We start from the raw sequence: 72,089 nt of genomic DNA on the forward strand, positions 1-72,089 counted from the left end.
TGAATTCAAAGAAAGTTAGATTCAACAGAGACTGGTGGCAAATAGTCTTAAAGTTTTGCCACCACCGTGATGGGCAGAGTGCAGGATGTGTTCTAACAAAGAGTCTGGCAAAAGGCTTCAGGGGCCTGGTGGGCTGTAGAGATAAGTGTTTGCAATGAAAGCATTCACTTGATTCTGGGTTCAGTCTGTTCTGGAGGGAGATTACCTCTTGTTCAGCATTTATTTTATGAGTCATGATGTAAAGTACATACACTTTGTTTTCAAGCTCTTGCAAGGGAGTAATACAAGTGCAGTATTTCAAGTAACGACCAACTATCGTGAGAGTTTCCTTAGTAGTATTATCAAAAACTATTGCTGATCTTAGGTCCAGAATGTGTCACTATGCCAGGAAAGAGCTTTCGCTGCTCCCAGCATGGTGCTGCAGAGACTTTGTTTTAATCAGTCAATATCTTTTGAGAAAAGACAAGGGAAAGGACAGGGCAGGAATTCAGAATGTTTTCTTACAAATTCTTGCTGCACACTCAAAGTATTTTAAAAGAGGTTGACTGCTTTCTATAGAAAAATATGGTGGTATTAAATCTATTATTTAGGGAACATACAGATTTAAAGTAAATATTTCAAAAACATAATCAGGTGAATACATTCTTTCTTCAAAGTGACAGCTTTAGAGTCTCACTTTGGTGTTAAATTTTTTTTGCTGCATATTAAGAAGTTGTAAGGACTTCAATTTATTCTCAAACTGGGGTAAAACACAATTTGGGGTTGTTAAGAATGGTCTCGAAAGTAAATATATGTTTCTCAATCTCTTTGAAAATTCATATTATGTCACTTCCTGTCTCTGCTACACGGTGCTTAATATTGCTGGAAAAGCTGGAAAAAAACGCATTTAGCTGCTCTGTGAAGCTTTTCTTAAAGGGTGCAGAAGGAAATACTTTCTGCTCAACTACATGTGGGAATTTTGAACATATACAAATAAATGACCAAATTAATTCTGAGAGATATTTAGGTATTTTATGAAGGGAATAAATTTCTGTAATGTGTTGACAGCAGATTATTGGTGTTAATATATTTAAAAAGACACTTGAGAGATGATCAGCTGCATTGACTGCAAAGGAAAAAATTACTACCTGTATCACAAGATGGGTAGTATTGCAGATAGTCCAAATATTGACTGCTTTGAATGGGCTCAGTAGATTCAGTCTTTTTAAAAACTAATGGACATTTAAATTCCACCTGTGTGAAATTAATCGATGCACTTTCTTTCTGCAATATCCAAGCTTTGAGCTGATTGGAAAATGATTTCTTATTAAAACTGAATCTTTAACAAGGATTTTTGTCAACTAAAGAGACAAAATCAGCTAGTGGATAGGCAGAAAGGGGTATTTTAGCTGAAACTGGAAAAAAAAAACATACCAAGGTACAAGAAAAAGATCTTTGGAAAACCAGTGTTTACTCCCATTGAGATTAAATAAATTCTCAGATGATGTTGAAAACCTGCTGTCTGTGTTACCAAAGAATCCAGTTTCACCTTCTTTACACAGTCAGGCAGCTGCATAAGCAAAGCAGCCTCGCCGCAGGCAGGGTCATTTCGTGCTGGGCAACGGGAGGGTTGGTCCTGCCTAACCACCCACCGCTTACTGGGTGGCTTAAAAGACTGCAGCTAAACTGAACACCTCAGGCTGGCATCTACACAAAACATCCCTCATTCAGTGGAAAATGTTCTCGCAGAGTGCTGCCCTACCACGGTCACACTTTTTTGGGACGATTTTGAAATCTCTCTGTGGACTGTACTGCAGCAGCTCAGACTGGCACCAGCTAAGAGATGCCTGCACCAGCCTCTGTGTCCCAACCCTTTCAAGAGCTCATGCTCTCGGATGCTTTCACCAGTCCCCATACTGCACTGACGAACCTCCTTTTGCTCACAGAGGGCATTCTGTAAATCACAGCCCTGCATCAGGGCTGCACAAGGGTCAGGTGTGGGGCGTGGACACAAGCCACAGTGAATGGCCTAATCTGCTTCTGTGCCCTGAAGGGAGAGCCAGTGCCCACCGCTGATACTGACACTCTGGACAAAGCTGACCTCCAGCTTATGTGATGTACCAGTGAGAGCGAGGCAGACATATGTTTTTCAACCACGGTGGAGCTCCAGGGACTGTGGTGCCCACAGCGCCGCTTTGCTGTGAAAGCAGACTGAGGGTTGAAGCCAGTCAACCAGATTACACTAGCCAGAAATACAAATACTCATGTACAGTGTAAGTCTCTTCACTGCTGTTTCCCACTACTCACCAATAAAATAAAAAATAAATTAAAAAATCACCTAAGGAAAGACTTTTTCTGTTGCTGTGATGAATGATCAGAAGCTTCTTTGTATAAAATCAGACTCAGTGTCAATGTAAAGAAATGATATTTAAAATAAAGGGGAAAAAGAAAAGTTAAAACAGAATAATTATAGACCTTTCTGGAGACAAACCTTGTTAAAATTTTCAGAAAAGCTAACACAGAAAGCTCCTGTGAAACTCTATATGTAAAGCACCGACTGGGTCCCTTGGACATGATCGAGCGTACAGACCTGCAAAAGTGCGTGAGCCTTGCTAAAAGGGTGAATACTGGGAAAAACTACTCCAGGAGTTAATTTATGTTCCGTGATAAATTTGTCATGTCTTATGATTGGTTTGTTTAGAAAACAGTGTGCCAAAAATGGTGTGAGGCACCGCTGACTTAACGGTTTGGATAAAGAGGCTCCCTCAAGAAGGCGGCTGGTGCCCTGGTTAGACAGGTTGTCAATGTCTGGCCTGAATTTTCACAGGAGTCTCAGTAAATTAACTGAGGTGGTCAAGCCCCAGTGCTTTTCTGTGGCTGTTAGGTACCTAATTCCCTTGGGTGCTTTCGACAGCTAAAGTAGAGAGATAAATTGCATTGTTACTAGAGGCCAGCAAAGGGTAGTTCTCTCAGATTGAGGAACAAAATTAAATTTAACCTTGACGCTTCTGTTCTAAACATTTCTTTATATTGACTTCATCATGTAACTTTAGAGACTGTGTTAGCAGGAGAATAAATGACCAGGATCATTCCAGTTCGTAGCACAATTTGAAAACAGTCAGGATTTATTTTGCTTTTCCTTTCCAAACAGGAATAAAATCAAAGCCTTTAAAATTCTTTTGGAAAAAATAAATAAAATAAAATAAAATAAAATAAAATAAAATAAAATAAAATAAAATAAAATAAAATAAAATAAAATAAAATAAAATAAAATAAAATAAAATAAAAATAAAATAAAATAAAATAAAATAAAATAAAATAAAATAAAATAAAATAAAATAAAATAAAATAAAATAAAATAAAATAAAATAAAATAAAATAAAATAAAGACATTGAAGTGAAACATGGAGGGACACACACAATTTTGATACATGAAAAATGTTCAAAACAGTACATGAGTGAAATCCGATGAAGTGAAAGGGAAGAAACTACAGGTTCATGATTTTGCTTTTATCTAGTCTGAGCTCATTAGTTCACCACAGATTAACTGAAGTTAGAACCCAGTTTCCCCTCTCCCAGGGGCCGGCTCTCTGCCCAACAGGCAGTAGACTAGGAGTGCCTTCTCTTTTTTTTCTTTCCAGTGTGACAGAAATCTTCACTGAATCTCCATGTTGTCCCAAACATTCTGACCATCTCTAATTAGGGTTATTCTTCGTCAGCACTTTACCTGGCTGGAGGTTAACATTGCGGGGAGATGGATGTTTCAGTACCTTCTATGTCCAAGATCACCTTGCTCTCGGTCAGTCTGCCTTTTGAATGGGCACCGTGCTGGCCATGCTGACTGATGATATTTTAGTCACCAAGTCTAGTTATCAGAAGTTCCTGCTGATACTTTTTTATCTGCCTTGGATACAGCAGAACAAGGAAATACAACTACAGGGTCAAGACTCTAATTTCAAAAGTGGGCTTTAGGCCAGAAATACAGAAATGGAGAATTGTTCTTACTTCTATAAACAAAGATTGCATTTTAATATTTTTTTAATAATTTTTGGTCAAAATGTCTCTTGCAAATAAAGGAAGAATAGGTTGTGACAAGCAGAAGTGATGGAACATGAGGCACTGAAAAAATAGAAGATATTTTTAAGGGAAAGCAAATCTGGATCAAAGACACTGTCTAGATACGGAACACATTGTTCAGTTCAACAACTTGAAAGAAAAAAAAAAAAAGAAAAAAAAAAGAGCAAGATTTTTGGCCTAAGACACTGGCCATACTGGAGGAGATTTAAACAACGTTGTGGAGCAAAGTAGCTCTAAGGAGTCTTCTTGCTGCCTCATATTGAGCTAATCTCCAAAGGTCAGGGAGAATGTAGAGAGAAAGCTGCCTGGAAATTCAACAGGTAAATGTGAAAACAGTCCTAAATGTTCCTCAGGGACACCCAGCAAACAAAGTTCCTCACTGTCTTCCTTCTTCCTCTGAGTCCATGTAAAGCCATGTGTTGTCTCAACTTTCCTTCATTTGTTGTTATAGTGCATATAAGTCACCTGTTGACATCTTAAAGTTCGGTCTCAGCTGTAGGCAATACCAACCACCAGCCTCTCCTGCTTCCTAAAGCCTCTCCTGATTCTCATGCAATGTCAACGGCCAGGGGTATCAGAACACTGGTATGTCCCGCCTTGCTCACCCAAAAAGGAAAAAAAGAAACTGAAAGATCACTGTTTCCTTTAGTGATGAATCATATATTTGCATTAGAAGAGTCCGCAGGTGTAACTTCATTTGTCCTTTATATTTTTTGCAATATAAAGCCATTATTATTCTGACAAATCGATCAAATGAGGACCACTTTCCATTGCCTTGTGATCTGCTGAAGAAATGGCGACTACCATTACTTTGCAAAGACCGTACTTGGTGCTATACGGTGGTAATGCCAAAACAAAGGCAGCCTGTGTGCCCTCCAGGAGGTAAGGTGGCAGACAGCTCACTTGCTGTTCAGTACATCACTGCAAAAGGCGAAGGAAGGGAGTCATACAAAAGGCCAGATATTTTCAAGAGGAACAGCAAACAACCCCATTTATTCTGCTTTCCTGCAAATTATTTTTCTCATGACAAGTCCTCAGCAGCTGAACGCTTTCTGGTGTACATTTTATTAACTACTTCTGCTACTTATTTTACCAGAGGCTCTTAAGGTGCCGACCGCCTTGCCTGCTTGCGAACACGGCGGAGTGCATGTTTTTGATCCTCCTGCAGTTTAAGCATATGTGTTCCAGGAAGGGGCAGAGGAAAGGCAATTCGGAGAGGGGTGCTCTAGCCTTCATTACCGAATTCATCCCCAGGACAGTGAGCAGTGTCCTGATCTGAACTATTGTGCCAGTTCTACTAGTTTTCCAGATTGGGGAATTCTTACTTCTAAGAAGAATTAAAGATAAAGCATTCTATCTGAGAAAAAATAATGTTAGTGATTTTGGGACAAGAAGCAGCAGGCATAAGTGAAACACACACCTGAAGATTAAAAAACAAGTCTCTCACTGTGGGACAGTCAAACACTGGAGCAGCTTGTGCAGTAGGTTTGGGGCTGGCTGTTGTTGGATTTCCTTCAAGAGCTGGACACAGCCCTGAGTAGCCTGTTTTGATCTCATAGCTGACCCTGCTTTGAGCAGGAAGTTGGACTCCAACCTGAACTCTTCTTCCTTCTCTTATCTCCCTTTGTGGTTTTTTTTGAGGCCTGTAGCAAAACAATACTGTTTATATCTTTCTTTTGCAAAACAAATTGATAGCAGGATAAATATATAATCCTCAGACGGTCAGGGATATTCCTCTACTGGGTATTACAGCCCTCATTAGTGGGTAGAAGGCCCCCAGCATTTCCTGTGTTTGAGAGTGCCCAGACTCACATGTTGTCTCACCACCTGGCCATGTAGGCTACTTGGGAGCCAGGCTGTTTTCTACAGTGCCTATGAAACCACCTTAATTTTGCATAGAGCTTTAGGCCGGAGAAGAAGAGTCTTATTTTCTTGCATCAAAAAACGTTTCTCTGTGATTCATCGCCTGCAATGCAAAGGTTTGTTTTGCAGAAATCCTTGCAGAGATCTTCCTTGACTCACAAGCCTAGTTCCTGATGAATTCCTTAATGCTTGTTAGCCAAAGTCAGATGGACCTGGGCTCATCTATTTCTATCAAACTTTAAGAACTATTGTTACTTATATTTCAACCATGTTTTAATTGCTTTTGAAGAGAGGCAACACTTTGATTTATGTACTATGTCAGAAGAATATGCTATTTCAGCTGACCAAATTGTCTGCCTCATTCAACAAGGGAGCAGAGTAATTTTCAGGTTTAAACATCAGAGTTATATGCCAACTGTATATAAAAATTATAGTAGGGGAACATTTTTCTTGTCACAGTGCCAGCACATTTCTCAAAGCATAAAGAAGTGTTTTCTAGATCGTTTCAGATGTACCATTGTTTAATTCTTGCACGGCAGGAGCAACAAGAGGCTCCGGGCATGTTCAGACTTCCACCATGGTAAGCCCTGTGAGTGCGCACAAGGACACAGAGTCAGTCAGCATTTTATTAATTACTTTATTTCCCATAAATACTGCACAGGAATGACGCAGGTCAAGGCTGCCACAGCCCTGGTGCTTATGTGGCTAAAATGAAGGCAGGCACAACCAGCAGAATACATCTGGGATACAAAAGAGGTGACTGAGCTGACTTGTTGGGTATGAATAACGTGAGATGAACCATCCCTGGTGATGCCTTGGCACTGTGTGGTCTCAGTATCCCCAGTTCTTAAAAACTGGGGTATTCTGAACTGAGAAATGGATGCTAGGAAATTGATGATGTCACCTCTTATTTGTAGAATAGATCCTAAAAGTGAACGTGTAGGTGAGATTTGCCTTCCATCAGGTTTTTCCAGATACAGAGATTTCAGTAGGAAAAAAAAGGAAGAATGAATTACTCAAAACTGCTAGTTCAGATTAATTCTCTAATATTACAATTAAGCAGCACACTGTTGGGCTCTAAAGGTAGTTTCTTGGCAATCTTCTAATTTACCTGCCTAATTGAAAAGGCTGCCCTCTACTCTAGAGCCAATAAGTGAATTTAAGTTCCTCCAGAGTGTAATTTGGGACATCTGAACTAGACAGTGCTAAACACAGTGCCAGCCTGAACTCTTTCCTATTTACCTGCTGAATATCACCTTAGGTACACTCTGATTAAAACGGAGCACGTGCTCAACTGTAGCAAACTGGTTTGGTCTGAATCAACTTAATGAGATACGATGATGTTCCAATACATTATATATTTGCTTCCTTAACTTTATTCTTGGCTGTCATATCACCAAAATACATAAAGGTGGTTTTGGCAAGGGAGGGATTATGTACTATTGTTACCTAAAAGCTACCCTGTTTTCTTCCCACCTCTGTGGGAATACTTTTCACCAGTAATTTACACTCATGCATCTTTAGCCTACACTGATTTTTTTTCCGTTCCAACATATTTAGGCAAAACATAGAGAGTTCTATGTGACATATTTTGGGGTTTTGAGTTCTTGGTATATGCATTCTTACTCTTCGTTATCTTCCTCCTGTTTTATGATGGCTTCGTGTTTTGCATTTTTTAAAATAACATTGAGAATGAAGAAATAGAATCCAATATTTGAAGGAATTTAAACTATCTTGGAGAAGTACCTATGTAACCGCCCACCAGATCACATACCTATTTCCTCCAGCTCCATGAGCTATGGTTTGCCACAGTCCAGGCCTGTTCCATCTGACCTCATGCTATCCATTGGCAGTCCACTTCTGCAACCATCTTCTCTTTTTTGGTGTTGTTTAGAAACAAAATATGAGCAACATGGTTCAACTATTATTTTCATTTTATGGAAGAAACCAGAGACCATTTGTGGTTAAGCCTGTTTATTTTATTAGTTTCATTTGACTACTGAACAGCTTACCCTTGTTTCTTGGGGTATAGTAGATGCTGTGTGTTGGATTGTCATTTCAATTGCAGCCAATAAGATCATCTCCTTGATGACCAAATTCTAATTTTCTTAGCTTTCCTTTTAGGAAGTTGAAGGATGACCAAGAAGCTGGATTTGCTCTGACTGTGTTGAAAATCAGCTGGTCTGGGGCCACGTACAAAAGGTACATATATGTTGTAAAAGATGATGCTTTACAGCAGCTTGAATCCCTGTGGGCCCAACAGTGAAGGAAACTATACTAAACCACACAAATTAGTCTTTGATCTAATTTTATTGACCATTTATATCTCATGTATAATATAATATTTTCATTTCAGTTTTATTATGTGAAGTGACCCAAAGATTACATTAACTAAGGGGGAAAATGCTATGTTTATATTGATCTTGAAATAACTTCTACACATGCTAGCATCCAACCTTGATTTGTGTTAAATGGCAATCTAGCACTAAGAGTGCCTGAAGGACAGCTAAAGTGTCTTAATAAGCCAAATTTATAAAGAATATCCTGCAATAGCTCTATCTGCTTCTCTTTCGTCTCTGCCCTAAGGACATCACAAGTGGTTTCATGAAATTAACAATTTCCCCATAAAACTTAGCTGCTACTCTTTGGGTCCAAGCTAACTTCTCGTGGGTGGATGAATAGGAGGATGTCTCCCTCATCTGTAGAGCTTCAAATTCTGCCAGTCTGTGGAATAGAGACTGTGCTTTGCCCTCTGCCCAGGTGGTTTTTTCCCGCCACATTTTTGTCAGTCATTGGATGCTCTTGTCTATGTTTAAGGTGCTACCAGGGAAAAACATGGAAGCCCAGAAGTGTTTCTCAGCAGTGAATAACCTGAGAGAAAAATGTTTACATCGGGAATGCAGACAGAGCCTGAGACAGAGCAGCAACATCCTGCGACAACATCAGCATCCATCTGCCTGCCTGCAGTTAAAGGGCAAAAATGTTCTGAAGGATTAATAACAAACAAGCCAAAAGAATTCATACAGATTAAGCCTCCTTATCGGAAAATGCAGTCTTCTCTTCAAGTTGAAGAGGTAACAAAAGCATTAGTAATATATACAATCCAAGAACCATTTAGGCATTTTTTTTCTTTGTAAGGGACTATCACATACCGAAAGGTCTTTTCTCTCTCATCTCTCTGTTCATCTAGTGTGGGACATATTTCTCTGAGGAAACGTTACGCTGACAAATGGTGGGAAGAGAAACTCTGTCTCGGCTGCCCACGTTCAGAATTACAAGAGAAAGATGGGGACAGGCTGCTCTTTGTGCAAGGAACCTCTTCGTCATCCCAGCAAGTCACTTGGCACAGTCCAGTGGCCCCAGCCCTGTGCAGCCGAGACTGTTTCTCGTTCTGCCGTTATCACAGTGTGGCTGGGTCACTGTTGCTTGGGAAAATACTAATAGTCTTGTGATGTCTAGCATGAGAACAGTACTGGCCATGTCAGTTCCTTTCCTTTCCCCAGCCCTGTGTCTCTCGATGTGTCCTGCTCTGGTCACTGGGAGTGTCAGTCGCCATGGATCACCTCATTAGGGCTTTCTCTTACCGGGGACGGTGCCCAGAAGGGTTTTCTTTCTCTCCAACCTTCCTTTTGAGCAGTAATTATGTAGCAGATGCTTGAAGCACCTAAGACAGGAAACCAATGTTTCATGTCCAAAAAATACGGGTGTTTTACAACTTTCGTTATATTTTTTATAGAAAGACTAAAATCTTTGCATTTTAATTATCCTTATTTATTTACTTCAAATCTTAAAAATTATGTCCTGCATATAAATTCTGCAGACTGATTGTCTTAACAGCCTCAAAAAAGTCAACAGAAAAAAAACAGGGGGGATCCCTCTCACGTAAGGATTATTTTCACATCATCTTTAGCTTTCAAGCTTTTGACCAGCAGGAAAATCAATCAATCAATCAATCAATCAATAAGAAAATAAATAAATAAATAAATAGATGAAAAAATAAAAAGGAAGGGAGGGAGGAAGGAAGGGAGGGAGGGAGGAAGGGAGGGAGGGAGGGAGGGAGGGAGGGAGGGAGGGAGGGAGGGAGGGAGGAAGGAAGGAAGGAAGGAAGGAAGGAAGGAAGGAAGGAAGGAAGGAAGGAAGGAAGGAAGGAAGGAAGGAAGGAAGGAAGGAAGGAAGGAAGGAAGGAAGGAAGGAAGGAAGGAAGGAAGGAAGGAAGGAAGGAAGGAAGGAAGGAAGGAAGGAAGGAAGGAAGGAAGGAAGGAAGGAAGGAAGGAAGGAAGGAAGGAAGGAAGGAAGGAAGGAAGGAAGGAAGGAAGGAAGGAAGGAAGGAAGGAAGGAAGGAAGGAAGGAAGGAAGGAAGGAAGGAAGGAAGGAAGGAAGGAAGGAAGGAAGGAAGGAAGGAAGGAAGGAAGGAAGGAAGGAAGGAAGGAAGGAAGGAAGGAAGGAAGGAAGGAAGGAAGGAAGGAAGGAAGGAAGGAAGGAAGGAAGGAAGGAAGGAAGGAAGGAAGGAAGGAAGGAAGGAAGGAAGGAAGGAAGGAAGGAAGGAAGGAAGGAAGGAAGGAAGGAAGGAAGGAAGGAAGGAAGGAAGGAAGGAAGGAAGGAAGGAAGGAAGGAGACAGACTTCTCTAGAACTGTATGCTTTCTTACAGGAGCAATCTTACTTGTTCTGTGGTGAGCGATTGCATCTTCCCTCTGTGAGCTGCAGTGTGGTCTGCAGCCACTAAAGGATTGGTACAACAGATGTTATCCACCAATTTAGACACTGAGTAATGTCACTAAAATTCATTCCTTTCATACATTCATCCTGCCAAGCCACAGTTTTAGCCATCTGCAAAACTCTAATGGCAAAAGTATTGATGTCTTTCTTCAGTCTAATTAGGAACACCTAAAACACCCCTTGTGGAATAATCGCTGGAGGTGACTTAGAAATTAAACTTATGTTTTTAGAAAAGGTACAGCATTGAAGAGGCTGTCAGGGCGAAGTGCAGCTGCTACGTGAGGAATCCATTCCACGGAAGTTCCCTAATAACCATAGATGTCGGCAATGCCAGGAGAACTTGGCGTACTGACTCTAAGAGGAGTTGTCCAGAGGATGGAGCTGTGTGGAGGCATCGCGGCCAGGCTCTGTGGTAAATGGGAACTTGAGGTACCATGGAGCTGGTACACTGCATATTTGCTAGCCCTGGGCCAAGAGTCCCTCATGCTTTGGACAAAATGCTGCCCCTTTTGTGAACTTTGCTCGTTATAATATCATTTTAATACCAAAACACGCCTCCATCCCAAAGGTTACCTGCCTCTAAGGTGCGAAAACTCCTCACTGGGCAGATGCTTTGAATTTTTCTAGTTTACACCTTTAAAAGTAAAGCAAGGGTATTTTACACCAATCATAATAAAGGTATGTGTGACTAGAGTCACTCAAGCTCTGCCTGAAAGATAAAAATTAGTATAAAATGTGTGAAGAGAAAGAGGGTGTTGGGGAAGATACCGTCGCATACCACGCTGACTTCTGGGACCAGTCCACAGGCTGAGCCTCTCTGAGCAAGGGGGTCCTGTCTGAACCTCATGACTCAATGGTAGGATCTCCCCCTAGTCACTCCTCAAACTCCTATTATTAATCCAACGCCTCTCTAGATTAAAGTTAGGTTTTTTTCTCCCTGTTTCCTATCATAGATTCTTAGTCTTAAGAATGCCTATGATGACAGTTTTTATATTTGCAACATACTCAATGGAATCAACATAAATAGTAGTTTTGTGCTTTAGGCTTTCAAGTAACTTTACTGGAAATGAACCAGGGATGTGTTTTAAGCCAGGAAGGGACTCTGGATCTCTAATAGGAATGAAAAGAAATGTAGAGTACTAAAGGGAGCAGGCTTTAATAAAGAACAATCTGGATCAACAATTAATTTAGTAGTTAAAAAAGGCTCTTCAGGGCTCTTTTTCATGAGGTTGACTGAGACAAAATTTCAGAAACTGGGAATTTTTGGTGAATAAGGTAACTAGGACAAATCCTCAAGGAAGGACATAAACACTGAACTTTGACTTTGTAGTAAGAATTTAAGTGGGAAAATCCACTTAAAATTAGAATCAAACTCAGATTAATATTTAGCTTTAAAAGCAGAACTCGTCAATCATCAAAATATGACAAAACTGTCAAGTGTAAAATACATTAACCTGTCAGAGGAGAGGACAGGCAATTTGGGGCATTTGTCTGGGGTTTGGTTTGTTTTTTAGAGGAATGTCACACTGATAAATTGTTTGCTGCCACACAGCAAGTAACAAAGTTGCTACATGAAGCCTTGTGTTTCTGCTGAATATTTTACGTCCAGGGCACCGTTCATAAACAGTTTACCCTCTGCAGCGAGGAGCAGCAGGGGAATCACAGGGCACAGCTGTGCCCGTGCCGCTGTGCTGATCCCGCGTTGATCAACACAACAAATGTGTCTCTGACATAAGGGGACGCCTGGATGACATGAGACCTGGGGTGAAGTGACAGAGGGCAGAAAAGAACTGGCCCTTTCAGTGCTTTTTGCTGGTGCTGATCACTGCATCATTGTTAATTAACAGGTTGCTAATTGGCTCAGCAGCTGGGGACCGGGTGGCTCTGCAGCAGCCTGTGCCAAAGGGTCAGGCTCGTCTCTGCTCATTGCTCAGGGAGCTCATGCTCCTCACACCTGTAGACATCTCCAGTGCTGGTCCCTGCAGCGGTGGGCAACGTGCCACACCAGGAGCTGGTCAGTTACTCCACAGACACAGAAGCATCTCCTCGAATCTGTCCTGTGTGCAGAGGGAGGAAAACACCTTTACTATCATGTCCTCAGTCATGTACCCCCACTTTCCTAATAATCTCACGCTTGTGGTGCTTGTCTCAATATCTGAAGGAACAAGCACTTTCAGATAGTTACCTTTAAAACAAACATGCAGAACTAGCCATAGTTTTTTACCCTTCTTTGCCTTTTCCCTTGTCAATGTAGCTATTTATCAAAAATATATGAAGTCTTTTCACAGCCTACTACTACAGCTAGGAGCTGTCAGAGTAGCAGTGATGTCCAAGGTAAGTAGCAGGCTGGAATACGTTATATTGTCTCCAACATTAAAACTGGACTGCTGCATGCAACACAGGACACTTGTTTCTGATGGCTAACATTGATGGAGGCAATGAAGGAAAACATTTGTTTTCAGTCTGCTTTCAAACCTGATCTTTCTGCCTCCCGCTGTTGTCTCAGTGTAGCCATCAGAAAGCTGAACACCTGGTACATTGCTCAGTGCTCTCTTTATTGTCAGAAAAGACACGAGGCACTTGCCTAGAGGGATTAATCTGATTTTAAGGTAAGTTGGCTTATGCAATTAAAATACCCGTATCGTCTTCTGAAAATGGAGGCACCCTAAACCTCAGGGTGAAAGAACACCTTCACAGATAAAGTAGGATAAAGTAGGAGTATATATTGAAGTCATCGAAACTGACATATAATACCTGCATGAAAAATTGCCCTCTACTTCTAATCTCCAATGTAGTGACATTCATGTTCTGTAGGTACCCTAGAGAAAAAATAAAAGGAGGAGAAAGAGTGAAGAAGTTCTATAAAATAATATTCATTCTTGAGAAACAGTAAAAAGAAAGAAAACTTCTCCAGTGGGAATGATTCCGTCATGTCATGGGGGACTCTGCCCAGTGCCATCAGATGCTGAACATCTCTTACTACAATAGCCACAGAGTGACAGCTTCCATTTCTCATCCATTCTTTTTGTTTTGAAGATGAAAGGGAAGGCATACAGAAGAAACATGAGGAGTAGGTCCTAGGTAGCTGTTGACAGACAGAAAACTAATCAAGCATGAGATCAGTTAATGAATTTCATTGGTAAGAGGTAGGACAGGAATTTTGCAGGCACTGGGGGTGCTGACAAGGAAACATGGCTTGGAAGGGGTTGGCCCCTGAATGACCCATGCAGGGATGTAGCTTGTTCTCTGATATGATTTCCCATCCCTGTTTACAGGTGCACAACAGGTAATGGCAGGGGAGTCCCAAGAAAGTAGAATGCCCTGCTAGGACAGACATCGAAGTGCCTTCTCTTGTGTCTTTATGACAGCTACTGTCTTGGCTGACACTCTGTGGGCTGCACCAAGACACCCTTTCACTTAAAGTACATAAATACATAAAAACAGAGTTCCTGCAGATACAGCTAAGGAAACAAGGATGCCTGCTGAGAGTCACACATCATCCTTGGAGTAGATTTGTCATACGTGGTATTGGGAAAGAAACACATCAAAGGCTTTTATGTCAACATCACTTCAGCTCAGCTTTTTCTGCTACTTTTCTCCTTGGGATTTATTGGCTGAGCAAGAGAACAAGCTCTAAAAACCTCATATCACAGGTGGGTATTTTAAAACCCTTTTGTGAGTCCCTAGTCGATGGAGGAAAAATGTGGCTTTAAGTGTATACCCATGTGGCTTTTGAACATCAGCATAAGGAAATGAGGAGAAAATATAAGCCAACAAAAGAACAAAAATTAGGAAAGATCTCAAATGTGAATATTGATCAAGAGACACATTTAGGCATGCCTAATCTGGTATAGGTGAAACATTTGCCCAGATGTAAACACAAGTTCCATCTCATGTTTTTCATCTCCTTTTGCCTTGGCTGGAGCATGAGTTTCACATACTTACGAGAAATACAGAAACTGATTCCCCAAGTTTGCCTGATGCCTCTGTATACTTGTCTGCAGTTAAGAGAATGAAGACAGACAGATGATCTTCTCAGGGTCTGAGCTGGTTTAATCTGGCACTGCAATGTCCCTCCAGAGCAATAAAATTCAAGGGTATCCCATAAGCCTGCAGAGTTTTTCCTGTCTGAGTCTGACCATCACCCAAGGAAATGTCCCATCCAGTTCTCTTTGCTCTCTTTCCCTGTAATGGGATGTGCACAGTCCAATTCTTTCTGAGTTTTGTTTTCAGGGAAATCCAGTCTGTAGTGTGCATGGTGAGGTGTGACAGGGATTGCATTTCTTCTTGAGTGGAGTGTCGGTTTTCCTGCTATCCATGCCACTTCATCTGGCTAAAATGCTGCAGTAGCACTTCCGTTCCTCCTAGGACTATTCCATAGACTCTTAGAGAGAAGATAATTTTTGCATAACACTGGCCCATGTTAACCACTCCTGAATGCCTCTAAGGGTGAGTTCTACCCCAGGAAGCAGAGCGTCGTACACCCATGTAGCTGAGACTCTCCTCCAGATGAAGTGTGCCTGTTTGTAGAACTGTGCAGAACAGCCGTAGCAATTCACAACCTATCTTAATGTTTAAGACAAGTCATTCCATGTTTTCTCATACGCTTTCATGTATAAAACATTAGTTGCAGTTTGTTCTAGACTTTCTGAATAAACAGCTAATGTAAAGTTATCTTTGTAATAATACTGCTTTAAAAATATTCCAAATTTATTGGTTGTCTATGATTTTAGTTCACAGTCAGTGAAATTAAGTTTGAAAGCTGGTTCTTTTGCATCTCTAGTAAACAACAAATTCATTTTTTAAAAATAATGATCTGCATAGACTCACGAGCACAAAATTTTACTGGGTCCTGAGTCGGTTATAATTCAGCTTCCAAAGAGAACTGGTGTTTCCTTAAAAAATACCTGTGTTCAGCAGCCCTTTATTTTCAGACTAAACAGCAACAGAACAGGTTGTTCTTGGATTTCCCTCCATCAGTAATATAGATGCTGGTTTTTCTTCAAATGCATTTAATGATTCTGTGCTACGTTTGAAGAAATACAAATACTAAGCAGAGGTAAGAGGGTTTTATTCTGTAGTTAACAGATGCTCACCCTTTAAAAGTTAATTTCATAGAACTCAGCTGTGTAATACAGTGAATTTATTGAGCAGAAAATGTGTTTCTCATACAATAAATCATTGTAAATATTTCAAAATTTTTTCTCTTCTGCAATGAGTTTAGGTATTCCACAATGAATATGCAATTAAATAATGAATTGTGCCTAGGACACTAGTTCTATCACCCTAAAAAGTAGTAATAATTTCCAAATATATCGGAGACAAAGATTCAACTCACTACTCTCATCTATATGTGTTGTATAATAAATACATTTCCTTATTACCCCCATAAGAAATGCATCCACTTAAACAATGTTGTTTCAGTTGCATAACTCTTGTTTCAATTTCCAAAATTCCAGATTCTTTACCTCCCCACTACACATGATGAGTGTGTCTTTCTGTAAGTTCCCCAAGAACCACTGAGGTCCCATGTTTTTGTACTTATTTGAAGACTCTTGTTCTGCTAACACGGACTTGGATTAAGCCAGTTTCTATTATTTTTGGATCTGAGCACTTCTCAATCCTTTGCTTAGCTTTTACGGTTCTCTTCACACTTACCCATATGACACTAAAGTGATACCACAAAAATTTCACCTATCAGATGTTTCGAAGAGTAATGTTTCAGAGAGGACAAACAAACTCTGCAAAGTTACTTTAGAGAAGGAAAAGTGTTGGACTGGGGTCCAGTTTCCAAGCCCTGTCTTCATGTATTAAATGTTGTAGAGATGTTCTCTAACATTTACCAACTCTCTTACCTTGAGACTAAAGTATCAGGACAGACAATTATTCCTGACAGTGTAAGCTTCTCAAAACAATGAGAACACAAGGAAACTAACAGTAACAATAACAAAAAAAAAGAAACCAGCAAAACTTTGTTTAAACTATATATTCAGATTTAAAAAAAAAAAATTGAAAACGTACCTCTTACATTTGTTAAAAAAGTATTGTAGATGATGCATATTTTTAATAGAATCTGTTCCATTTTTTCATTATTTTGTTAAGAGTAATTAATTTCAGCAGACTTCCTGTATCTCCTTGGTCTCATCTGTTTTGATTTTAGTAAGATACACACCAAGGCCTACAAGAAAATAGGATGGCTTCAGACATCTTCATGGATGGCTGGTGGGGTTCATGGCCTCCCAGATATCATCACTTATTTCAGTCCATCTCATGGCAATGTGTACAGACTTCTTAGGTCCCATGCATGGTAAGTTCCCAGTGCTGTTCTCTCAAGCTGTGACCACATTTCTCTCCACCCTCTCTTCTTCTCACAATCTGCCTTTTTACCCAGCCCAGCTGTCATGGTTTATCCGGCAACTCAGCCCCACAGAGTCGCTCGCTCACTCCCCCACCGGTGGGATGAGGGAGAGAATCAGAAGGGTAACGCTCGTGGGTTCAGATAAGAACAGTTTAATAATTAAAATAATAATAATAATTTTAAAAAAAATGCAATGGAAAGGAAAACAATGAGAGGCGCAAAAGCCAGGTCGGGGTGGGGGGGCGGGGAGGGGGAAGAACCACCAAAACAAACCGCACGTGACACTGCCGCTCACCGCCCGCCGACCTGATGCCGTGCCTCTTCTGAGCCGCAACTGCCCCCCTTAATATACTGGTCATGGTGTCACGTGGTATGGAATGGACATCCCATTGGCCAGTCGGGGTCAGCGCCCCTACCACGGCCCCGCCCCTCCCAGCCTACCACCAACGCGGCAGAGCGCGGGAAGCTGGAAAGGTAGCCGACCCCCCACAGTGAGGAGAATTAACCCCTTCTCAGCCAAAACCAGCACATGCTCCACCCCTTATTCCATACCATTTACACCATGCCCAGGTCCCATATGATGCAATACAACTGTACCAACCACCACCCCTCCCCTTCCCACCCTTTAACATAATACACAGACATCATTCCCTTACTTTATGGACCTTCCCTGTAAAATGTCCATTAAAATGTCCATTGAGTTCACCCAGTCCATGACTCTGGGCTCCATCTGCCATATCAGTCTTTCAGGGTAGGAGAGATGGTGTGTGTAGCATTGGGTTGCTGAATACCTGCTGTTGCAGAAGTCACGGTCACAGCACACGACCAATATGATCAAGCAAATGTCAGTCTATTACAGACACAGCACGGTTAATTTAGATCTTTAACCACCTTATCACACACAAGCCTATTGTTAATTGGTCAGCATGACCTTGTGCTTTCAGCGTCAGCAGCTCCCGAATGTGGATTGCCCTGGTTTTGCTAAACTGTAATGAGCCACTCCCGCCGGTGATACAGGATGCGGCCCCTGTTGACGGAGTAGCATCTGTGGCCAACCTTGGAATTTGCAACTTATTAGGAACACATAATGCCATCCTGCACGTCCCCACAGTAAGTTTGTACCATGCCACTTTGTAAGTCTTGGAAAATACAAATTCACATTTGTTAGTAACAGCTACATACATTGGTTTTAACCTGCAACATCCTTGAGGCCTTCTTGTTCACAGGCAGATTAAGTCCACACAGTCTGAGTCTGGATTGTTCAGTGCGTGTCCTTGGCTTTCCAGATATCCCACACATCCCGAGTCAGTCATCCTTCCATTACTGCTGCACTTGGCTTGTTTCACAGCCTATCTTCCATGGATTGGAAGGCTTGTACTATGATATCACTGATACAACACAGAGATGACACACAATATTATGTAGCAGTTTGCATTGTGCCATTCAGTTCATTGACTGTTTTTGCCCAAAATCAAATCCCTTTGAGGCACACATCAGATTTCTCCATCCTCCCGCATCACCCACCAAGTGCACCCGGGCCCTCGAGCAAAAGTAATCCCACAAATGGGTTTGCCTTTGCCTGAGGCAGGAAGAACCCAGACTGTTTTCCTCAGCATACTTTGACTGGGCAGGGCCAGCTCGATTGGCAGATCCCCTCGTGTTGACTAACCACGTGGCTTTTGCTAAATGTGTATCCCAGTGCCTGAATGTTCCACCCCCCATTTCACTTAGCGTAGTTTTTTAACAGTCCATTGTACCGTTCAATTTTCCCAGAGGCTGGTGCATGATAGGGGATGTGACACACCCACTCAATGCCGTGCTCTTTGGCCCAGGTGTCTATGAGGCTATTTTTGAAATGAGCCCCATTGTCTGACTCAGTTCTCTCTGGGGTGCCATGTCACCACAGGACTTGTTTTTCGAGACCCAGGATAGTGTTCCGGGCAGTGGCGTGGGGGACAGGATATGTTTCCAGCCAGCCAGTTGTTGTTTCTATCGTAAGCACGTGGCGGTTGCCTTGGCGGGTCTGTGGGAGTGTGACATAGCCAGTTTGCCAGGCTTCCCCATATTTATGTTTTAGCAATCGTCCCCCATACCACAGAGGCTTTACCCGCTTCACTTGCTTGACTGCAGTGCATGTTTCACATTCATGGGTAGCCTGTGCAATAACGTCCATGGTCAAGTCCACCCCTCGATCACGAGCCCACCTGTATGTTGCATCTCTCCCTTGATGGCCTGAGGTGTCATGGGCCCACCGAGCTAGAAATAGTTCACCCTTATGTTGCCAGTCCAGATCCACCTCAGCCACTTCAATCTTGGCAGCCTGATCTACCTGCTGGTTGTTCCGATATTCTTCAGTGGCCCGACTCTTGGGGACGTGAGCATCCACATGCCGTACCTTTACAGCCAGGTTCTCTACCCGGGCAGCAATATCTTGCCACAATCTGACGGCCTAGATGGGTTTGCCTCTGCGCTGCCAGTTGCTTTGCTTCCACTGCTGCAGCCAGCCCCACAGGGCATTTGCCACCATCCAGGAGTCAGTATAGAGATAGAGCACTGGCCACTTTTCCCGTTCAGCAATGTCTAAGGCCAGCTGGATGGCCTTTACCTCTGCAAACTGGCTCAATTCACCTTCTCCTTCAGCAGTTTCTGCTACTTGTCGTGTAGGACTCCATACAGCAGCCTTCCATCTCCGGTGCTTTCCCACAAGGCAACAGGACGCATCTGTGAACAGGGCATACTGCTTCTCATCTTCTGGCAGTTTGTTATAGAGTGGGGCTTCTTCAGCACGTGTCACCTCCTCCTCTGGTGAGAATCCAAAACCTTTGCCTTCTGGCCAGTCCATGATCACTTCCAAGATTCCTGGGAGACTGGGGTTTCCTACTCAAGCCCGCTGGGTGATCAGTGCAACCCATTTACTCCATGTAGCATCAGTTGCATGGTGTGTAGAGGGGATGCTTTCTTTGAACATCCAGCCCAGCACAGCAGCTGGGGTGCCAGGAGGAGCTGTGCCTCAGTACCAACCACTTCTGAAGCAGCTTGAACCCCTTCATATGCTGCCAATATCTCTTCTTCAGTTGGAGTATGGCAGGCTTCAGACCCTCTGTATCCCCGACTCCAGAACCCTAGGGGTTGACCTCTGGTCTCCCCTGGCACTTTCTGCCAGCAGCTCCAGGTAGGGCCATTCTCCCCAGCTGCAGCGTAGAGCACATTTTTTACATCTTGTCCTGCCCAGACTGGCCCAAGAGCTACTGCAAGAGCTATGAATCACCTCTGCCACGGTTGGTGCTTTGTCCTCTCTCCAGGACATCACTGCCAATGAGTTTGCATGCGAAGATGGTGCGCTCCGTACAAACTTCCGCCACATGGGTCGTGTGCACTCGGCTTCATCTGGATCTTTGGATGACCGTTGATCGTCCAGGTCACCATAAATCACCCCAAGCACAGCTAATTCCCTTAGATACTGGATGCCTTTCTTCATGGTTGTCCAATTTCCTAGGTGATATGTAACACCTTCTTTAAAGGGGTACCTTTTCTTCACTCTGGACAGGAGTCGCCTCCAGGGTCTGAGGGCTTGTTCATTTTCCAATTGCTTTGTCAACACCCCCTTCCCCAAAACGGAACCCAGTTGTTTCCCTTCTTTTCCCTCTAATTCCAGGCTACTGGCCTCATTATCCCAGCATCGGAGCAGCCAGGTGACAATGTGCTCACCTGAATGACGGCTGAAATATTTTCGCATATCTTGCAACTCACTCAAGGACAGGGATCGGGTGGTCTGTTTCATTTATGCCTTCTTCCTCCTCTCCTCACGATGGCCCTGCTTTTTCATCACCCCTTTCTAAATGAGTTGATGTCCGCTTCCAATATTTCTTCTTGTGTATGGGGGCAACTGATACTGGTACGGGTTGATTCTCTGAGTCAGCCCAGTGCCTATCCTGGGGGTGCACGTGGCCACAGTACCTGTCACTTTGCATTTCAATCCAGAGACATTCTCTTCCCCTTTGGGGTACTGAATACTGTTGAGCAGGGCTCGGTAGGCATGGGCCGGGCCCCGGCACATTGCAGTTATCTGTGTCTCTCTGGAGTTCCCAGCGTAACAACATACTTTCTCCAAATAGTCTACTAGTTTTTTAGGATTCTGCACTTGTTCAGGGGTGAAACTCCAAAACACTGGTGGTGCCCACTGCCCTAGGTATTTGCCCGTGTTATCCCACATGCCCTGCTGCTCGTAACTATCAAGCCTTGGGGCAGATTTCTGGGTGATATTCTGAAGTTGCTTAGTCAAAACCAAAACAACATGCCCAAAAACTGACAATAAGTGCACCTTAACCACCCAAGGATGTTCAAGATACAAAAAGGTGGTTGTAACAAAGGTGGAGACATCATAGAACAAAGTTGCAATGATACCCTTCTGTATTTCCTCCATATAAAGTCTCTCAGAGGAGGAGGTATAATTGCTAATTGCCTCAGCAAGGTGGTATCCAAAGTACCGTAACGGTTTCAGCAATAACCCCAAGTACCAGATAAAGCTGAAAACGAGTGTTTGCATAACAAACCTCATAGGCAAAACGTTACTAATCACAGCAGAACACAGCAGACTAAACAAACCAACACCAGTCTTTAACACAAACTGCAAAAATGAAAACATGGTGCTGTGACCAGCAGCTGTTGTTATCTCCAACCCTTGAGCCCCACATTGGACACCAAAAAAGACTCTTGTGGCTTAGCTGGCAGCTGAGCCCCACACAGTCACTTGCTCACTCCCCCACTGGTGGGACAGTGGAGAGAACCAGAAGGGTAACGCTTGTAGGTTGAGATAAAAACAGTTTAATAATTAAAATAAAAAGAAACAACAACAAAAATGCAATGGAAAAATGGGAAGGAAAAGAATGAGAGGCATTAACCCCCAGAGAGGGGCAAGGAAGAATGAACCCCAAGCCACAACTGCCCTCATTAATATAGTGGTCATGGTGTCACATGGTATGGAATGAACATGCCATTGGCCAGTTGGGGTCAGCTGGCCTGGCCTTGGCCCTGCCCCTCCCGGCCTTCCCTTCTTAGCCAAAACCAGCCCACCGGCTGCATAGGCTGGAGCTACTTTGCTCCTGTCCATGTTCATTATTTTGTTGTCCCTCTGTTGTGGTTGTGTTTTGCTTTTTTCCCCATGCTTGTCCACCTCCAAGATTCATACCTCATTTTGTCTCTCTGACATTGTACCTATGTGCCTTTTTTCTGCGTTTTCTTAAAAATAAACCCTTAAAAACAAATATTCTGTATATATATGTATTTATTCTTTCAAGTGTGGGGGTTTTTCTCTTCAAACTAAACAAAAGTTTAAAACCAACCCCAGATTTTTTGTTATCTTTTATTCTTTTAATAAACAAATGAATGCATACAAATATTTATCCTAGCCCTCCCTTTAACAGCAGACTGGGGCCACTTTAGCCAAACAGCTCTGATTCCCTCTGAGAAGTTACCTAAGACTTTGGACCACCTAGTAAATTAATTCCTCACATACACATATGCAATGCCAGATCTTTTCCAGTTTTTATTTCACTCTTGGTTGTGAAAAGATAACAACAAAAGAAAAAAAAAAGGATTTTCCTTTTCTGTTTAAAAGCAAGATTATGTATGTTAAATCAATATGAAATATTTGAAATGTCAGACTACCACAGTCAGATTTCACTGGAGCTCATTTCTCACCAGAAAGCAGATTTTCAGAAATTAAGGATTCTTTGAACAAGCAAAACCAAACATTTAGAAATCACTTACAAATTGCAATGGAAAAAAACCTCAAGGTTCCGAGGAAAAAAAATTACAAATAGAAGGGTGTCTGTTGGGTGTTCCTAAGGTCCATATATGTTGCTTTTGTTAATGCGGCTTCACTGCCAAAAAGTAAGTAGGTATTTTGCACACCTAGAAAGGCTGAGGGTCACACTTAGAAAACCTAAACAGTTAGCTGGTCATTTGCTGACCTTTTATTGAAAACCTGTCTGCAAACTGGGAAGGATGAGGATAAAAGTACTTAATGCTAATAAAAGGTTTTTGTATCTTTCTGTGCCAAATGCTGCCCACCAAAACTTGAAAAACTGTCCGGTTCCAGGTCCAATGGCATGGCTTTGTTCTGAAGATATTGGAACATCAGATGTTCTCTCATAGTCACATACCATGACTTAGGGTGTGACACCTGAGGTGAACTGCAGAAACCTCACAGATCCCCTGTGAATTCATGAGCCTGGACTCTGGAAGTGCAGGCATTTCCCAGAATGTCCCAGAAATGGTGAAACTTGTTTTTTTCAAGCATGGCATGGTGGACGATGGGATGTAGTACATTCAATGTCTCTCTTTTTTTTTTCATATGTTTCAGACAGAGTGTCAGTTTAAACTGAAAGGTGTTTTCTTAATGTTTTAATGCCTCTGAGGAACACAGGGCAAAGGGATGTGACTTTTTTGTAAGACTGGCTTGACTTGAGTATCTCTAGAGGAAATGCAAGCATGGAAGCAATATGGGCTAAGCTTTCTTCAGGAAACAGCAAGCTGTTAATGTGAGACAATTCAGCAGTCAATGAAGCTTAATGATCACTTTACACATCAAAACAGAAATCAGCTGAAACAGAACAAAATAACATTTATAATATTGCATATATACACTCAGGCCAACAGTTAAAAAACTGTAAGTGTCCAGCCAAATATCTTGGTTTCCAAAACTGTTCTTCTAGGTTAGAGGAAGTTCTGGGATTCCCAAAAGCTGATGCAGTTATGAAATCTAAAATTACAACAGCTGGTTTCATTAACATATCATGCTCTGCTGTCTTCTCAGCAGAGAAGTATTCTCTGTATTCTCTTCTCAAGTATTTTCAGTGAAAAAGGCCTAAGTAATTGCAATTTCCATGGGGTTTATCCCTCAGGCCATTTGAAAGTGCTACTCTCAAGCATTTTGGAAGTGTATTTTGCTAAATAATCAGATATGTTTTATAATTTTGCATCTCACACAGACCTTACCCAACTAACCCAATTTTATTTAAAAAAAAGAAAAAAATAAAATGAAAAAAATGTAAACATGTTCTATGTGACTAGATACATGAGGTTTGAGGGCCGAGTGCCTTCTGCAAATGTGTTACTGTTTTATCATGGATTTGGTGGTTTACTCCATCGTGTGCCTCCACTAAGAACTCAAGAGTGAAATCTGTAGCTTGAATTTGCATTTTTTGTGAGGTTAAATATATCTGAGCTAACAATAAACTAAGATAGATGATAAATAACAGTAAAACACAGTTTTTGAGAGGGTTTTCATTCTCGGCAGCTGTCAGTTCTCTGGTCTAGATTGAAATTGGTTTAAATCTTAGTTTAAGCCAAGATAGGTAGAAGTGGAAATGGCAATCCCCATAAATTTCTACCGTTTACTTTTGTTATGCCACACAAAACAGGGCAAGTCACAAGTACATTGTAATCAGAAGTCTGAAGGTTCTAACAGAATTAGTGGTGAGTGCTCCAAAAAGTAATTTGTACAATGCTACATGTTTAACATTTGAAAATACACCCTCTACAATACACAAGCACAGCTAAAGGGGAAAAATAAGGAAAAGCACAGCTTGACATTATGAAGCATAATCAACATTTTGGATGTATAAATGAGGGGATGAAGGCTTACAGATTCTACTGAAATTTTTTATATTGCTCTGAAGTTCTTTTCTCATCCATTTCCAGATGAATTCTATACACAAACATGGATATCATGGCTGTCTGTCAAAACGTTTGTGTCTTGCTCGTGAAAGTCTAGATGTAATCCGGACAATACACCTATGAGACTTTTAAAGTGTAGAAACGGTATTTGAAAATATTTGCTATGGAAATGTGCTACGGCATGTGCGTGCCAAAGGCCCTGAAAATATTTCTGGGATTTTTTTTCCCAATTTTTTTCTTATAGCAAACAGAGTTGCACACAAAAAACTCTATAACCTTAGGAAAAAATAAACAACAAAAAAAATCCCAGATCTAACTAATTTTCACAGGTACTTTTGAATATTTACTGGTTTATTTTTAATAGTTTAATATTGGTGTATAACATGTGCGTGCTCAAAAAATTGAAAGACATATAGATGTTTGAGCTTGAAAATAACATATTTGGGAGCTCTGAGTGTCATAAAATTTAGATTTTTACAAACTGGCTAACAGTAGAATTTAAATATTAACCTTTAATAAATATTTTATATTATTACAGAAATAAGTATTTAACCAATGAATGTGATTTTTATCTTGTTTTTACATTGTAAGTTGTGCAGGGGAAAGATGAGACATATGACTACCAATATTATTGATTTAAGTCACAACTGGACTGAAAAACTATGTTTTCTCAAATCTATTGTTCTCCCTTCCCCATCCGTCCCTCCAAATGATTTGAGTTAAAAAACAGAATAAAATAAAGACAGCAGAGAGAAAATTCAAATAACACCCCGCACCTGGTATTTTGTTGTTTGTATTTCTAACTCTTTTTGAAAAAAAGATTCAATGATTTCTAAATGACAAATAATAATTTTTAATAAAATGTCAGTGATTTATTTGAAAAATATTTTAAAAATTTTTTCTTTTTTTTTTTTTTCAGACAAAACTCTAGAAATTTAAATTGGTGGAAGATTTTAATTTTTCCTTGCACTGACACTATATTTTTTTCAGAAAATAAAGTTCCCTCAACTCTTTCCATCACCTCCAGTAATAGAAATCACTTGGAAACCACTTGGATGAAAATAATGATGCTCTTCACAGGGGTGAAGTACCATCATTGTACATTGTGAGGTTAAAGTGACTGGGAAGTCCCATCCATGTGCTAAAAACATCTCTTCAGATAATGTTTCCCAAATGTTCACCGTTGTTTCATTGTTGAAAACAGCATACTGTGCTGGGTGGAGCTGTTTTATGACCCAGTACAGAAGTACTTAAGCTCCTAAATACCTCATATTTTGTTGGAGATGATTGTGGAGGTGTGAAATGAAAATGTCTAAATTTTTGAGCTATGTTGTTTATCTCTTGATTTCTTTCAAAAACGAGGAGAGCATTTTTGCTGATTAAAATAAACACCTACCAGTGAAATACTTTAAATTTCATATTTCAATACATGTTAGTCACAAAGGCAGAAAGGACTATTATTCATTAATAGGCTGCACCTGGAATATCTGACACCATAACTCATTTACTTGCTTTCTAACAGGTGAAAATATAAATTTTCTAATTAATGCACAGCCTCCTACACATTTTAGTGTGTAAATTCATACTGAGTAAACACACATACAAATCTGGCCTGTGTTGATTGGGTGAAAAGAGTGGATCCTGAAAGTACAGATGGCCTTTGTAAGGGACTAGAAACTTGTCTCAACATTGTTGGCAGGAGAAGTTTCACCACCAAAGCTTAATCACCACGGCAACAGAGTGGGACAGTTTGGTCGCTGAGGCAGCCCATTGGGTCCTTCCAGCGGGCACGTGTGTGTCCTGCTGTCTCTGGAGTATGTGCCCTCTGCACGTGCGCCCGGGGCCCAGGGACGGCTGACGGGACGGGAGGGGGCTGGGACCCTCTAGAACTTTCTAGCATCCTCTAGCGAAGGTACTGGGCATGCTCCCCACCACCGAGTGGGGGAGTGGCTATGCAGACCAGTTACTGACTATACACGATGACAATCCTATAAAAAGGGGGAACCAGTGGAGGCCATGAGGAGCGTTCTGGAACATTCCACCACCACTGCATTCAATGATACACTGAATGCACGGACCGCACTGACTGGCAGACCGCATGGGCAGAAGGACTGATGGACGGATGGAAGGACACAAGAAAGGAAGGACGGATGGATGGACCAACCGACCAACAGAGCGCACGGACCGCTGCAGATCCATGGTGATAGCTATTGCAACACTCTTGTGCTCGCTCTCTGTCTTTCCCTTTCTCACTTTTTTTTTCCTTTCTCTCTTTCTCTGCTTTTCTCTTGTGTATTTATTGGTGACCAAATAAAATGACTTGGCACTTGACTCCATTTTGAGTCTTAACTCTGTTCCTGAGAATGTAAAAGGCACCTAGGGTTTTAGGCTTCTGGCCAGAAATGCATCAAGTACCATAGCTTTCAATTTGCCAGTTTCATCCTCTAAGGAGACAAACTGTACCCTTCACATAATCTTAGGGCCTTAGATACACTGTTAATAACATCTTCATGAAGGTATCTAGGATTTGTTAAAGTTTGCCAAGTAGAATATAATAGGAGATCAACAGATTGATCTTGGCTTTCGTCAGAGATTGCTTTCATCTTTAATTTCATTGTTACATTTATATGCATGAAGGATGGTGAAATTCGGTTCAACTCAGTTGAGTAGAGTTTCAGCATCTATTTCCAGTGTTTATCTCTTGTTTTCAATGCTGAAATATTTTTTTTGTTTTTTTGTTCTTATAATCCCACAGTTTAGGCCTTCTGCATAGACTTGCATTTTTTTCCGTAGATTATCTTCTGCCAGTGTTTTTAAAAAAATTATTTTTAACCATTTTTGTAAGATTTTAAAGCATCTATTTCTTCCTAATTTTAATCTAACTTAAAGGGATGAAGGTTCCAATGTTATAAAAGCCCAGAAAATCATGAGGAAAAAAATGAAGAAGAAATTGTGTGCTCTAGATGGACAGCATTTACATCAAAGTAATTTTTAACACAATCTTTTGACAAATGTGTGTTACAAACTCTTACAATTTGGAGAAATAAGGGTCCAGAAGATGGCAAACACAAAGTGTTTATATTAAAAATATAAATGAGCAGAACAGAAGAGCTCTGAGTTGAGTAAATAAAATCATCCAAGTTTCCAGAGCCCAGAGCTGCTCTCTCCTGCTGCAGTGGCCATCATCGGTTTCTGTGTGGTCTCTGCTGGGCTCACTTGGCTGCTTTGGCTGACACAGTCTCAGTCCTGAAAAGGTGTCCTAAGTTCCTAAGTCTGCTGTTGTCTGCTTACCTCTCTCCAGGTTAAATCTTTCTCAACATTAAAAAGAAAAAAAAAAAAAAAAGAAAGAAAGAAAGAAAAAAAAGCCATAAACAAAAAAAACCCACCAAAACACCCCAAAAAACCACAGCCTTTTTTTATTGTACCTGGAAACACTTTCCCTCCTTCCTTCTGGTGCCATTAGTAGAGATCATCTGTCTGCCAGCTTAGCAACCCACCTGCTGCATCCTCATACCCTCTCCTTTCTCTCACCAGAAAATCCTGGGCATCAGCAGGGGGAGGAGGGAAGGTGTTTCTCTAGGTAAGGAACATGGGTGAGTGTGTCAACAACATGACTTCGTCTAGACAGAGACTTAGATTCTCTTGAAATTATTATTTCAGAGCAAAATTATTATTTAACAGATCAAGTGCTTATTCTACCAGATTACTTCTTTTTTTAATTACTTTTAGGAAGGCTTGTGTACATTAAATGTTCTGTGCATTTTTGGCTGGCCCTTGTTCATCCAGTATCTTCGAGTGGTTTGTGGTGCATAAAATTTATATTGTCTCCCATGAGGGACATCACATTCATACTATGTTTTTTGCAGCTATCTACAGGTGGTAAATTGACTGAAAACCATGAATGCCATCAACAAGCAGAGCTGTCTGTATATCTTTTACAAGGATTAATTCATTTCAACTTTTATACTCAATTTTGAGTAGTGAAATAAAAGTCATGTCCAGGCAGAAAAAAAAAAGGCATACTTATAATCAACTTGATTTTTTTTTTCTGCAGTGTAGCAGTAGTGCTGTACTACATCACAAACAGATCTGTGTCAGAATAACAAGGATTGCATTTATCTGGCATTCATAACAGACCCAAGAAACATGAGTCATAACAACTGCTTTCTGTACATGATAGAAGAAATTAAAATTATACAAAATTTAGCTAAAAAGGCACTGCTGAGATTTAAGATTGTAATTAGATGTAGTGTGATATATGAGCTTTGACTAGAGCATAATTTCGGGTTCAAATATTTCTTCAGTTTAAAAGGAGCTGAACTTTGCATCAGGAAATATTCTGAAAGCATTTTGTGAGACATAGGATTGCCTGTGTCATGGGTAATGGAATAGAGAGTCCCTGTTTCTGTTCCAGGTCATATAGATGACCCTGGTAAGTTATCTTGTCATGTACAAAGTTAATGTTTTACTATTCTAGTCAAATAAATAGTTAAAAATATGGAGCTCCGTAATATCTTGTGAGATTTTGAAAGAGTAACTTGATTTTTTATGTCTTCTTAAGATCTCCTAGCCTTGAGAGTGAAACATGCAATAGATACCACAAGTCACCAATAAAAGGAAAACTACTCGGATTATCTGAAATAAAGCCTTCCACAAGAATGAGATAATAAAACCAAGATGGTCAATGCATTCACCCACATAAGTGAAAAGGCATGACTCTCAGCTCTGGCAAGTAGACTTCTCTCCCAGAAATCAGTTATGTGATGGGCAGCAGCCAAGAAACTTCCCATCTGTAAATGACACATAGACTTTGATGAGAGCATGACGTATAGAGCAGAAGATGGAGGGTGAAAAAGGTAAATTTGTCTTGATCTAACAGAAATGGCTTCCCTTTATTTCCCAGGGGAATAAAGAAGCCAGAAGGGAGCTCTGTTCACTCACATTTTCTTGCAACAACTGCAGAACAGACATTATCAAAACAAAAACTTTGGAGGACGACGGGATGTAGACTGTGTCATGGAGACAGGTCCAGTCCGGGAATGTCAGGAACAGAAAGATGCTCTGTGCAGCTGCCTTTTCTGACAAAGATTTCTCCCAAGTCCCTTAAACCTGTTACAGCTTCAAAAGCAGCAGGTTGTTTTGTAGATAATTGTCCCAAATAATGGTGGGGTGCTGCTCTTAAAACTTTTTCTTTAGTTCTCCAAAACCTCCAAAAAGAAATGAAAGATGTGTTTGAAAGGAGCTCCAAGGAGAAACAATGACATCTGGGAATCAAATTTTTCCTCCGCTAAAGAAATTAGTTGTAAAAGAAGGGTTCTGAAAGCTTTGTCCAAAGCAGGATAGTTCAGCTATTTTTACCAGAACTGAAACTAAGATTTAGAGCTTCCACAGAAACATGGAAGCTGGACATGAGCCAACAATGTGTGCTCACAGCCCACAAGGCCAACAATATTCTGGGCTGCATCAAAAGAAGTGTGACCAGCAGGGCAAGGGAGCATTTTCTGCCCCTCTGCTCCACTCTCATGAGAACCCCCTGCAGTGCTGTGTCCAGCTCTGGAGCCCTCAGCACAAGAAGGACATTTACCTGTTGGAGTAGGTCCGGAGGAAGCCACAAAAATGATCCAAGGGCTGGAGCACCTCTCCTGTGAAGAAAGGCTGAGAGAGTTGGGGTTGTTCAGCCTGGAGAAGAGAAGGCTGTGGGGAGACCTTATTGTGGCCTTTCAGTATTTAAAGGGGGACTAAAAGGAAGGATGGGGGCAACCTCTGTAGCAAGGCCTGCTGTGACAGGACAAATGGAAATGGGTTTAAACTGAAGGAGGATAGATTTAGATTGGGTATAAAGAAAAAACTTTTTATACTGAGGGTGGTGAGACACTGGCCCAGGTTGCCCAGAGAGGTGGTAGATGCCCCATCTTTAGACACATTCAAGATCAGGTTGGATGGGGCTCTGAGCAACCTGATCTAGTTGAAGATGTCTCTGCTGACTGCCAGGGGGTTAGACTACATGATCTCTAACAGTCCCTTCCAACCCAAAGCATTCTATGATGATTCTATGAAACAGTTATCTTAGGAAACAACGCTTGCTGATGGGAAATTTCACTGCTATGGACCCAGAAAAATTTAGGAACCAGGAAAACAAATTTTGTGTTTGTGTTCATTTCTTTTCTTAACTAATAATCTGCTTGTGACTGTGTGAACCAGCAAGCCTATTCACTAAAGCAGTGAAAGTGTTCACAGTGCTATTTGCCCCTTCACTGCTAGCTGTTGCTGGGTAGTGCCTTCACTAAGTCAAGAACTTTTCAGCTTCCCATGCTCTGCTGGGTGCACAAGCCAGGAGGGGACAGAGCTGGGACATCTGACCCCAAGTGACCAAAGGGATATTCCATAACGTATGACATCATGCTCAGTAAATAAACTGGGGGAAGTTAGCCGGGGGGCAGCGACTGCTGCTTGAGAACAGGCCGGGTGTATGTCGGTGGGTGATGAGCTGTTGCATCACCTATATTTTATTTTTTTATATATTTTATTTGAAACTGTTTTTAACTTAACCCAAGAGTTTTACTACTTTTGCTCTTCAAATTCTCTCTCCCATCCCACAAGGGAGGGGAGTGTGAGTGAGCAGTGGTGTGGTGGTTTGTTGTCATCTAGGGTTAAACTCTGACACAGGTGTTGGAGCTAGCTACATCCAAAAATAATTGTAGTTAAAGCTGGAATCATTGTTTCACCCAAGGAAGGAACTAACTGAACAGAGTGGTTTCTATGCACTTGCTTGACACTGTTTTGAGGGGAATGGGATGTAAATTTTGCACACTTTTAATAATTAAAATATATGGAAGCAAAAAGCCTCATGGAATAAGACCTATTCCAGTAGCTGTTTGGTAGATTGTATGGTGAGGTGTCACTCAGGAACAGGCACGGTTCCTTCTGCCACTGCCATTCCCCTCTGCATTAGATGAAGTGAGTTACCCTCCTCTGTTTTAGAAGGACATCAGGCTCCAGACTAACTTCAGGGTTTGACTTTCAAACTCCCCCTTGAACTTTAAAATCCGTGGAAGTGCTCAGCACAAAAGCATTCAAGGCCACCTCACCTGCTGATGCCCTCAGCATTTCCTTAATAGCTTGTCACTTTTTGGCTTCTTGCTCAGTGTCCACATTACACAGAAAGCCTAGTTAGCCAGCATAGGGGTTTAAGTTTCAATCCATGAACCTGCTGCCTGGACACCCAGCGTTGCTTTTCTCAGTAGTGTGACATCTATGTTATCTTCTCAGCTCACAGTCTACATTTTGACTTTGTTTTCTGCCTGTGATTGATGGGAAAACCAGGGCTGCCAGAATGAGGTATGACTCTGGGAAACTGAAGCAGGATATTCTCCAAACATGCTCTGAGGTGTAGGATTCTTTATCGCGTCAGTATAACATTAATCTTTGAACTAAACGTGTTTAAAATCTCAGTGTCCTCTGTGTATATAAAAGCATCATGGAAACATTTTTCTAGAGATGAATGAGACGATTTTTTTTCTGGGAACAAAGCAAAGAGTTAACTCTTCAAAACGAGATATTGGGAGTAAGAAGTGATTTTTTTAATGTGATACTGAATACAGGCTAAAAGCATCTTTGAAATGTACTGCAAATAAAGGTACAGCTTCAGTTTCACCAGGCAGCAGTACTGTCAAGGAAAACAAGTGATTGAGAGTGCTGGTGTAACTTGCTATCTTATTTTTCTCAAGGGAAAAAGACAGGAGGTACTTCCTCACACTACTGTCTTACTTTAGGAGAAATGCCTTTCACACCATCAGATTGTGTATCTCAGGAAGGAAAATCCATTCATGAAAGAAAAAAAAAGATGGGTTTATTTCAGCTTAGAAATAATTTCCTCCTATCCTACTTTATTAGAGATGCTACGAATACAGTGGAACCTCACCACACTCAAATCTGAAAATACCTGTGAGTGAGTCAGAAATTTAATCTTCCTCTTATGTCACTGCAAGAATTTTTGTGTGTTGTGCACAGATGTAATTCATTTTTTGGTTTTTTATTCCCCCAAAATATTAATTTCCAATGACAAAACCCCTGGTGCTGCAGGTCAGGGCTGCTGGGCTTTCCCTGATGAATGCCCTGCCTTCAGCTGTTTTCTGCAGCAGGACTTACACTGAGCAGGGATGTCCATGTTTCAACAGTGTGACTGCCAGGAGCTGAACGTTCAGGAAAAGTCAAAGCTACTGTAGAAAATGGTTTTCAACCATGTCTTCTTGCAAACAGAGTAGTAACCTTTGAATGCTACTGAAGTCTAGCAAGTGGCACGCAAATTACCAGTTTGGGGAAATTTTATATTCTAGCTGTGAATACAGCAGAGCTCTGGTATCAGTCTGCTTCCAGTTAAAAGAAATATTCACACAGTCCTTAGCTTTTGTGTGCAGCTCTTGAGTTGTGGTGAAAGGCACGCAGTAACACCTACTCCATGATTACATTTATAAGAGCTTTATAATAACAACAATAGGTGCTGAAATAGTGCACGTAATTGACAGGTCCCCATTTATGAAAGAACTTGATCTCTGTAGCTGGGACTTTAGCCACAGCACTCCTATACATCAGCCTCGTGAAATTGGCTTAGCTGTAGTTGCAAAGTCCATATATCCTGGAGAAGCTGAATCCTCACAGCCCAGCTGACAGCCAGCAATTAAAACCCAAGTGTTCATTCCTTTGAAAACTTCAGACCAAGCTAATGGCACAGCAGTTGAATTTCTGAACTCGGTGAGGCGATATGCATTCGTGTTCAGAGAAACTGAGGTTTTGGAGCATATCTTGAACTAATGAAAACTGCTTTGATTGCAGCTATTGTAAAAGCAAACTACATAAAATTGTCGCTTTAACTCTCTCCAGCAAATGTACATCTTTTATTGATTTTAATTGCTGTCACTTCTCTAACTGAGCAACAGGTGGACTCACGTAAAATTAGCTTTGAGCTGCCTAATATCCTTGTCTTCACACATTTGGGGTTTGTTTGGGGTTTTACTTGTTGGCTTTTCTTTTGTTGTTAATTACCACATAAGCTGTCATGGAATTTAAGCAAAACACGCACTGAGGGAATAAAGGTGTGCAAGTGTTTTATGAATACAGTTTGCTTACAGGTAGTGCATTCCTTAGAAATCTACCCTAATTAGAGACTAGAAAATAGCACATTTTCCACCTACTTTTACAAGCTAAGATCCTGTTACCATTTATTCAATTCTCCAAAATACTTGATTGTGGTTTCTAAATACTTACCATGCCATTTTCAGAAGTACTCTACACTGGATTTTCAGTCCTTCTGAAAAACTCATCACACATCCCATAGACAGAGTGAAGGCAAAATTTAGAGCACATCCAGAATCCTGCCCACAGGAGAAGTCAAAATACACCTGTGATTATGGCTCCAGAATTGGAGATGGGGTAGCATGGCATGTTTTCAGAGTCCTGGGGTGATCAGTGCTCTCAGCTGGTCTGAACTCAAACCCCCACTGAAGTCCATAGAACTATATATACCTCTCTACGAGTATAACATGGGCATCAAAAAAATGGCTCATTCATTATATATCATGTTAACAATTATCACTGATACAAATATACTCAACGGGGTCATGTAACTATTTTCTCTTGAGACCAAATAAATTATCAAGTTAACTCTAATTTTTCTCCTAAGTTTGGCACAGTGGCAGACTTTATGTACTAAAGAATACATCTCATCTGTACTTTGAGAACTTTAATATTAATTTTGTTTTTGACCCCATAAGCAATATGATTTTAATGAAGCTGGGCAGCTACACAGGAGCTGTTCCCCAGTTAATTTAAAATCTGAACATTTCTCTAGGATAAAACCAAAGCCTGTGCAGCCACCTAGACTAAAATTGCCTGCACTGAATCTCAATGCTAATGATTTCAAATTCTGTTAAGGTTGATTGGTCTGCTTTTTATTGGCTTCCCATCTTCCCTTAGTAGTTTAATTACAGATTATTCATTCTTTTGTGTGTCAGAATCCTACTCTCTGAGCTTAAAAATTTCTCTCACATCACTCAGGGAAAAGCAGTCTTCCTGGCTGGGGCGATGGGGTGGAGATGAATGAAGTAGGATATAGCTAGGGATGTAGTTAGTAGTTTTCCAAACTAGTGCCAGATTCAGAGGATGCTGACTTTTATGAGAGTCTCTAAATATAGTTATGTGCTTAATTATGTACTTGTTTTAAGAAAGTCACTGAGACATAAATATTATTTATCAGAAATATAAACACAACAAAATGCAGGCTGATTTAATGGGATTTGAATAGGTAAAGACTAAAGCTTATAAACTCAAATAAAATCATTTGATTGCCTAAAGATATCATACCCGTGGATGTCTCAAAACCTGATCTTTTATTCAGTTTTAGTCCTTTTCCACAAATATGTAGTCAAACTCCTGTAGGATGTAGAAAAACTGTCCATGCCTTAATTTATAATGTAAAAATGCAGAATTTTTCCTTCCTAATTACAGATATATACAAATGAGAACACAAAAACAAAAAAATCCCATTCATTAAAATGTTTTCTTGTTAATTCGGGGCACTTCTTAAATACTTTTCCTACCTCCCTGTTGCTACCAAAGAAATGCTGAATCAGGAGACTGCTGTCTCTAGCTATTTTTAGTTGTGGGCAGCCAGCTAGAAAACAAACTTTGCAAGAAACACTCTATCCTTTACTGTAGCAGAAAACATAAATGGTAAAGATAAAGAAAATTCTTTGGTTTGAGACTTGCCTCATTCAAAAGTCAGGTTAATATGAAGAGTACTTTATTAAGTTTTAATGAGACTGAAAAGCATGACTGGTATATTTTTAATTGTTCAGTCCAGGGTAGATTGAATCTCTTTTTCTAGTGCAGAAGAAATATAGACCTCATTTTGTCCCTGTCAAACCAAAAATTCAGCTGCCTGCCCTTGCTTGTTCTTTGTAGTACTTTAAATTCTGCAGTTCGCAAGTATGCAGGCTGTTCATATGTATATATATGCTGTAGATATATCATTGCCTGCAGCTTGTTTGTTTGGGTTTTGTTTGTTTGTTTGTTTTTGTCTTGATTGGCTCATTCCTGATGATCTTCATTTTCATTAGGGCTTATTAACTGCTGACATGCTGCTTCAGATAAGTCTAATCATAGTACCATTTTGATGTTTATTTTTCTCAAAAAAAATTATTTTGAACTTCATTCTGAAAGAATGTTTAAACACTCATTTTAAAAGACATAATCTTTTAATGATTGTGGAAGGGAATAGCTTTTTCTGCATTTGATAGCAGTTGCTTAAACATTAACAGGTGACTAATTTCCAAATTTTATATACATGCATAGCAGAGCAACTCATTATCGTATAGTAACCAGCTTTAGCATCTGTGACTTTGCCATGTTTGTATATTAAATATTTTTTCCAGCATCATTGAAATGTGCAGTGAAACTGCTTGGAGGGCATCTTTACAAACATTTTGACACCTTAATATTTAAACAATCAGTATTTCCACAATTGGCTTGAAATACAGAAAGCAGCTGAGCTACCTTTTTCCTAAAAGTTTCAGTGTTTCACTGTGTGTCTGAAGTATGTGCATAAGAGTCTAACAGTTCCCTAGCATACATAGGAAGAAGAAGCTCAAAATGGGTTTTCAAGAAGGAAGATGCAGCTTGCAGATGTCTAGTGCAGTATGCTGCTAACTGTTCCTGCAGTGTGCTGTTAGAGATAAAACCCTTCCTCTGTTGAGCTTGCCCACCATAGTAGGATTCTGAACTTCAGCTTTTGAAAAAAACAAATTAGATGGACACATGTCCTTTTTAGTGTAAATGATCAATAAACACAATAATTACTTCTTCAGGAACACCTAATATCTGCTATGCAAATTATTTATTACAAGCTTTATATAAAACAAAAAGCACATTAGGGACTGCTTAAGTAAGTCTTCCAAACTCTGTACATCGTAGAAGGGTGTATCAAGGAAAGGAGTTCAGAAGGTGCAGAATCCTCACTGGAGTGCCTCTACAAATGCACCCACATAGCAAACTCAGTGTTATTTGTCCTTGATGCTCTGGCATCCACTAGCTCATAGGAATTGCCTTGACCTGAACGTTTTAGCATGTAACATAACTGAGAACAAACATTGCAATTTCTCCAAGGATATTTCTCCTGTGAAGGCAGGATGAGAGAGATGGGGTTGTTCTTTTCTTATTTCGCTGCAATAAACCAGTGATTCTTGGATCAGTTATCTTTTCTATAAGTGCTTGATGCTTCTTTCTTAAAAATGGGAACATTTCTGTTCGTGAGTGCATATAATATCAGACAAATAGAACATAGATGCATTCAGCTCTAAATAGTCTGTTCCCAGCTCAAACTACATAGGAGGTCCGTAAGCACAGAACAGAATTTACTCAATGTAACTAAGCATTGCTTGGAGAGATTTAAGAGTCTTGTCTAATCTGTACAGAAGGCTGGTAGCTGTTACCTGTGTACCGTCCATTAGGAGTCCAAATATGAATCAGTATTTCTGATTCTTCATCTATCATCTACCAAAGGTCATGTTCCATTAGTCAGTTCTTTTTTACTCATTAGAGAAATCAAGCTCATCAGTACTTATGGCTTCTTAACAATGTCTCTTTAGGTGTGTCTCATAATTTCCTGATAACAGGTCCTCCACTGGTCACAGCAGCTGAAGAGAAAAGAGGCAATAACCTGCCGCCTTCTGAAAGGCGTTTTGAACAGCGACTGCAGATAACCACCACCTGAGGCTGCTGGAATTGTACACACTGACGTCGCTGTGGAAGGGTCAGACCCTCTAAAGCCAAGCCAGCTTTCATGTTATTTAAGCCAACAGATGTGATACAATACTTTTGCCTGATGGATTCTCTGAAAAGCTGAAAGCAGCCTGTGGGGTTATTTGTGACACTTTCAGATGATTGTAATGAAAAAAAGATAATTTCAGCTTTCATTATTGCTTAAGAAAGTGAACAGTAACATCAGCAAAGGAAGCAGTTAAGGCTGCTGTGAAGAGAAGTGTCTAAATGGCTCAGTCCAAGCATCTTCTGCGGTGTTTTTGCCAATATCCACCTTCAATTCTCTGTTTCTTTTCCCTCTGTCAGGATTAGGTAATGCTACTTTCCGTCCATGGCTTCCACCCCAAAGTACCGAATAAGTAATGAACACGATATATTTGCCCTGAAAAAAGAACAAATTTTGTTCTTCAGTTTAGAATGGTTAACTTCAGGAATTCAAAACTCCAGTTATCTTAGAGTTGTAACAAGTAGTTCTGCCGAAGCATTGGATGTTTTCAGGATCAGCTCACTCTTAGAGCTCTGCTTTTGATTTTTCTCCTGGGTGTAAATGTGGGAAGCACTGTCCAGTCTGTCCCGCATCATCGCTGTGGCATCCAAATAGCGCAGTAGTAAAAAGGGTTGGTGTCAAAACACCTTCACAGCAGAGACAAGTGTTTTCTTTTAAACTCAACAGCTCCAGCAGTGGAAGATGACTGATGGCCAGTGCAGAAGGAGCCTACGCTGAGACCAAGCTGCCTCAGGTCTCCTACTGGCCAGAAGTTTTTCTCTCAGAGCCTCACTGTGAGAGATAGCTGCTGCCGGCTTAGCCTGTTTTGTCCAAAACAGGGGAGTTTTGAGAGTTCTAAATTGGAACTTGACTTTAACCTGGAAATTTAATTTTCTATGCACCAAGACTTATATTTCTGCACATGTCCAGGCTACTTTCTGAACTGGGATGAGGGAATGGAAATACGTCTTTCAGGTCCCTGCAGTTCCCAGGGGAGGTTGAGATGTTTCTGCAAGCAGGCTAATTCTCCACAGCAGAATGAGATTGCAGATGGCCATTTGCTTCCTGAGGCAGCTCCAGCCCAAGCCTGGTAGACCCCCCTGCACCTTTCCATTTGGGTCTGCATGTCAGCCAGCTCACACCATAAGCTTTACCCAGGTACCCGGCCCTGGGATCAAGTCTCACAGGGAGTCTGAAGCCTAAGCTGGAAGGCACCTACATGCTCTGGCCAACACCTTGTTTGGCCAGAGGCAGGTTCTGTACCTGCACTAAGCAAAGCCACAGAAAAACATCATACTTTCCTGTACATTGTTATGTCCTGGATACTTCACCAAGCTGTTTGTGCATCAAGCCTAGTCATCACTGACCACAGGCAGCAGGCGAACGTATCTGAAATGTGCTCCATCTTCTGAACAGTTGGTTCATTTGCTTGTTTCAGCTTTTTACGCTGTTCCTGGGAGAAGGCTGTTCTGTAACTTTAGACCACTGAGGAACCCTTTTCTAATGATCAAGCTAAATTTACAGCTAGTTTATATCGCTTATTCTTTAGCTTGTAATGCTTTTCTTTCTCGCTGGAATATACTTCATGCCTGTACTTATAGACAGGAATCACATCTCTTTTTTTTTCAGGTTTCATTTATTTCCATTGAACACACGATTACATGTAGTGAAAAGGAGAAAAAAGAATTCTTCACATCTGGTTAATTTGTGTGAAAGTTCTGACCGCATTTGAGATATTGCAATTCCTGTTCACATACTTCTCCAGGTTCACGATGAGTTGCAAAATATCATAACTTTCACCTTTTCGAGTCACAAATTCATAATTTAAGCTCTTAATTTTACTTGATATCAACAGTTGAAGTTGAAAAAAAAAAGGTAGATATGAGCACTGGTGTTGAGTGAAAGGAAAACAATTTTCAAAGTGATTTAACCATACAGTGAAAAGAAAATAAAAAGCAATATATTTGCAATAAATTGATCTGATTATAATATTATGCTGTAATACAGCTAACAGATGGAAAATTAACAGGAACATCTATGTTTCTGTTACAATAAAGAGAAATTGAAAGAGGCCTATCAAGGGAAAAAATAATACAGATACGTTCACACAAGCTATGAACATTTTAAAAAAATATTTCTAGCCCCAGCATATAAATATGCATAAAACTACTGAACTTGATAGACTGCAATGTGGGAAAATTGCAAAGTTTTAATTAGCACTCCTGTGATTGAAGATCCTGGAGGTAGTTTTATTATGCAAGAACAATTGATTTTTTAATATGTGTTGTTTTCATGTAGCTAAAATGACTTTCCCTTTTTGCCGTTTATAAAATCATTTGTTTGAAATATTGCACCAAAATGTGACATACATGTAGCTGACTCTCAAAAGGCTTGTAATGTTTAGGAAATGATTTTGCAGTTTATAAATTTATCCCTGCACTTGTTTATAGTTAGAAGATTAAATGATCAGATGGCACAGAACTGCCCATCCAATAGTTTGAGCCATTTCAGCACAGCAGTAAAAGAATTTAGTGAAGGTATAACATCCAGTTCTGTCAGCGCAGAGTACCATGTGCCTGCTATCTACTGCTCATTACCAATCTATCACTGCAGTAGTACTGTCTTTCCTGCTGCTCACACTGTAATAGCATCTGGAGGCATCATTGGAAATGGATGCTCCGTAGTGAATTTGGAAATCACTGGACCAATTCACAGAAAAGCAATCCACTGAAAGCTACTAAATACAAAGCCACCATCTCCAGCTCTGAAAGTTCATGACCATCATTTCCCCACTCTCACAATCTCCCCTCTGCATCTGCTGTGACATATGTGCAGAGCCTGATGGTCTGACTCCATGTATCTGCTCTCAGATGAAGAGTGCTCAGGGAAAAAAAGTCCTTAGAGGCTATATTTCCAGCTACAGGAGGTAATGCTCCCACTCAGATGCAGTGCTCCAGACAGAAGAAGATTCAACTTTTCTTCACACATCTCCTAAAGAAACGTCATTTCATTGGATACATGTTTAGAACTGGGCCTTAAGATTTTATTCTGATGTCATTTCACTCTAAAAATACCTCCTAAAAAGAAGCCGCATTCACATGGAAGACTTCTCAGTCTGTTCTTTCCACCTCTTTATTTCTGTACAAGGTGGCATGTACCGGGGGCTGGAGACATTGCTATGAAGGCAGAGTGCAAGCAATTAAAAGAATACCGTGTGATTCACTGATTAGAAGATGACCATGGTGGGTCTTATCTCCATACACAGCAACTAGGATTAGTCTTCCAATATATGGGGTGAACCTTTTATTCAGAATCCCCTGGGAGAGTGGGTAGCACCCTGCTCCTGTAAATCAGTCTTACACCTGAATTTTCAAAATATCTTGGAGACAGCATTTTTTTTCCAGTTGGATTATATCTCTCTTTTCCTACACAAAATTACTGTCTACTATTTTCTACCAAAACAGCCAGCTGAATAACACGTATCTCCTTATTTCCTACCCCTTCACCCTCTTCCCCCAAGTATAAAAGGTTAACCAATACTTCATTAACTCACCTAGGCCTTGGAAATAAAGCCATTTCCTAAATTTAATTAATTAACTAATTAATTAATTAATTAATCAAACTAAATAGAACACATTAAATTGAGAGGTTTGTGATTTCTTTGATAAAGAATTCTGTGCTTCAGGGACAGGTAGTGCAAAATGACACACATTTGTAGAAAAAAAATTAATCACATGACCTGTGACCAAGGTGTGTCCTCTACTCTAAGCACAAATTGCCTTAGTTCCTTATTATAGAGAATTGTACTCAGGGTCAGGCTGAAACTATGGCCTTTAGTTTTTGAACAAAGTATTCCCAATGAAAACTTGCTTTCCTGAAATTATATAGCTTGCAAATTAATGTACACAGGAATGTGCCCTATTCCAGAAAGTGCCTGCTACAAAGAGTGTTACTTTGAGGAATCTCACCCATTTCTTTAAATCCAGGTGCTCTGTAGATGTCTTTTTAAGCATATTACTTTCTTGTTTCCCTTTGACCATACTTTGTGGATTAAACATTTTTTTAAAATGCCAAGCTCTTAAGCTTAACCTGCTCAATTTTCCCATTCACCCTTTAAGCATTTTATGCTTTTTACAGCATTTGTTTGTTTGTTTGTTCAGGGGGGAGTGGGGGACAGGGAGGAGGAGGTTCTTTTTAACCTCCAGACTATATCTTAGTGGCTTCATGTGGAATGTCTTGGTTCATTTTTTACCTGTTGCTCCATTTTTATGTAGCTTGCCTTTGCAAAAGGGAACACCTGCATGCAGGATTTAGTTGACCTGCTGTCCTGCTATGATAATAAACCTGCCATACTGTGCTTGCTACTACAAGTAGTACAAGTAGTACAAGTACTACAGTGACTCTCCTCTAATGTCTTGAACTAGGTCCCACAAACCACTCCAGATCAAACATAGAATGGCATTTTCAAGGATAAGACAAAACTGCCTTTCTGAACCGTGTTTAACAACTGCGAGAATTCTCTCAACATCTCAGCTTGAGGTGTTGATATGTTCTTCCCATAGACAGCTGAAATCTCCCACTTCTACTACCTGATATCATTTAGACTTAATAACTGTCATGACTCTGCTGCAGGATCAATATGATCTTAGTACCTAATATGGGACATCCACCCACAGGGATTACATTGTGGGATGCTTCTGTGATGTTTTTACACTCAATGTCATTCTCTCGTAGGCGCATCGCTGGGCACCTTCATCCTATAACTCACGTAAAGTTTGTTGCCAGGTAACACTATCCCACTGATCCTGTTTTCATGTAGTGTCCCAAGAGTTTAGTATAGCAGGGTTATCATCTGATGCCAAACATTATTGTTCCTCTGTGTTTTTTTTTTATCTCAGCAAGTCCGCCAGCTTAGCTCCTAACATAAAGCCGCCTTGCAGTTTTCCCTGATGGCACCAATCCCAGTGATCATGGATTCTCACCACCACCCTCTTCTTCCTTTTAAAAGAGCCCTCTCTTTCCAGGAACTCCTTCAGACCTTGAGTGTAACATCCACTAAAGGGTGGGACAGATACAAGATACTAGGTTTTTTTCTTCCTAGCAGATAATTATCCTTCCTAATGGCTTACATCCTGCCTTGTAGCACAAGGAGTGCTGCAGCAAGTTAATATGGAGATATTAGATATAAGAGAGATATAGAGATATATAAGGGAGATATAAGAGTCCTCAGTGAACTCCTGTTTCTATGTGATGCTCCATCTCATCCACCCTCATGACAGAAGAACAAACCCATCCTCTCACCAGACACATACATAAAAGGCCTACTCTCTGGTCAAGTTACACTTTGAACTTTATACAATAGCCCAGGTGACCCCCACTCTTCTGAGGGACCTCATACAGCATTTTGAGCTTACATACTATGAGGTTTTTGGTAGGTCTAGCTTTTAACTTTCTCCTTTGGAGGAGTGGTTAAGATTGCTCTCCTTTTCCACTGCTCTATGAAGCCAATCAGCAACAGATGAGAACTACCTGAAAATGTAATGGAGGTGGCTGATCCATCATTTGTGAGCTACTACCTTTTGACTTGCTGGTCCCAGGCACTCTTTATTCACTAGTCAGGTTAACAGGCTTACCTTTCCCAGCCTAATGCCTCCACTGTATGTGCCAACTGCTCAACTATCAGAGCATCCTCCACAGCCCAACAAGCTCCTGACCACCCACTGTGAGCAATCAAGGAAGTGGTCACACCAGCCAAACTTTGCCCACAGTTTTCTGCTTTTTAGGAATCAGACCTTGTTCTTGTTCCTCCCGACCTCTGCAGGCAAAGCCTCCATGAAATCTCTCTTGCTTGCTGCCCTCCTAATCTGAGGGCAGTAGAGCTTTCAGCAGCAGTTTGTCATTAACTGGCACAGGATCCTCAGTTGTTGTTGCTGCTATTTAGCTTTAAAAGGGATGGGTTCCCAAATATATTGCCTTTATTTACAGCAGTTTCACATCATTTGGAGTTTGCTTCAGCTCAGAAACTGACTTGTCAGGTACTGACTCAATTGCTTTGCTAAGTAAAGCTTCAGGAAGAGTCATCACTGGGACTGAAGAAGCTATTGCAAGTTAAAGATTACCGCATAAAACTGTCACATTCAGTGACAGATAAAATTTTTCCATTCAATAAATTTAGATGATAAAATCCAAGGACTGGCAGGTAAAACCAAGTGTAGGTTTACACATCAGTGAGTTGTTGCCTGTGTATTTATGAAATTATCTGTCAATAGTTGCCAAAACACAATTCTTGGTAAGGACAATAGAAACAGCATACTAATATTAGGCAGGCAGAGGGTTATAGTACTGATGTTCTTGCAATTACTAATATTCACTGTGCAAAAGCCTAATAATTAAGCCAGTGAACATGAAAAATCAGCCCCCGTATGTCCAAATGGAAATGCATTTTCTGTTCCCATTGTGTAAGTATAAGAAAGGGAATTTCAATTTAAAATCACAAAGGTTAAAGCCTTAAAACAATCTAAGAAAACAGAATGCTGAGTACTTTATGGCTTAGTGTTCTCACACAAATCGGGAAGCAACAGAAAATTAAAAATTAGGATTATATATTAATGTGAGAATAAATCATAAAAATGAAGATGTTAAAATACTTAATAATATTCTAAGATACATGACAGAATTATCATGTATTCCTGTGCCATAAAATCTCTTTTGAACTTGAAATACGTCATGCTGTCATACAGTTCCATTTCTTCAGTAATAGAAAACTTTAACGTAAGACTGAAGAAAAATGAAGTCTTTGAGCTTGTCAACAGAATTTAGAAATTTAAATTGTTGGGTTTGACCTAACTAACCCCAAAGTACAAATTATTTCTATAAGACAAGACTTTTTAGACCATAACAACATTCTTCAATGTTTAGTATGGGTCAAATATCAACTTAAGCCAGGTTTTATTCCTTTATTATTCACTATGAATATTAATGTCTTGATATATATTTAGAAGGAACAGAAGAAGAAAAGAACAGAGGTAACATTTCAGCCATCAATCAATTACAAGAACATAAAGTTAGAATAACACAAAACAGGCAAATAAGTATGACTCTGTAAGTGCCTCTTAAAAATAAGTCAAGGAAAATGTCATCTAAGTCCCACAAGCCAGCAGAACAGCACTGACATTTCTGCTGTGTGTCTCAAGCCATGGCTGGTGACAACAATCACCTTCTATTCATGGACTAGGAGAGCTATATCAGGAGCACAGAAAGCTCAGTGAAGCTACTTTGACCGTGCCACTGAATGGGAGTCTGTTGGTTAGTTATTCTGTGCAATCTTGCTGAAAAAGAGGAAAAACTTGTGGTTCGCTCCAACAATATGATGTGTTGCCTCTGATAAGGAGAACAGCTCCAGAGTTTTCAGGTTGCTCACAAGTTTGAGGATTCCTAAACCACTTCCTAATTTTCTTCTGCAGTTTCTATGGAGAATATAAATAGCACTCAAGAAAAGCAAAGCAAACCCTTGCAAATCCATTACTTGTCATGCTTAAATCTCTCTTACTAGACTCTGCAGGAAATAGATTGAATTTCCTTCTGTTTGGTGTTGCATCACATTCTATAACTTTTCATCATATTGCAATAGATTGTAGCCAAAACAGCTCTGTAACACGGAGAAAAAGGGAATCAAGAGATGGAGAGAAACTCTCCCTTTTTTATTCTTTTTTTGATGTTTTTTATATATATATTATTTTTTAACTTTCATTTAGCTCTGTATTATTGCAGAAAGAGTAGGTGCAGGACCATGCAATTCTGTCCCTAATAGCTACTAATAAAAAGTGGCTTTTCAGTGTAGAATGAATTACCTACACGCCTGGAAACAAAGTGAAGCACAGAGGAGTGACAGCAAAGGCCTTGACCATGTGGCCACAGGATACCAGAGACCCTAAGGCGGTAGGCGGTTCACTGATCTTTAATAGAGGAATTGAGCTTTTCAAGATGGGTAAATTTTTTAGGAATAACAGAGAAAAGCCAGAGCAAGTATCCATTACAGATAAAACACTGCAACTGGACTAATAATGGTTTTATGCATGGACTGGCAGGACTAACTATAAAGACATGTTTCTTTGGCCCACATGATTGTGAAATTTGTTGTGTAACAATCTGGTGGAGGTTTCAAACAGCCAAGTTTGTACTTTGAATATCCACAGAGTGGTAACAGATTGGACATAGCAGGTTTGGAGAAGTCAGCTCAGTTTAGAGTCTCCCTTAGGAAGATGTGAAGTAGCTTGCTTCCCATAGCGCAGACCAGTACAGTGGCAAGCTGACCACTGCACGTGCTAAGGTGAGTCATACTCATTTGAATTCACAGCTTAATTCACTAAGCACAGTCGCTTAACTTCAGTGAACCATGTAAATCAAGACCATTTAAGTGAGGAGACTTACAAAGATGAAAATGTAAATGACAAGTCCACAGACAAATCTGTCACCACTTCAAATAATCCCATTAGGGTTATGTCTCTAGGAAACTGTAGAGATATTATTTTTCTGCCTAATCTCTTTCTGACTTCACTTCAGAGTGAGATATATGATTTTCTTCTGTTTCTCCAGATTTTTAATATTTTCTACTATCAAGTATATATCAATATATCGCATGGAAAAAAAAATCATTGCATGACCACAGACTGCAGTCTAAAGCAGGTGTAGATGTACCATGGAACCTTGGAAGCTCTTCATCCTCTTCTGCCATGGCAACTAGTCATTACATCATGCAAGCTCTCTCCTCTGCTTGGAAAGGAACCTCTTCAACACCTTCTCAATTTCAGGTGGGGTTCTGCATGTTATAACCGTTTGTATTTTATTAGCTTTGGCTAAGCCTCTGTTAATGTATAATTAATTACCTGGTGATCAAATATCACCCAATATAACACTTTCAGTAAAAAGTATATTTTCTTCTAAGATAAAAAAACATACCCTCATTGTTAGGGGAGGAGGAACGTTGAACGAAATAAAAATTATTTAATTTGCTTAAGTAATTAGAAATAAATTTATTTTAGTAATATCAGAGAATATGCATTCTCTACTTTCATTTGCTTCATGAAGCTTATCTAGTGTTTTCTTTCTAGAAATTCTGTTGGAGTCTCAGAGAGAATACTACTTCCTCGTAACACATGCAGTTCCTCTCTGTAGAGTTGTGCGGCCGGGGGGGCAGAATGATGCCACCAGCCTTTAGCCTACAGCTCCCGTACCTCCAAGAAAGCTCAAACGGTTCAAGCACAAGCACTTCAGCCATTCCTTCTACCTTGACAACTGTTCAGCATGTCAGACCCTTCATTTCACACCGAGAAGATATTCTACTTCCACAGGTTTCTCTGTCTTTAAAAATCATGCCCTCAGCCTTCAGGAACGTGAAGGAGCAACTCCACAGTTTATAGCCTATTACACTCTGTTAGTCAGTTTAAGTATAATCAGGGATACAGGAACAATTTTGCAGGGGTAATTCCACTTCAAACTTATTTTGTTCCAGGCTGGAATGACAGCAAAGATGATGTTCATTAGTGATGCCAAGTTACGCAGGGCAGCAAAAAGTTTGATGTTAGTTCTTAAATTAATATTAGTTATTAGTTTAAAAAGTTGCAGGAAGGTCATCTGATGGAGGCTAGATAACAGATAAATTTCATTTTCAGTAAAAGAAAAAAAATGTATATATTGTAAAATATACAATAAATAAAAACAATCCTAAGTATGCACATACAATTTTTCAATGAAGTCTTAATATTCAGCAGAGGTGTCAGGAGTCAGTGCAACTGTTCTCTGCCTGGTAGTTGTCGGCCTGGTAGCAGCCAAAAATAGTTAATTAGACTATTAGGCATTCTTAGAAAAGAACAGAGAACACAACAGAAAACATTATCAGACAGCTTCATAAATCTGTTGTGCTATCTTGCATGTTATATGCAGTTCTTGTCCCAACATCTCAGGAAGGTTATATTAGAACTATGAAGAGATCAGAAAAGGATTGAAAAAATTTTTAGAGGTGTGAAACCATGGTGGGAAAACCCAAACCAAATCAAATCAAAACCAGTTAAATTTATTTGGTTACTACAATCTCAAGAAAGAAATAGTAGAAGTACATGACATTTATAACAATAATAGCAAAACTATATAAACTATATAAACTATATAAACAGGTTTGTCTTGTAAACAGAAATGAAGGAACAGCAAAGTATTATCAGGCAGCAGAAAAAAAAAGAAACAATTTGCACAGACTGTGTAATTCAGCTCTGAAATGCACTGCCACAGTGCGTTGCTGATGACAAAAGACAGCATAGGTTCAAAAGCAAACAGACAAGTGTCTGAGGTAACTGTTCAGTACAACTGTTCACAGTAGTTATTTCATTTAATCTCCAGGTCAGGAAGTTAATAGACTGCAAGAATATTGAGCACATGTTGTGCCAACTGCCATCAGAAAACCTTTCCCAGTGTCAATACTCCCCAGTTTTGTGGTCAAGCAGGAGAAGAGTCCCCGATTTGGGTACTGAAGAGGGCAAATTCTTCCATGATCTGAAGCAATGAGCAATCTAAAAGGAAGTGTAAAACTCAGAGATAATATGTATACACCTGCTCTAGAATGCTGAGGTTTCACTTTATTTGCTTACGTTTATTTACCTGTCAGGAAAGAGTTGAGTTTAGCTATGAAGGGGACATACACAGAGCATTATTTCAAAGTGACTTGTTAAATATCTGACAACATTGGAGCCCTGTGTGGTTTCACTCAGGATGCATATGGAGAGATTAATCTGAGGTGAAAGTCCACTACATGTCAGCATAGATTTGTCAATAGAGATATTCAGTTTGTTTTCTGAAGGGTGTGAACCTGCCCTAGCTAGAGGCATACTATTTAAGGGAAAGAAGGGGGAAGTTCTGAGGCCAGTGTAACTGCTTCTCTAAACTGTATTATCTTCTAGAATGAGAAATTGTCATTCTTTCATTTTTTAATTTTTCATAGATCATCAAGGTAACACAAAAATCATGCTGCGGTCAGGTTATCATAGAATCATAGAATGGTTTAGGTTGGAAGGGAATTTAAAGATCATCCACTCCAAATGTCCTGCCATGGACACAGATAACTCACTAGGTGAGGTTGCTCAAAGCCCTGTGCATCCTGGCCTTGACCATTGCCAATGATGAGACATCCACAACTCCTCTAGGCAACCCATTGCAGTACCTCACTACCCTCATCATAAAGAATTTCTTCCTATGTCCAACCTAAATCTACCTCTTTCAGTTTGAAGCCATTGCCCCTTGTCCTGTCCCTACAGGACCTGCTAAAAAGTCTCTTTCCATGTTTCTTGTAAGCCCCCTTTTTATATACCTAAAGACCACCATAAGATCTCCCCAGACCCTTCTCGTCTCCAGGTTGAACAACCCCAACTCTTACAGACTTTCTTCATAGAATATGTCTTTCAGCGTTCTGAACATTTTTCTGTCCATGTGTTTTGTGTGCTGGGGACCCAGAGCTGGACGCAGTACTCCAGGTGGACTCCCACAAAAGCGGCATAGAGAGAACATCCTTTCAGCTCTGATCTGTCAGTGCTAGTGCTGGTGACCTTGGGGAACCTGTGTGGTTTCTAAGGAAGCAGTCCTGGGTCACTAATTCCAGAATGATCAGGATTTTGGCATTGTCTTGGTTTAACTGTTACTGATTTAGTAGAGCTAGTTGGAAACGTGTTTTCATTCACTGAAAATTATTTCAAGCTACTAAGCATTTTTTACTATGCAGGGAATAAAAAGAAAAAAACAAGCCTTACAAATTTGCTCCCTCTTCCTCTATGAAGGATTTCAACTTTATGTCAAAATTTTTTTTGCTCCTAAGAAGTTATGCAGTTTAAGATATTTCTGATCTGTGTCAGAGGTGCACTGAAAACTGTTTGAAAGAACCCTTCCCATTGAAGTACTTGTTCTAACAAACTGATGATAAAACTTTTTAATTAATTCTCCAGAACACCTCTGAACTAATAACTTTTAGGAGGTTATTATTTCTTATAAATTTTATAAAGCTGAGTGATCTTTTCCTACGCTTGTATGTTACAAAACACTTTGTAGAAAAGGAAACTATGTTGGGATCAAATTATTTAAAAAGAACATCTATATAATCAATCAATGCCTTGTATTCTGATAAGCTGTAGCTGTGTAGCTCTGTTGCTACATTTGAAGGAACTTATTATTTGTTACACAAATATTGTTAGGAAGTCAGTGATCCTTGATTTGGACAAGGTTGCTTTGTTTTGTTTTGTCTTAAAAACAAATAATTGTTGAGGTATTCTGACAGAGGAAGATTGTTAAAACTACTCATTACTTATGGATAAGACAGGGAAATGCAGGAGAATGAATGAGAGCATTTATCTGTGCAGTGAAGTTCCCTGATAAACTTAGTTGCACAACAGACGAAGACAGTTACTGATTAGAGGTTGTTTCACCCTTATGCACTGGTGCATTGCCCTGACTTCAGCCAGGCCCTAAAGCAGAGAGTGCAGTATTCTACTTAAAAGATATTGCAAGGATTGAAATATGGTAATTAATCACAGGAGGCCAACGTGGTTTTTTAAGAGTGTGCATGAAGGCTGTGAGATAAGGGAAAACTGCAGTCTAGATCCTTGAGGTAAATTAGTTATTTTGAGTCTTGTCTGGTTTGAAGTCATTTGGACACAATAAAATACCGCAGTCTGAAAGTTAAGAGTGTCACAGAGATTGGCTGGAGTGAGCTCACAGGAACTCATGGAAAAACATCCCTCCCAGCAGCGTACGTCACTCTTGATAACCTGCAAGAAAAGATTCTGGTTCAATGTGCTATTAATTTTGACAGTTTAAAAGGATTTGAGCAAATCAGAGAATTCAGAGAATTCAGAGGCCGTACATTTGTATAGTTACTGCAGGAATATTTGAAAGCAGTGTTTTCAATACTCTGCTGAAGATGAACAAAGGCCCTCTGCATATTGCTGAAGTTCCATAATCCGTATCCTGTAATTAAAAGTGGTTTATTGTCCAACCTGGAAAGCAAAGCTCACGGCAGCAAACATGGCAATTCAGTTGCTTCCAAGGTGTTTCCTCAGCCTCCTGACAATTTCAGAGTAAATATGCTCTAAATAGCTTCTTTCAGTGAGATAAAAGAACAAACGCAACTAATTCTGTTAAACAGAAGGAATACTCCATATTCTCAGTATCTTTTAAATACCTGCTGTGTGAGCTTCTGCTTGTGAGTACAAGCTCCACACTGGAGCGATTTGGACACTGTATGTTTAAGCCAAGCACAATAGTGTAGTTCTCACTACATTAACTACATTTGGAGACTTCAATAATAAAACATGGAGTTTAAAACTGTTGTTCAGTATATTATTTATTTAACTGGAGTTTCAGAAGGCTCTGATCTTGGAGCAAGCACAGGGGTCTCAGAAATGTAGGTTACAAAGGCCCTAGTGATGTGCTCAGGAATTAAATTATTCAGTTGTTTTTCCTACCTCTAAGGTTAATATGTTTTCAAGTGCTTTGTTACCTCTGAAGCTTCTATATTGACTGCATGATAAATCATCATTCACCAAAATTATAACCATCATTTTACCAAAAAATGGTGATAGCTCCTCCATTTTTTAAGCAAGACACAAAATACTAGATATAAGTTTATGGGATGGCGAGCCTGCACCTAATGAGCTTCAGCAAAAGAACAAAACTGTTGTCTGACTGCTATTTCATTGTCTTTTTTTGTTTTTCATTATAAATAGTGAAGCCATAAATCTGGTGCTAGAAAACAGGTTGCTCAGGCTGAGTTTTGCCTTTAAAACTTCTTACTGTATTTTGTACTACATTGACTTTTTCAGCTCTTTCAGAAAGCCGTACCTACAGTCATAGAGTTGGTACTTTGACTATCTCTAGCCAAGTATCAAGGCAATCAGAAGGGCCCGGTACCCTATTTACAACCTCAGTAACATATTCCAAGTAACCATGAGGAAACAGAACAGCATCTTCTTCAATCTGTAAAAACACAAACAGGAAACTCCAGGCTCTTCACAAATCAGCAGAATTTACATCCCTGACCAGATATCCTTTAAACCTAGAACTCAGCAATTCATTTGGACTTCCTACCTCCCTGGCCAATGCTAATCCAAATAGGAAAAGGAAAAGAAAAAGGAAAGCCATATCCAAAGGACTTGAGGAACGTAGTTTTAGCAACCAGAAATCAAGATATTACTATTTGAAAATTCATGTAATTTAATAAACATATTAGTTCGCCTGTAGAATTCGAAGTCTTAGGGATAATATCTTAAAAGTTTTCACTGTATGGAAGAACATTAGCAATTTACTTAAGAGAAGTGTGATAAACTTCACACTTTTCCATCACTTGACTTCCAGAGCCAGAAGAAAAATACTGTGTGTCTTATAATAAAGCAGCAAGAAAGATATTCAATGGCATGCTATCAACATGATTTAAAGCCAGATAATGTTTAGCAATTTGGATCAGATCCATCTTTCATATAAGTGTCATAGCTTCACTTTGTCAGGGCAAACTATGGGAATTTACTTGAGCTGAACATTTTCACTGCAGACAATCACCACTAAATCTCAGTAAAATTTTTTACGTTGTTGTGTGCATGAAAACAAAAAGCTTTATTTGTTGTCTCTTTTGTTTTGATCTCTAACCAAAAATTGGCTTGAATTAAATTTATTTTCAGATTTTCCACTCTTTTGTTCCTCTTGGCTCAGAGAAAAACAGGCTTTACTCAATTCTTTTGTTGCTTTCTGCTTTGGAAAACATGCTTCAGTGCTAACTTAAAATAAACAGATTTTCAATATTGCCATGTCACTTAGCAATAGAAAGTAACCTGGGGGAAATTTTGTTGAATTTATGCATTTATTAATCCATATAATCTATAAGATTTTGGAACATCATGATACCGATCTGAGCAGACATGCATTGTTTGAGCAAAAAGCTAGATTACTTAATATTTAGTTGAATAGATCTGGATAGATGTAGATAAAATTAAAAATGGATAAATAATCTGTTCATATGTACAAGTAATTTATTCTCTGTAATACTGAAAGGTAACCTGCTAAAAATACCTGTGCTGGCTTTTTTCTCTTCAGGTTGCCAGGGTTTTCTGGTTTTACTCTGATTTTGCTAGTAAAACAGCAATTAATGAAGTTGTTACATCCTACAGGTTGTACTTCAGGCAACACCTCCTCCACCAGATTCCTCCCTGGTGTCGATTGCTTGGCTCCTGGTTTTCAGGTCTCCTTGAGCTTAATTTCTTCAGTTCCCACTGTAGAAATAATTTATAACAAAGACATAAAAACATTACTTTCTACATAATTTTTTTTTAGTATACAAGCTTGTCTTTGTCCTATATGGGAATCCTGGAACGTAGCGTTCCTGTATTACAAACAAGCAATTTACAGGAAGTGACCCGCTCCTGGCTGATCAGCTACACTGACTTTGCTTCATATTTCCCCAGAATGATGTTAACAGTGGTTTTGGTAACGGCATTTCATCACCACTTCTGTGTTGTGTGAGTTTGGGGAAGTCCTTCCTGAAGAACAGTGAAGATGCTACTTCATTTGGTTTAAAAATCAAAGTATAAGGATGATTCTCTGAGGCTAACATTTAAAAAACAATGCTGAGACTTTTAAAATCTTCATTTATTGCCTCCAGAACTTATAGTTTGTGACTGCCTTCCTTAAATGAATGTAAGATAATACAGCTTTGTTCTCATGTAATTCTTCAGCTGAACAATAGATGAAAGCAACAAAGGAAAAACAAAAGAGGCAGGATCCAGCATACCTAGGTCACTGTGAACATAACAGCTACACTCATTCAAGTCTCAGCAGAATATTTCCTTCCGAAGAGCTCTTAGCGAAAAACATTCACACTTTTATGCACAGAAGAGGAGGCACTGACAGATATAACGCAGTCAGGGCTCTGACAGAAGAGCCCCTGAGCCGCAGGATTTAATCCGTTCCTGTTCCCAGCTGCTTTGCACATACTTTATAGGTAATTCTGGACAGGGAGCGCTTCTTACAGGGTAGGCTGGATGTCTCATCCTCAGCCACAGAAGCTCAGTGTCAACAGTGGGAGCAAACAAAACAGAAAAAAAGTATAAAAACCCCCACAAAATAAGAAGACTTTCTTTCACTGTTTGTATTAATTTTCCAGACATAAACTGTTTCCAGAGTTTTGGCAGAAAAGTAAATGTCTCCTGCATAGTGCAGAGCCAAGGCTTTGCTGTCAAATCACCCATCAAATTGCACGTGATTCCGTTCTCTGAGTAGCTGTAGATCTGCAGGTGTTTCTCCAGTTCCAAAGGAGATGCTTGCTGCTGATGATTTCATAGTTTGTCACCAACTTTGGGTAAGCAGTTGAGCTCTTGTACAGAGCTGGACAGATGGTGCACCACAGGGTCCAGGGACTCCCAGCGCTGCCCCTTGAAAAAAGCTGTGGAAATTCTGTTTCAGAAGAAAGGCTTTGTTCAGGGAGCCTACGCACCCTGAAATCCCCATTTGTTTCATCTGTTGAGGACTCCTGGGGACTGCTACTTGATTTATGGGTAGAAGGACCACATAAATCAAGCTGTGTCCAACTCCTCTTTTCAACCCCAGTAGTTTCATGTCTTTGTGAAGTGTCTGCCTATTTGACTAACACCCTTGGGACATTTTTAGGATGCTGCAGTTTTAACTGTGTTTATTTTACCACACATCCTCCATATCTATGTCCCAAATTTAAGTCATCGCTCAAATGCTATACAATTTAGTATAATGTTCATCCTTACTTAAGAGGCACATGTCTGGCGACATAATGTTTCCAAGACAAATATGTTTATGTATATGTTTATGTATTTCATGTATATGTTTACGTATATGGAGCGACATTGTAGTGGCCCACATCATCCTGTCTCAAAATCCACCATTTCTTAACTGGGACTGGATTTTTGGGTTGCCATTAGTCTGTGTATGTGGGCATGTGCATCTGTAGGGGGTATATGGGAAGAAGTGTCAGATTTAACAGCAAGATGTTATAAAGAAAAGAGGCTGTATTAGAAATAAAGAAACCTAAACTATCAAACCGCCCAAAAAAACCCAAACTATCAAACCTTGACAGCTAATGGTTTTGCACTCTCAATCCAAAATTACCTGTTTTAGAGTAAAATACTGTGACTTAAAAGCTGTGTAATATCAGTATGCTGAATTATAGGACTAGTTTAAAAGGCAAATGAATGACATTGAAATTTTTATTTCTGAAGGTATACTTAGCACAGGTTTAAAATATGAAACCAAGACAATCATTTTTTCCCTCAAGCATAGTGCTAAAGGCTGCTGAAGAAAAAGTAAAAGATAAAGATGTATCAAAGCCCGAGGGACAAGGTCTCATAGTCTTCAGTGGAGTGCAGATACGTCCTTCATTTCGTAAAGGGGAATTTGTTTCCAATGCCTATCAAGACTAAATGGAGAGACAAAAGAGTAGGTTAAGAATTTAAAGGTGGTGAACTCATGTCCAATTTGAAGCTTAGTTTTTTTACCTGAATGCTGTATGTTGTCCATTTAGCATTTACCTGTGAGTGCTCATGATCACCTTACCAAGAATTCTTGCTGAATCGTTTTGTTCTACTGGTGTGGTTAGTTTGTTTTTTTTTTTTTTCTTTTTTCTCTCCTTCCTTCCAGTAGTGAGTGCTTCGTAGATTGATTTAGTGTAGAATAGAGGTGAGGTGTGTTGGTTACAAGGCGACTCTGGCCTTGTAGTAAACCACAGAACCACAGACTGTTTGAACCTGGAAGCGCTCTCTGGAGGTCATCTGGTCCAACCCCCTGCTCAAGCACAGCAACCTACAACAAGCTGCCCAGGACCAGGTCTAGACGTTTTCTGAATATCTCTTGAGGCAGACTCCACAACCTCCCTGGGCAACCTGTGCCAGTACTCAGTCACCCTCACAGGGAACAAGTGTTTCCTGATGTTGAGGAGGAACCTCCTGCGTTTCAGCTTATACCCATTGCCTCTGGGCACCACTGGAAAGAGCCTGGCTCTGTCCTTTTTGCACCTTCTCTTCAGGTATTTATGTAAGTCAATAAGATCCCTCCCCAGGCCTCATCTGCTTCAGGTTGAACAGTGCCAGCTCTCTCAGTCTTTCTTCATAGGAGAGACATTCAGGTCCCTTAATCACCTTAGGCATCTTTTGCTGGACTGCCTCCAGAAGCTCTATGCCTCTCCCTCTCCTGTACTGGGAAGCCTAACCTCAAACTCACTGCCCACCAGGCAGAATAAGAAGAGGTCTAAGTGCTCTACTAGGTGAAGAAACCTTTTTTCCAGGGCATACAGGAGCTCAGGCTGCACCTCTGTCAGTGCGGAGTCAAATCCCAACATGCTTCAGCGGTGTTAGTGCACGTCTGTAAATTATGCAAAAGCCTGCTGGTCTCACATAAGACAACGCAGTCCCATGGGCCTCAATCCTCAGCTTGGTAAGATTAAGTCTGTCCATGAAAGTCTGAAAGTTAGATAATAATAAGTGGGAGAAGGTATGCTGTAAGCATCCCAGGCTCTTCCAGCTGCAGTTAAGTCCTAGAACATTCACTTCTTGATAACAAGGAGCTCTCAGCTTCTAAGGATAGACCTGGTCCCTCTGCAGAAGATGCAGAACTCCTTAGAGCAGGCCTCTAAAGCCAGTGTTTCTCACGGTGCAACCTCAAGCTGTTCTCATATTTCACAGAAGTGCTAAGCAGTTGCTGCCAGCATTCACCAAGCATTGACCCTTACACAAAAGCACCGATGTGTAATCATACAGCACATGCAGTGCACAGGAGAAGCCTGCAGGTACCCTCAGGCACAGACAGACATCTGACCCTGTCTTGTCCTTCATTAGCTTGGAGTGAGTGGATACATCAATTGGTGAAAGTTTCTATACTAAAAAAAAAGAGTTCTTAGACTCACAGGTGAAGATAAAAACTGAAAGAGTGGATAATAATATTATCAAGCAAGAGCATAATTGGCAGGAAGACCTGTCAAAACTTTACAAAGAATTTTAATGCCTTTACTTGCATTTTGAAACTTTATTATCATAGGAAAAATATAATCATTACCCTCATAATCCCACAGACATTCCTCTTGATTCATAAACTGAGATTTACTCTATTTTTACAAAAGGTGGAGAGCTTACCGATTGTACTCTGTATAATGGAGGCTGGAATAAAAGGTGTAATCCAGGGATCAAAGACAGACTAGACACCGAAGACATCTATTTAGAATTTCATGGTCTGCATTTTTGGGAACTGAATCCTCCTTAGAAATTATTTAAACTTAAATTAAAAAAAAAAGGAAACCAAGAATGTAAACACCTTTTGAAGATATGACAATGAATAACCAAGAAATTCCTTTCTTGATCATATATCTATAATGCTCAGTCATGAAATTACAGAATTTGCCAGTTCTTTTTTATAACTGTTCCACACCCTTACCCACACTCCTGGCTCTGTGTTTTAATTCTGAAAATTAACTTGTATTAAGTGAAAACTGTAGCAGCTTACGTTGACTCAGGTGGGACTTTGCTAGGATGGGACTTGTTTACTACCCATTTTTGTCTGAATAGAAGTCAAATACTGAGGCAGATATTGCTATGATACAGCTCTTCTCATGTCTCACAGTAAATAAACAAAAATATATCTGTTTCATGAGGCCGGGTTGTAGTAAGAGGCAGATGAGACAAATGCTGAGATGGTTAAAACTCAAATAGTCTTGAACCCATAAGTCTGAAATCTATCTCCTCTAATATGGGAAGAAATTGAAGGGAAGGTAAACAAGATGCCATATAGTCTGCCTTATTTCTGGCTGGACGTACCAGCTCAGCTGCCCATTGCACATAACTCATGCATCAGCTGCTGAAGCATGAATTTAGCTCCTCAAATTAATCTGAAATCTCTTTGGGAAAGTAGTGAACCCCTATACATTTATGGTGTCAGAAGTGTTTTATGTTCCTGTCTGTTGATAGAACTTGTGCTGGCTATTTAGGCAGCAAGTCCTTGGGGAAAAAAAAGCTGATTCTGTTTCTGGTTTGACAATATTATTTCTGGGGGATTATTTTTTCTTCTCACCTGCTGTGGAATTTCTGCCTTTCTGGGAAATGTTGCCATTTTTTATTTTGCTTTTGTTAGTGTTGCTATCTGGTGAATTATGGAAAGAAAAGGATAGCAATCAGCCTAGTCATAAACTGTGGGAAAACCTCATTCAGCAACAGTAATACCAAAATCTCAAGTGAGTTCACAGTACTTCAGCATAGATAAACACAGATGCCTCCTGGTGACTGACTAAGGCTCTAGCCGGGTGCAGTGTTTCGCACACACACTATTCATTATTCAAAAATACCTTCATTTCAGGCTTTTGGATAAGGCCTCTTCTTCCCTTCCTTAAAAGACAAAACTTTTAGGGATTTGAATAAAAGCAGGTTTCCACAATCTATTCTGAAAGGAAGCAAGTTATGACATGTCAGATGATTTTCTGGCATGCTAGTGTTTGTGAGGTATGGTAGCAGTGCAATTTATCACCCACTCCCATCTACCCACAATGCTCCTAGCTAATGTATGTAACCACTTCTGTGATATACCCACTTTTCAGATTAATTTATGCAGAGTAACTCATGTTTAGGAATCTACAGCTGAGCTGGAATTATAACTGGGTTCTATGGAGATTAATTGAGTTGCATTTAAAGGAAACACCATACTCAGACTATAGATGCCACTTCAAAGCCACCCAGCAGGTGGTTGTCTTAAAGGTTTTTCATGGCCCTGATTCAGGAAAACATGTGCTGTCTTCAGGACAGCATGTAAGCGCTTTCTGAGAACATGGGACTTTAGTGATGTAACTGTTAGGATGCTCTTGACCCCTAACTTCCAACAAATGAAAACAAGAGATATGAACCTTGAGCAAATTAACCCTTCCATAAGGAATATCAAGAGCGCCATAAATAGGAAGCTAGAGCACTGCTGAGATTAGGTTTATATTGTCAAGAAAGTTTTAAAAATCAACATTAAACAAAAGAAGGCACTTTCTTAATTCCCCAAGGAACTCCTGAAATCTCTTTACTTAGAATAACATTAAGGCGACATTTTTCAAACACTTTGACCTGTCTCACATGCCACTGATACGTCTACTTATGGCCTACGGCCTAAATAAGTTTTACTCTCACAGCTCCCTAAGCTGAATCCATTGGTTACACTATTCAGTATTGTCTGGTTCTGGGCCCTGCCTCCCTGCCAGCCTTGCTTCCTTCCCTTTTATTTATGCAAAAGTAGCTTCAGCTACAAACAGGAATGGGGCTATAATAAAATCAGTCTTTTTAATTTTCCAGGAAATGGAGAAGAGAGAAATTTCACTGGACTACATTAATTACAATTCTTTTAGTGTATCTTTCACTTCTATCAGAATATTATCTATCAAATGCACTGTATACAATAAAAGGATTAAAAATAATAATATTATAAAATAATCATAACACTATTTAAAAATTAATTTGAAAAGAAAATGAGGTCATGCCATGAACTGAAAATAAAATTCTTTTCTATTTCACACTTGACAGAAATCTCCACTACCAGCAACTGTTTATTGATTTGTTTTAGGAAATTATAGCCAAAGGACAGTCAACAACTAGGGTACTTGCCTAAAGTCATACGGCTTTTAGTCCTCATCTCCTTTGTGTAGAATAGGAATGAGGCAAAGAACTTAACTCATGAAGAACAGTATAGCAGTAAATACAAAGATGACCTGCCCAGGTATTGTGGTGATGGTGGCAGACAGGGGGTCAGGACATTTCCAGTTAAATGTAGCTTACACTAATGGGTGATATGTCAAAACAAAAATCACAGTCTTTCTGCTTTTCTTCAATATTCCTTGGGACAACTTTCTGAGATAATTCAGGATAATGAATTCAGGCCAATTCAGGACAGTTCCTGTGGTTAGGGAACTCCTTTAGACAGCTCACCACACACTGTCAAGTCTCTGCTCTAATCTTTAGCTCTGGTAAGAAAAATTTATATCACCTTCTGGTAGATGGAATAAAAGAAATACTGAAAACCCACAAGGTAAGGCTATTTTCTTCTTTTCTAAAAATCTCTGTGAAGCACAGACAAACTGGCTCACCCCAAGAGTGGGTTTCAACTCAGTTAGTCAGGTGTATCTGCAGTGTCCATGTGTGAGCTACTCATTTTAATTTCATACAGTTAGAGGAGATCTGGTCAGTACAGTTAATGGAGTGTTTACAGCGCTGCATAAGAGCAGACGAAGGTGTCTGCTTTGGCATGAAACGAGCTCTTCTTGCAACTTTCTTGTCTGTGTTGGCCAGATTATGGCTGACTCAAGTGCTGGTTTCTGTGGGTGAATCAGCTGGTCTTTGTCTTTCTAGGAATACTCCCAGGCCTTGATGAGCTGCCATAAGTTGCAAAGGAGAACAGCTTTCTGAGGAAAGGCTCACCACTAAATGCAGTCTAAATGCACTATCCAGCAGAAGCAAGGCACAAGAGAACATGAATCTGGAGAGGTGAATTGACCAGCATCACTTTCTAGGACTGCCCTAATCATTTAATTCAGGACCTTCAGTCTGTAACACAGAGAAGAAACCCCGTAATCAGCAATATCTTGCCACCGTGAGAAGCAGGGCTTCTCATGGCCCTTGTAGGACCTCACTAGGAGCCAAGCCTGGGCCTTCACAGTCTAGAGGGAATCTTTTCCCTCCAAAATTTAAAAATATATTCAAATAAAGAAAAAAATCAATAGAAATCACTTCTACTAAGCACTTTGGGATTTCTATCAAACCTATTTTCATGTTTTCATTTAAATAGCATAGGGCTAATACGTCTTCCCACTTAAGCATTAGATTTGGAACTTTACGTTTATATAAGTGCTTTGTATTGCCTGCACTGGTATAGAAATTAAGCACTTCAGATGCATTGTAAATTAAAACAAAACTATCATCTTCTCCTCATGTTATAGTTGAGGAACTGAGACACAAAATGCCTGAGTGATACTGTCATGTCCTACAGGAGTCTGCAGCAGAGCAGGAATCCCAACCGGCCTTCCAGTCTTCAAAACCAGTAATCCCAATTGCTCCGCTGCTCTCGTCCTGAATAATCCACGAACACCAGCACTGATCCTGCGAGCTCTACCTGGGCACGTGGGCATCCACAGGTCTCCCTCGGCACACACACAGCCGTTGAGCCCTTGACTATCTGGAGGTTAACACAAGGCTGTTGACCCCATTAGGGTGACAAGACAGAACCAGAATTTTAAAGGAAAAACAGGATATGAAAAGACTTCTGTGAGGTCTCTCCTGTGCATTTGCACAAAGATCCTAAAATGTTTTAGGTTTCCTGCAAATATTCTACTCCTCTATTCTTCCCTAATTATAAGAGACTAAGCATACTTAAGTTGTTCTAGAAATACAAAGAGAACAGATTTAAAATTAATTAATGCAGAATGGCATTAAGTCTTCCTGAAAAGCTTTAATTTAACTAGAAAGGTCTAATAGATTTTCTTGTAGTTTTCAAATTAAGCCATTTATATCAAATGCCTTTAATAGATGAGAATATTGCACACAATAGAATTAGATCCTGAGTCATCTTTAACTCTGGAGATTTGCCTCAAGTCCCAGCATATGATATTAATTTACTTAATGGAATATCCATGAAGTTGGTGTTTCAAGCAAAATTCAGATTTTTTTGTGAGAACTATAAAAATATCTTGTGCTAAATGTATCGACCTTAACTTCCTAAATAATTATGAGATGTACATAATCACAGTCTTTATGTTTTCACTGTGTCTTATTCCCTGAAAAAAAGTAGAAAAGCACAGCACAGGTTAACCTGCAGCTCCTGAAAATCAAGTCTGTTCCATTTTTCCATACATTCCAAATCATAGATCTGGGAGCCTGCTAAAAATTAAAAAACTAAATCATAGAGAATGTTTTTAACTCTTAACATCAGATGCCTATTGCAAAAAAAAAAAACCAAACCCAAAATTCTGCATAGTCTGATGTGTTTTTTGTCAGGAACACACAGACCAGTAAATGGATTTCAGTGTGTGTGGGTCTGAGCCAGTAAATTTCCATTATGATTCCTAACTGCAGATCCATTGTTTTAATACTTCACTGCACAGCACCATACCTGTTGAGTCTACATGGTCTGCAACTACTTTGTCTGCCAGAACATGAAAGAGCAGGTTGAAAGGTTTGTCTGTGATACATACATCACTGATTGTATGGCCTCTGTTCTAATTCATTGTAGTAATGTACTAACCACCAGATTTACTCTTATGTGGAGGAGAGAAAGCATGACACCCAGAGTAACGGAACTGTGAATTAGCCTCTTCCAATATCTCAGCAGAGGTATAAGGAAAAATATGGTAGCCATGAATATTATAAATGGTGTGCTGCAATCTACAGTAAACAGGAGCATCACTCTACAGTAGCCTCTTTCCTCATCTCTGCAGATGGTGATTTGCTATGTGCTTGACTCTAACAGTCATAATTTCATGCAGTGCTATGTGTCATCTCCCAGGCATTCAAAGTCAAGCACTGGAAAACTCCAGTTTTCCCTTTTTTGTCTTTCATAACAGCTTTTCCTTCTGAAGCAAGCTGATAAGCACGCAGAAGGCAAAGCTTCATATGGTGCTGCTGTGGTCCTTCTGGCATCATCTCAAGAGCTGAGCGAACCTCTTTTCTGCATTTGGAGACTCTAAGGAGGCACTTATTACTGCTGGTCAGGGGTTGGTGAGTGAGCTTTTGCTACTGCACGTGTTGACATTGTCAGTATATACTGAGCCCTGGTTGTCTGTCCAAGAAACCTTCCCCAGTCACGGCCCAGGAAGTTTAGCTCTTTTTGGTATAGTGGTCCATGCCACACATTAGAAAAACTTTAAGTTCACATGCTTCAGTTTGCAGATGTGGTTGGAAAATAATATTTTAATGGAGAAGGATAAGTCTTCCAGCTGATACCATTAATGATGACCCACTGACATTCATGCTGGGAAAATAAAAGTACTTCTTTCACATTGTTGAAGTCTGTTGTTTTATTTTGAATGTACTCCTCACTAAGAAATGTGACATTAATTTCCGTAGGTGAATATTCAAAACTACCTTGTTCCCAGTTATCTCATTTATTAATGACTGTGGTTCTCTTGCAAAGGCAGTAGTGTATTTGCAAGTGTTGCTTACCCATGGTATCACAGCCCTGAAAAACCAGATGAGAATTCCTCTTCCATTAATGTCTAGAATAAATCACATGAAAAGGACAATTTTGATTTAACTGTAAGTTTGGCAGTACATTTGTTTTCACCACTTCTACCTCTGTTAGGCTGTTGATTGTAACCATTACTTCACTGGTACTGACAAAGAGCAAAATCCAAAGAAGATTTGAGATGCTACACTTCCCACTAACAACTGGAAGCTCATCCTTACCTCAATTTCACATCTTTTTCCGGCAACCTCTGATTTTTTTTATTTGAAAAACAAACATCTTTTTCAATGCAAATACACAGATGTCCTGCATCCTTGCAGTAAATTATCAGCAGCTAAACATCATGGTTATGAATAATACCAGCTTGCCTTTGCCCTCGTATTTTTCACTTCAAGGCAGGGCGACCATGAAAGCTTAGCAATGAGTTTGTAAATGCTAATACCATCAACAAAATTCAGGCTTTACAGAATCACAGGTGCTTCTCAGCCCTGAAAAGTGCTAATTCCCATTTGACCTGTATTCTAATCTTAACAATCAAGGAATTATTTGCCGTTTTCAGTGTCACTACATATCAATTGAGTTAATTTCAGAATAGACTTTAGTAGGAGCAATAGCAGACCTAGAGAAGACAGTCTGGGATTCATAGGCACACTGCATGCTGTCTAGCTACCATTCTTCTTTAGTGTGAAGGATTATTTTTTCAGCTTTTTTAGTGAGAGCAAAGGCAGACTAACCCACAGTACTGTTTCACCACTTTTATCACCATTAAAGCTATTTCTAATTTTCTAAAAAATGCAGAACTAAAAAAGGACAAAGGACATAAAGTGTAACAGAATAGTCTTTCACACTGGTGATAATTTCAGAAGTATTATCCTCCACTTTTTGTTTTGGTTATTAAAAATTATAGGGTTTTTAGGAAATTTGTCAGCTTAAGAATGTTTTATAAAACTATTTAGTCCATATATTGCCTGGAAGTTTGATGAAGGCATTAGATTCATTTGTGTAATTACTTTATGATTAAACAATTTTGTATTTAATGATCTTCTTTAAATGCTTTCTGCTTGAAGAAAATGTAATGTAAGTCATTATTGCAGAATATAAAAATCAGTACCTCTAAATGCTCTTTAAAATTATCACAAGCCAAAGTAGTAATTGGTTTAACAAATCATGGAGAAATGTCCAAGCTGAATGGCATTGCTGTTTATTGAATAAGCCACAGAGTGTTTTCATCTTCTTTTGTTACTGGTGTTGGACAAATGGTCATTAGAAGTCTCTACACTCACATTTACAGAGAAATGCTTGTAATAGATTTGCTACAGCAGCATGTGTGCAATCCACCACTAGAAATACACACATTTTCACATGATGTAAACCTGATAACTTTGTTCAGCTTGACTCGGCTGGTTTCAGTGAAGCTACCCAATATTCTAGGATCTGTTTCACCATGTCTAAAATCATAACAGCTATAAAAACAATCTCCTTCAGTTTGTGCAACCTGGGATTAATATTTAAATGATCATTTAAGGTGTGTGTTTACATTAATTTTTTTGGCACCACAAACCCTGTCCATAATTTGATTAGTTAAATTGATTGATTTAGCACATTCAGTAGTTTGACCTTAACAATCTGTCCTCTAAACCCTTGAAAAGGATGATGACATTTCCACTCCCCCAGGAGTGATCTGTGCCTCAGCACACAATCTTCTTAAAAATTGTACACTTGGCTGGATGCCACAGAAACATTACTTTATTTCCTGTGACACAGAATTCACATCTGCCTCTACTATTGCTGGTGGCACTGCTTTTTAATTTCTAGTGCAAATAACCTCACTTCCCATGGGCAGGCAGGTGTTCAGCCGTCTCCAGGAAAGCAGGGCTCCATCACACATAATGGTTACTTGGGAAGACAAATGCCATAACTCTGAACGCCCCCCCTTCCTTCTTCTTCCCCAGCTTTATATACTGAGCATGACGTCATATTGTATGGAATATCCCTTTGGTCAGTTGGGATCAGCTGTCTTGGCTGTGTCCCCTCCTCTCCCAGCTTCTTGTGCCCCTGGCAGGGCATGTGGAGCTGGAAAAATCCTTGGCTAGTATAGGCACTACTTAGCAACACTTAGCTGTTACAGAACAATAACTAAAACATCAATGTGCCATCAACGCTATTCTCATACCAAATCCAAAACACACTATACCAGCTACAGTGAAGATTAACTCTATCCCAGCCAAAACCAGGACACAATTTTATATGAAGTGTCTCAAAACCTACTTTATGGAAACAAAATAGGACAAGGTTTATCTTGGGCCATTTCAGTAAATGTTCAACAGTTCTGGTTAGAAATTTAGAACTCAGATTATTACTTAGTAATAGTTAAGCTTGTTAGTGGAATTATCACTGGACATACAGCTATAACAAATCATGTCAGCTCTTTATGGTGTGTGGTGAAGCGACAGTTTTACAATCCAATCGAAGGTTTTAAAACTTAGGTGGATTATGTGTCTAGATACTTCATATAGAGGTTTTTGAAGATCATTTTGTTTTCAGACATTTTCAGCTATTGTTGATTAGTATCAGCTATTATCAATTGATACCAACTGATATTGGAGATAAAACTTTAATATCTTCATTAATGACATAGATGGTGGAATTGAGTGCACCCTCAGCAGATTTGCAGGTGGCACCAAGCTGAGTGGTGCAGTTGCTATACTAGTGGGAAGTGATGCCATCCAGCGGGACCTTGATAAGCTTGAGAAGCTGGCCCATATGGGCTGACAAGGTCCTGCACCTGGGCAGGGCAATCCCCAATATCAGTACAGACTGGGAGATGAACAGAAGGAGAGCAGCCCTGCAGAGAGGACTTGGGGATGCTGGTGGACAAACAATTGGATATGAGCAAGCAATGTGCACTTGCAGCCCAGAAGGTCACAGGCTGCATTTTGATAGTCAATCAAAAGGCTGCATCAAAAGAACAGTGGCCAGCAGGTCAAGGATTCTGCCCCTCTAATCTGCTCTCAGGAGATCCCATCTAGAGTACTGTGTCCAGCTCTGGGTCACCAGCACGAGAAAGACATAGACCAGGCCTCTGTTAGTGCAGGTCCAGAAGAGGGACAGGAAAATGATCAGAGAGCTGGAGCACCTTCCCATGAAGAAAGTCTGACAGAGTTGGGGTTGTTCAGCCTCAAGAAGAAAAAAGTCTAAGGAGATCTTATTGCGACCTCTCAGTAAATACAGGGGGGTTACAAGAAACATGGAAAGAGACTTTTTACCAGGACCTGTAGTTATAAGACAAGGGGCATTGGTTCTAAACAGAAAGAGATAGATTTAGGTTGGACATAAGGAAGAAATTCTTTATGGTGCAGGTGGTGAGATACCGGAACAGATTGCCCAGAGGCATTGTGAATCCCCCACCATTGGCAGTGGTCAAGGCCAGGTTGCACCCTCACCTAGTGAAAATTGTCTGTGCCCATGGCAGGGGATTTGGACTGAATGATCTTTAAAGGTCCCTTCTGGCCCAAATCTTTTTATGATTCTGTTATACTATCAACTATAAAAATGCACAGAAACTGGAAAGAATGAGTCCTAACTCAGCAAGCCACAAGTCTCTGTTCACACTCCTAGTCGTTCTTCCCATCTTTCCATCTTTTATTTCTACTTACTCTCTTCTCCACCCTCTCCACATTAAAAAAAAAAAAAAGATAAAAGTCTAATTGTGTCATTGAGGGAATGCAATGAAGATTTAAAAGCTGCACATTATGAACAAGGCTTTTCAATTTAACTAGGAAAGAAGGCATGTACGTTAATATAAAAATATGTATTTTAAGATCATATAGGACACATACTAATATGTACTGAGGTATAGTTTTCACATGTTAAGTGTATACCAGTGTATGGAAGGATAGGAACTGTGCATGCTTTTTGTACTGGAGTTCGCTAAGGATGTAAGGCTTCTTATACAAGACATACCCTAGTTGTGTCATTGGCACTGAAGTGCTCACCTGCCAGTCCCACAGATGCTGCAAAACTTTCACTCATATTTAAAGCATGCCTCTTCACAGGAGTTAGCAGACATAAACATACCAAGTAAATATGTGGGACAGACTAAAAAGAAAAAATAATTGAAAAGAGTGGTTCAGAAATGTTATAACATTGAAAATTAGAAAAGACAATCTGCTTAGCAGACCTGGGCCTTGGCTTTAGCACATACTATTTTAATATGCAGATACCTTTGGCACCCTACCCCAGGCACACTAATTTATCTGAAACAAATTGCTTAGTCTTAGCTGTTCCCTATTTCCCTGCAACAGGGGCAACAACAAAGATTAAGTAATCTTATTGAGCTCGGCTATTGTCTGCCTCAACAGCCTTCTCTTTGTTTCCCTTACCCTTGCAGAAAATGTTCTTAATCTAGGAAAAAAAATGGATCCCTGAAATAACAGCTCAGTTCTTTATTCTGTTTTCCAGATGTCTTTTCAGGTTTATTGTTCTGAGGCTGCAAGACAAGTATGTGTTCAAGCAAGGTGTTATCATGAAGCCTTACCAAAATCCTTTTTATTAATCATGCTATTTGAAAGAAATGAAGCATATCTTTTTTTCCATTCCCTCTTATTCATTTGACATTTTGTAAAAACATTTGTGCAGTTCCCTATGATGGCAGATTTATACAACACAGCTGCTAAATACCAAGGGGCATATGAAGTCATGCTGTCCTAATGAGCATGGTGCTGCAAAGGTTACAACAGAATAGCTCATGAAGCAATAAAAACTGTAATTATCAGTTTATCCCAAAATTAATTGTTGAAGTTTTGTTCCAATATTTTTTATTTCTATGAAATTCACCTCAAGGAAAATATTTCTCCTACTTATCCTTCCTGGTGGCTAATTTTGAAATGTATAATTTAGCAGACTGCCTCAAATTATAAACTGAATTAAGACTCTGAGTCAAGAAAACAAATCTGTATATTTTTAGTACCACAGAAAAGAGGAAACCATTCAGTCTTGTGGGTCCAATCGAGTGGATGGGAGTGAAAGAAGATATTACTTCTTAGCTGAAGTTCTTTAATTTGCAATAGTTTGACCTTGTGATTTAGAAGCTTCTGATGATGAAAAATGTTCAGGACTTCTTTTTTTGTTGTTGTTGTTGTACAAACCAAAACAGTCTGCCCAGCTGTTTGATGAATGAAAGTAAATTAGGTGTGTTTTTCCTTCTCTACTATTTAGCAATTTTTGGAAGAGTTTTCATTTACACTCAATTATAACAGTGTCCTTTGAGTCCCTATTATTAAACACCATGAAGTTTGCAAAATCACATAACTGATGTTGGTACTATGTTCCAGGCCATCAGGATAACAGATGCTGTAATTGTATACATGTGTTATAACAGGGGACTGAGGCAGAAAAGAAACAGAGATGATCTAGTTATGCTCTTTTTATATCACTCCTTTTTATTGAAAAGTTGTATTTTTTCCTCCTTTAATGACTTGGATCACTTTTCTCTCCACTCTCATAGGTCTCTTAGGCAATAGAGCATTAAGCTGAAGTTTGATGGTGGATGAACAGAGAAACTGAAGTGTCGTTTTGGTGACAGATGTGAGAGAGAAAAGCAACTCAGAAAGAAATAACCTTATTATCATTGTGCAGGGGTGGAATTTATGTTAAAGGCTTTTTATAAAACCTCTGTTGAGGCAGAGTCACCAAGGACTATTAGCAAGCAAGTAAGAGGGAAAATGAATTGCAGAAATGTTGGGGGAGTGAAAGAAAATAACGTGGTATTTAAAAATGTGGAAATCCCATTCATCAGCAGATGAGTAAACTTATGGTATGTAGAGGTTTAACATGAGTACATGGAAGAAGAGTCCAAGTTCTTTTGTCTCCACCCCACCAACTTTCAAGTTGTTTGCCCATATTTGCTCTCTGTTCTTTTACATCATGTCTTTTCTACATTGATTTCTAACAGCCTAAGTATACCCGTGCATATTCCTGGAGCAAGTGCGACCTGATCACACATTCTCTGTGGAGAAGGAGAAGCACTCTTTCCAGCTGTGCTAACCAAAAGCTGTTTGGGGTAGATTTTCATGCCAGAAACTAGTAGCAGTTATTACTAGGAACACCTCCAAGCTTGTCCTGTCAGCTTGGATTGTACAAAGGGCTGGAGAATACACTGTTTTCTACCCAGCTACTTAGTTGAAGAAGTGACGGATAGGGGAGACCTATTTGTTCTCAGGCTGCTCAGTCTAAGAGACAGAACACCCACATGCAAATATGAGAAAGAAAATTATAGTTTGATTGTTCTACTCCCAAAAAGGCTACATGATCTGCAGAAAAATCTGTTCAAGACAGGAACAGGTGGTTGTCAGTAATTATTGATGCAAAGTAAATAAGAGGGACAACACACCAGGCTGAGCTTTACAGAATGGCAGTTTCTTGGCCACTGAGCATGAAAATCAGTTAGTGGAGAATAATGGCACAACAACAAAAAAGCAAAGAATGGGGAAGCAGTGAGAGAATAATCTAAGCTAAAAACAACTAAAAAAATGAGGATGTGTCAGGGACAGTTGTGGGTACTAGGAGTGGTTTAGTGTTCAACGTGTGCTGTAAACTTCCTTCTCAGCAACATCAGAGCTACCACTGCTTTATTCTGTGTGCTACCGAAAAGGCATTGACTCATAATTCTCACTGGCTTGCTGGGGTAGAAATTAGTGAAGTCCTTAACAAAACTGCCACTAGGAGTGAAATACCAAAATCAATTTGCTCCCCTTGTATTCATACCTCTTTAAAGCTTCTGCATGGCAGTGACAAGGCAAAGGCTTCTGCTGGTCTTCCCAGGAAGAAAGGATTAGAAGCACTTTTTAAAAAATATCTTATGAAAAAACAGATCTGAGAGTGTTTGAAGAACAAGAGTAAGAACTGTATGCCAGGTCAAGGTTAGTCATCATGTTTGTAGGTATTGGGTAGTCATAGGTACCTTCCCCACTCCGCAATAAGAATGAGGTGCAGTAGTTGCTCAGTGAATGCTGCCATTCAGGACATTTGCATAAGGAAAACATAAATTTATTAGAGCTCATTCCATGGGAGGGGCAAAATATTTCATGGAGTTACGTGCAGGTTATTTTTTCCAGGGTTGGCAGGAATTAGTGACTGAATAGAAAAAGAAACTCATAATTCCTTTATAAATTCCAGAAGCCATATTCCCCCTTAGTTTTTCATTTTCTCTTAAAGGTAGTGCAGCTAACTGAAACAGTGAAATTTGCTGAGGTAAGCAAGTATCAGAATGAACATGAAAGACATTTTTTCCCAAGCTAGACTCTAAACTCTTGACTACCATGATACAGAATATCATCAGTATTAGTCAGTCTTACTCTCTTGTGTCTTAAACAACTACTGAAAGGCTCAGGGTCTCACAAAGAAAAACCTCTACCTTCTGCATGAGCATCAAACCTACCCAGAACTATATAAATCCAGATTTTTTTTGAGGTTACTTTTGTCACTACAGTGTTAATCTGAATTTATTGAAAGGTGTAATGTGGCCAAGGGAAATGGGGAGATCAAATCAGTGAATTACAGCCTGATAACCAGATCTTTCAGGGTGACACACAAAGTCTGTTTAAGTTTCTCTGCAAAAGACAAATTTCAATATAATACCTGTCTACCAAATCTGATCTATACAAGCCCAGGAACCTTCCCTCTCAGGAAAGATCTTGGAGGTATAAATGAGAAGGCCGCAATTTGTAGTTTTGCCCAATTGTTATCTGATATTAATAACACTGCAGATTTCATAGCTCTGACTTCTCATATTGGATCCTTTTTTTAGCAGCAGGTGGGAGACAATTTCTGGTACAGAAATTGACTGGCTGAAGAGCTCAATCTGATTCATAAGCCACTGATATTTTAGGTTTCCCTTGACAGAGGTGGTGACCTGTTCCTAAAATGGCCATGGGTCTACATTTACTTATTTCACTGTTATTAAAAGTGTTGGTGTTGTGGTCAGGCCAGAGGTGTTGCATCATCTGTTGGACAAAAAATGAGGGGAAAAAAGTGGAAAGTTGGGGTCTCTTTTCTGATATTTTGGTTCTTTATCAGTTTTAAACCTGACTTATTTTCCCACTAGTTTCATTGCACATGCATCTTCTTCAATACAGAGACAGTTAGCATCAGTCTTAGTCTGTTGCTTCAGTATATTTTATTGCCCATTATGTCTTTTCACTAATCATTAATCCCTACTTTACAAAACTTACTACAAGTAATTATCTAAAGAGCCTTTAACCATTATTTGAAGGCTGTTAATTCAAAGTTCAGTTTGATCACCAGGGATCAACTCATTTCTTGCTTTTCACTTTGAGAGAATCTTACAGAGTAGCAATTTCATTAAAACCAGCAAGAAAAATGAATACATTTGCCAGGCTGCCAGACAGGTTTTCCTTTAGAAATGGCATGAGCAGTGCTATTTTAAGGATTTTCTTCTGAAGCATTGCTTTTGACACTTAAGTTTTTCAGATTCTGCCTTCTAAAAGGTTACTCTCTCCCACCTCCTCACAAAGCAAAAATTCTCTTAGTCTGCCTCCTGAGCACTCAGGTTAATGACTGTGATATATTTAATAGCCATAAGAAACACAGAGCTAGACTATTTATACACCATAAGGCTGTTACTGTAAAGAAGTTTTCCTTGCCTGCTACTTTGGCTGTTTCATCCCTTTTCTCTCTCTTTCCACCAATTCTGTCTTTATTACCTCATGAAGGATCTAAATGTTGGGTCTTTCGGAGACCTTGCACGGTGTGTCGCCACCTGGTCTATTCCCTGGTATTACGAGCTGACACTGTTACTCTGTCAGTCTATGGCCGCAGACTCCTTGGCCTCCAGAGAAGCCCTTCCACGCTTCCAGGCATGAAATTCTTGATGCTTGCCTGAGAGAAAAAAGCTACATCATTATTTTATTCAATACCTCCTTAAAATTATTCATTTGTGATGCCAGAAAAACATATTTTTTCAGAATTCTAGGACCACATTTTAACAAGCCAAACCACTTTGTCCCTCTGTCACTTTGAAGGTATGTGTTTCCACTTGTACCCATCGGCTAATCAGTTGGTTCTTATCCTAGCACAAACCCATATTATCCGTTAAGTGATGATGACAATACTTCTGCCCCTTTTTTCCCCACAACCTCTGATGCATTGGAGCCTTTTACAGGACACAATGGTAATAATCTCTCACACATGTACACAGCTTTTTCAGAGGCTTGTGAGTAATATTTTCAGTAAATATTTCAGTATATTTAAGTAAATCAAAAGGCAGATCTCCAATCTGGCCACTCACAGCTGTTTTTTAATTTCTGGATGCAGAAATCATTCTGAGGTTTTTTACTATATTGGAAACTTATGGGGACTGG

The sequence above is a fragment of the Phalacrocorax carbo genome, chromosome Z (genome assembly GCF_963921805.1).
Source record: "Phalacrocorax carbo chromosome Z, bPhaCar2.1, whole genome shotgun sequence".
Taxonomy (NCBI): domain Eukaryota; kingdom Metazoa; phylum Chordata; class Aves; order Suliformes; family Phalacrocoracidae; genus Phalacrocorax; species Phalacrocorax carbo.